Here is a 62,644-nt window from a genome sequence, read left to right as displayed (position 1 = left end):
TCTCTGTGTTTTATTTTGAAGGTCCCCCAGCAGATAGTGAAGCAGTGCTTTTTTTGTTTTGTTTTTTTTTTTTTTTTTTTTGTTTTCTTTTTTTTTTGCGCATCTGTCACTGCGCTGCCGCTCGGTAGCCCTCCGCTCCGCAGATTTGCACGCTTTGCTGCATCCAGTGCGCCTGAGCAGAGCTGCTGCTGCTGCTGTTGTTGTTGCTGTTCTTTGGACGCGGAGCCAAAATGATCCAAACAGCGTTTTTTTTTTGTTTTTTTTTACTAAACTCCGGAGCTGCGGTGTCGTCTGGCTTCGCTCGCTCAGCGGGGAGCTTTGTGTTCACAGTTGTAACTGCTACGTCACCAGACGGAAGGAGTAATCCCGAACAGGTTCAGTGTCAGCAGAGGATCCTTAGCTGAACGCTGGGTTCAAAAAAGGACGACTGGCTGCGATTGGACCTCGGATAAAATCTTAGTGATTGTAATATTTTTAAAAGAACAGTACGGTCCTTTTTTTGTAAACCCCCGTCAGTGGATGAGAAAGCGATAAAGTGAACCAAATAGCCAAGCGAACAGTTTACTTGTAAGCACTTTTGGAAACTCCAATGCCTAGTCTGACGGCAAAAGCAAAGTGTTCTGTTGAGAACATCCAGAATAATCTAATCTTATATATAAGACACGGCATGACTACAGTTCAACCACAGAATCAAAAATTTTATATGTATGAAGAACAAACTTGTTTTCGAGATTTGAAAAGAAGCTAAAATGGGAGAAATAGGATCTCTCTTCTTAATTCATGTCAGATTTCCGGCTGCAGTTTCTGCTGAATTTCCGAGGTTCATAATAAATATATTTACAGACGTCCAACCTAGAAGTAATAAATATAAGGGCTTTTTTTTTATATTATTATGTCACTCCTGAACAGAATACTTTTATTTACTTTTGGGAATGCTGTACGGGCAAAAGAAGGACCTCCAGGAAACACGTTGGACATAATTAGGAGTTTAATAAAATCTCATGTCAAGGTTCCTTACCTTCAGTACCGAGGATCAAAATGATCCTTGAAAAATACATTTGTCTGTCAAAGGGTTTTGTTGAGAGATGGCACCCACTGTTTTTTTTTAAATTTATTTATATATTTATTTACAAGCAGGAAATTAAATATTATCTACGCTTTTATGTCTTCAAGACATGCATGTAGTCTAGCTAACGGATTGGATTTAATTGATTGAATTAATGGAAAAATACACCTGCATATCATCAACATAACAGTGGAAATGCACACGCGCACACACACACACAGAGCACACACACACACACATATATATATAGCAACAAGCACTCAGTCCTGTGGTACTCGACAAATTATCTTAAAGTATGAATATGTACAGTTGGCATGAACAAACTAGAATCTATCGGATGAATATAATATAAACCAATCGAGTGCCGTTTCCCTGATCGCGATAGCCTGTTCAGGCACTTCTAAGAAAATAATGTGATCACCTCTACAAGTACAGACACAAATCCTTTTTAATGAGAATATCATTAGTAACTTTCACCAGAGCTATTTCAGATCTATGATGAGTTTTGAAACCTCACTGAAACTCTTCAGTTTGTCATTGTGGAAATGGGCGAAAGGCTGAGAATACATATATCACTGAGACTGTTTGGTTCTCTATTTTTCATAAATTTGTAAAACACACCTAACCTTTATTTTTCTTCTTCCCATACAGTCATAATTGTGTGGATAATTTTTTTGGGAACAAGATTATGTTGAAGCAATTTGGAATAAGGCCTGTAACACAACAAATTATGGAAAAAGTGAAGCGGTGTGAATCCTTTCCAGACGCACTGCACCTGGATGAAAACGGAAACTCAGACGAGCTTCATTTCCTTGAATCAGGTGTTTCGTAGCAGCAAAACTTCTAAACAATGAGGACAGTGTGCTTTCATTACGGCTGCAGAAACCCCTGGACTTTCTGTCTCTAACAAGTCATGAAAAAAAAAAAACACACCTCCAACTTCTCGACTGGAAGGAGAGAAACCTTTTTGCAGATTTGAAATCGTGACTCTTTCGAACCGCGGAACATCCTCGAAATCGGAAACCAGCTCCAGGCTCGTCCCCGCGGAGCTGGACGAGGCCGTAAAGTCCTCTCCTGCCGCTGGTCTAATTCCTGTGAGTGTTGGCTGCTCTCCCTGCTCTTTGTCCACCCATGCTTTCCCAAGCCGTCACTTCTTGTCTTATTGTCAAACTCGACCGTCACTATGGCCCTGTGAGCGTGCAGGTTTGCAGAATCAGTCGGTGTCTGGTGCTTGTCATTTAAAGCGCGTTGCTATTTTTGCTGCCCATCTCGTATCCTCCACCTTCACCTCGCTTCACTCGTCCAGGACGGCCAAATTCTCCATAAGCCATCCGTTAGCTTGGTGTCAGTTTAAACTGCCCGGGCAGGGCCGGATTAACAATCGTCGGCTGGAAACCGTTTTTGGTGCCCCATTCACTAAAGAAAAAAATATGTTGATAATGTAAATTACAATACATTAATAGGTAGTTATACATATGACTGTGTATGACCTGATGACACCAACTAATGACAGTAGGTTTAATACGTCCCTTGGCCAGTAGCTCCATGTATTTCATGTAAACTATGAAATGTTCAAATACTTGAGTATTGTTTGTGTTCATGGCAATCCCAACATATTTCTATCACTCAGCTGATATGGGCCTATGACTCTTATACAAAGTACAATGTTTGCAAATAAAATTTAAAAAAAAAAAAAATCTGTTGGGCGCTCCAAAAAACTGGCGCCCTGGGCTACTGCCACTGTAAGCCCTTTCTAAAGTCTGGCCCAATATGTGAGCTGCACACAGAAAGCAAAAGTAGCACCTGGGTTAGGAAAAGGTTCAATACTGTGAGAACGTGGTTACTCACTCTAGACTTCAGTTGATAACGTACAGCAGCCGCTATCTGTCCATATTGTGTTGTAATGTACTAGCTTAATGTCTTACAGGATAGCAAATGAGACACCGCTCGAAGGAGACATTTTGAGAGTGTGCTGGTGTGTGTGTGAACACAATACCAAGGAGAAGAGGGAATGAACTAATAATCCCCACCAGTCTGGCAAAGAATTCATTTTAATTTTCCAAAATATTTGAACAATTTTACGGTGAGGACGTTTATTTACAAATGGATGACACTGAACTCAGCTGCTGGTCTTCCAAGTGGCAAGGTGCCCCAGCAAATTTAACTCAAAATCAGAAAGCCTGTAAAAAAAACAACAACAAAAAAACAAGCTAAGAGTTACAACCTGGACAAGAAACTTGGCTGGAATGTTAAATAATGAATTTTATGACAGCACAGTTAGAAAAATACTGAACAAGTATGTGGTTTTCTTCATTGGAAGGCCTACCTAGACAATGCCTCTTCTCTCTCAGAAGTGTATGGTAGCATGACTTTGCAAAATTGTGTTTCAGTAAACACGAAAACGTGTGGAACAATGTCCTTTGGAGTAGATCAAGTTGAGATGATTGGTCAATGCACAAGTGCCAAATCTGGAGAAAAAACAAACAAACAGCAACTGTCATAAAGACAATTATGACAACGGAAAACAGTGTACTGTTTTTCAGTTTTGTTTAAAAAAACATGGGTCAAATTTCCTCCACAATAATTTGAAAATATCAAAAACCTCTTGGTTTAACAGTTGCACCTAAGTGCACCTAATCAGTTGCATGATCTACAAAAGCATTTGCAACTTGCTCAAAGGATTGAGAAACTCCTTCTTTGATGTGCAGAAATGACAGAATAATTTGAAGATTGAACAAGTAGTTTTAAGAGTTTAAATTCTGTTCTGAGAAATGCACCCAAACTGAGAAAAACTGCAAAAATATTTAATATTTAAATTTCCTTATCTTAAAACCCTTTAACTGTCATGGGCCCAGGACCCATGGACTTTCCATATTGAAATGCGGACAAATTACACTTTCTTGTGTGTTGTACTGTCATTTTTATGGTAAAATTCTGGTAAAAACAGCTACCGGTAACTTACCGTAAAGTTTTTATTTTAATTTATTTATTTTTTTACAATAAAATGTCAATATGTTATACAGTCCTGCCGTGTTTTTCACTTACGTAGACTAATCTTTACGGTACATGTGTTGTTTTTATAGTAAGTTGCATAGAAAAGTTTGCAGTTCTGAACTGCTAAAGTCACGGTTGCCAAGATATTATGCCTGAGGCAGTATGAGCGTTTTTACTACGGCAAAACCACATTTTCATTTTTTATTTTACCATATTGTAGGAAATACATTATTTTACCGTATATTGGGAAATCCACTAAAATACTGGCAATTTTGGTTGCCAGAATTTTACCATATAAAGACGGTAAAGTTCTGGCAACCACAGCTGCCAGTATCCATCCATTTTCTGTTCATCCTTTGTCCCTAATGGGGTCGGAAGGTGCTGGTGCCCATCTCCAGCTACGTTCCGGGCGAGAGGCGGGGTTCACCCTGGACAGGTCGCCAGTCTGTCGCAGAGCAACACAGAGACATACAGGACAAACAACCATGCACACACACACTCACACCTAGGGAGAATTTAAAGAGACCAATTAACCTGACAGTCATGTTTTTGGACTGTGGGAGGAAGCCGGAGTACCCAGAGAGAACCCACGCATGCACAGGGAGAACATGCAAACTCCATGCAGAAAGACCCCGGCCGGGAATCGAACCCAGGACCTTCTTGCTGCAAGGCAACAGTGCTACCAACTACACCACTGTGCAGCCCAGCTGCCAGTATTTTACTGTAAATTAGAGCCTTTTTTATTTTATTTTTTTTTGTAGCTAATGCTACTCTTATGCTAAAGTCGGCATTAGTGGCAGCAAGCTGAGCCTCTTATTCAAGGTCGACAAAAAATTTTGTCACCTTCCTGAAATAATGGCATAAGTTCCATTTTATATATATATATACAGTATATAAAAGGGATATTGCCAATAATAATAATAATAATAATAATAATAATAATTAAATTAACCCCTCCTTCTTTCCAAACATGTTTTTGGCAAGAAAAAAAAGAGAGGTAAAGCAAAACATAAAGAATAAATAAAAAACTTGGGCCATTGTTTTAGAAAGATGACAAAATGTTTATTTCTTTTCTTTAACCAATAATCAACAAGTGACCAAATTTGTTTAGTACTTAAATTAGTAAATCAGTTGTGATGTACCAGGTTTTCACGGTGGAAATTGGGAGCCCTGTTGATACCAGAAGGTCCTGGGTTCAAAACCCTTGGGACTTCAGCGTGGATTTTGCATATTCTCTCTATGCGTGGGTTCTGTCCGATACCCATCAGCTGGGTCCAACCCATAACCCAACCACCACCACCAGTCCATGGACTGAGTTAAATTAATCAGATTGTTTTGACCAATTAATGATCAGAGTGCATTTCTCACCATTCGAACAAAATGAAAAAACATTCAGTTCACGTGATCATCTATCAAACTGAGCCGCTGCTTCGTTTCACGTGCACACGCACGCAGCCACGCACAACTGCCCACTCCGCAGTTACTCAGAGGGGCGGAGGGGAAGCCCTGTAATCAATGTCTCCACGGGATGGCAGTATGAGCCTACAAGTGTGTGCATGCACACGTGTGTGTGTTGGCTGTTTCATTGTGTACGTGTGGGGTTGGGGGCGTGTGTGCAATCCACGTGTGCGTGAAATCTGCGTGGGAGTTCCTTGTTTCGCCATTCCGGGGTGTTGCCAGCTGCGCAGCGCCGCTTCCAGAGGCGGTTTGAAGAGAAAAACCTCACTCTGGAAACGTCTCTCTCTCTCTTCTTCGGCTCCTAACCTCCAGAGTCCCCCACAACTCCACCCCCTCCCCCACACACCAACCCACCCTCACCCCCGACAGCTATACCAGCAACCCGTCACCCCCCCGCCCGTTCTTAAAAACAAACAAACAAACAGACAAACAAAAACAACAAAATAACACTCGGGATCCAAGCATGCCACAACAGCGGCGGCTAGGTATCCGCCTTTCCTCCCCCAAAGTCACCGCAGGCGCAGCAGCAGCAGCAGAAGGCTTCCCCGGTCCGCGACAGCTCCGAGCCTCCTCCACCGAGTGATGCCACTGCTGCAGCGGGAGGAGCGCCCAGCTGCCACCGCGTTCACTGTCGACGCTTGTCGGAGGACCCGACAGCACCACCATCTCGGCCTTTGACAGAAAAAAACAGAGCACCCCCCACTCCCTCTTCCCATTCCCCCCCACCCCACCCCGTTCACCCTCTCCCTCCCTCCCCCCACTCCATCGGCTCTGCTCCCGTCGCGACTCCAGGATGTCCGACAGCAACGCAAGTCCGACGGACCGGGTGATCAAATGTAGGCAGCGCTCCTCCGCGCCCGTTTCTGCTCTTAACGCGCTTTATCTGCGTGCGTGTGTGTGTGTGTGTGTGTGTGTGTGTGTGTGTGTGTCCTGTTTTTTTATTACTCTGAGCGGAGCGTTTTCATAATAGTAATAATAATAATAATAATAATAATAAAGGGTGGATATTTGGCTGACGAGTCAACATGCATGCGCCTGTGAGCCTTTGAAGGAGGCAGGGAGGGGTTGGTGGTGGTGGTGGTGGTGGTGGTGGTGGGGGTATCCGGCACGATACGCCATAATCAAGGTCTTCCCTCGTTATTCTATTAGAATTCACCCCCTCACCGAGGCATTACCCCATTTTCTAGCGGAGGGGGTGGAGGGGAGGTGAAGGGGGTGGGGGAGGGAATCTTGTCTCCTCCTCTCTGCATATAGCCGAGGCAAAATTGTGCGACACCGCACGCTGCTGCCGCACGAGCTGCACGCGCTCCTCTCCTAGCGGTGGTTTCGTGTTACTGAATAATAATAATACCCGAACCGAAAGAGAGAGAGAGAGAGAGAGAGAGAGGCGGAGATGGGGGGTTGGGGGGAGGAAAGCACTGACTGACTGAGAGAGGGGACACGACGAGCATCTCGTTCCAATGAAACCCCAAACAGCGTGACGATGACGGCCAAAGGCAGACATAAAGGTAAACTGAACGAGGGGGTTTGGGAGGGAGGGAGAGAGGGAGGGGGGAAGGGGGGGTTGGTATGGCGGCGGCTGGTGAGAAGATCGTCGATGTGGTGCTGATGCTGCGGATGCGGGTAGTGTCACGGGATGATGCTGCAACGATGCCCGGGATGCTGAGGAGAACGGGGGCTGGGGGGGCTGGAAAGAGGTGTCACTGTGTCAGCCAGGGGGGGTCGGAGAGGGTTGGGGATTGGGGGGAGGGGAGGGGGGGGGGGGTCCTCCTTTAAAAAATAATAATTAAAAAAGACTCTTATGGTGATCTACCTGTTTTTCTGGATGGACCAGTGTGTTGACCTACATTCGCGTTTTCTGATCCAGTCGGAGCCAAAGTCCGATGATCGATGCGTTTGGACCGCAGGTGTGTGTGTGTGTGTGTGTGTGTGGGTGTGTGTGTGTGTGTGTAGGATGGTAACTTTGCCAGGCCTCGTGCCCGACTTTCGCGTGTGTAATGTGGCGAAACCTGATGGAGAAATCACCATACCGACTGAGAGAGTCAGTCAGTGTGGCATCCAAAAAGGAGCCATTGGGGTTGAAGTCGATTGTTTTCTTATTTTGTTGTGTTTTTTGTTTTTTTTTCACAATGGCCCCAAAGTGGTGATTCAGCCTGTCCTCCTCCGCGTCTCCTTAAAGGTCTCCCTGCCCCCCCCCCCCCCAGCCTCCGCCTCTCATCCACCACCATCACCATCATTCTCCTCCTCCCCTCCTCACTCTCTTGTTTTTCCCGACTTTCAAACGAGAGACAAAATGGAGCTTAGGGATGCTGCGCTACATAGACCCGAGTCTGTGTTGCCGCTCTAATGGTGTGGAAGGCGCCGCTGGATTACGGAATATTTAATGTGTTTAAAGTGTCGCTTTTTAAAAAAATAAAATAAAAATTATTTATTTATTTTTGCTTTTAAGCGTGGGCGGCCACGGCGGGGAGAGGAAGAGAGGAGGGGTGATGGTGGGGGTTGAGGGGGGGGCGGGGGGGGATCCACTCGGGTCATGATCCGTCGAGCTTGCACAGATTGTCGTGCTCATCGGGTCAAAACGGCGGCTTCCACGCACAAAAAGAAAACCTAAAAAAAGAAAAAAGAAACTCACACACTCACTCACTCACACTCAAAGTTCGTCTCTCTATGCCTCTGCTCGGAGAAGTGGAGCAGGTGCTGCATACGTTACGTCGCTTGGGCATGCCCCGGTATTCCGTGCGTGCGTCGTGCGTGGAATGGGAGCGGTGGGGAAGATGCGTGGAGTGGAGGAGAGGGGCGGAGGGGGTGGGAGCTCTTGCAATTATGCTGCCTTTTGCCCAATGTTTGCTTAAAAAGATTTGTGCAGCACAGCATCCACCAGCCGTCCTGGTCCGCATCTATACATATAAACAGTGACGTCGGACCACTTTTGTCAGTAACTAATCTAACGCGTTGCTGTTTCATATCCAGTAGTCAGACTACAGCTGCTTATCAAAAATCGTTTTGCGTTACTATTTTCTTTTGAAATTTAATTTTATTTCCTCTACGCGTCTTGTCGAGTGATCGCCGTTTCCATGCGACAGTATCAGCAGCGACAGAAACGTAAACGATGGAGGGAAGAAGGAGATGCGCATTTTGTTGGTAGAAAAACAGAAACTACTTTGAGTTTCTGTCGCCAAGTCCTTTTATTATAAGCGGCTGTGTTTTTTTTGGTTTTTAATTTTTTTTTATTTTTAAAAAGTCGCTAGCAAATTTAATGAGTCGTTTTGGGCTCGTTTTTGACCGTGAAGTTGCTCGTTTGGGCTTGGAAATGAGCCGACAGAAACCCCAGAATGTGTCTGACCTCCAGGTAGTTTTAGTCAGGCTCTGCCTGTCCATCATTTCCCGGATGATCCGTCCCGCTGTGTCTCTGTTAATGTCAAGTTAATATATTGCCTGTCAATTACGTCGCGCTATCCAGAACATTGGAAACATCGAGACTAATATGAACAGCGCAATAAACGTGAAAACAGCCACGAATGAACGAGTCCGTAAAGTTGTGCAACTAAATGCCATTATGATTATTAATATTAAGATAAGTGTCACAAATCTGTGCAGCAGCCAACTGAATTGTGGAGCCGCAGGAGGAGCTCTGCTCTGACACCAAACGCAGGGCCGTAACGCACAACCTGGAGGCCGGGGCGGGAGGGGGCAGGATTTTATCCACTGACCACTACAGGGCTTCGGTCAGAAAGCACACTGTTCATCAGGTGTTTAAATAGGTTTACTGAAGAATTTGTCACTGGTGCAAATGAATTGAAGCAGTTTCTGAAAATACAGAAATAATAAATAAAGGTACAAAATTACTATTACAAAAATGTAAATATAACAATTCACAAGCAAGTAAAAAACATCAGCATGAATTCCCTCTGATATAATGGCGGTTTTAATTTAAATGATGCAAAACTCGGAATCAATCTAGCTTTAGCTTTAACGGTTAATGCTAGATAGTTTTAATAAAATCAAATGCATTAAGGATAAAACAGACATTAATAAACTATAGAAATATACCAGCAGCTAAACAACTCGGTCAGTAGCGATAATTAGCATCCACCTATTCATGTCACATGACTAAAACCACTACTGGCATCATCAATGACTGTGGCACCGAACAGTAAACAGAAACTGATCAGCTGACGAATGTCGAAGAAAAAAAAATAAACGGAACAAACCTCCTTCAAAATAAAAGGAAGAATTTCAAAATAAAAGCATAGATATGAGATTGAATTACTTGAAGAATTTATAACAGGGGGGTTAAAATCCTTCTTGGAGTTTTCCAGACAATAGTGGACCACACAAAAACATGCACTGTAACCATTAAAAAATCTCCCCTTCAGTTCAACCTTATAAGTGGAGACACATTGTTGACGTTACCATTATAAAATAGCTTACAATTAAGTTTTGGCAAAGATCAATGTCATTTTCACAGCGTTGTTGTTAGCGGCTGCTGAAAGTAACTAAAAAAGATACTTTCAATGTAACTTAGTTAGTTTCTAAATCAAGTAGTCAGTACTCTAACTAAGTTTTTGCGTCGGGGAATACAATAACTGACCCGTTTGAAGTTCATGTCACGTCATGTATAAAATAACCCGGTGTGGAAATTAAAGCTGAGGCGAACACTGGCCAAACTGGAATACAGACAGTGACTTGTTTGACTCTTAGTTCCTGAAAATAACTAAATGTTGAAGGTCAAAGGAGTACATGCTGGGGAGCATGACTGAGTGACTGGCATCATTTCGGGGCGCTATGATGGCAAACAGATCCAAGAAGACAAGCCGAAACTTTTATTCACAAAATCTGAATTGCGTCCCATTTTTTTCAGTCATTTAAGCCTTTAGTTGGAGTTTGGGAGGACGTGTTGTCAAATAAGTTCTGGTCCAGTGAGACTCAGACGTGTTGCAGACCACAGCACAACGTCACATATTCTTTAGGTGAGCTTTGACAGGATTACATTTTTGAACACTAAACATTGTGCATGTGAGACGTAATTTGACGTTTTTGTAGTCACTGATGTGAATTGGTCTGCCTCTTTTTGTGAATAAGCATCTAGATGGGTTAGAGTCACAAACCAGAATTTTTCATTTAAATGTGTTACTGGTAAAGAATAAAATAAACTAAAATAAAAACCATGATGGCTTCCAATATTCACAAGTTTCATTTTCTATTCATGCAAGGAAATATAAATGTTTAGGCCAGCATATGTGAAGCACATATGCTTTTGACAGCTAAAAATGATACATTTATTTGGAAAATAGTCTTGCAAAGAGAGGGGAGAAGAAATCAGAAGGAAAAAAACAATGTTGCCCAAAACGTCTTTAAATCCATTCAAATGTGTCAACTGAAGGCTAACAATGCTGTATGTGTATAAATTATAAATACTGATATAAGCTGGTCATTTGTGCTTTAAAGTAAAAAAAAAGACTTTCTTACCAAATTTTACTAGTTTCTTAGTAAAAATTTAAAGAATACAAAACTAACTAGCTTACAAGTACCTTTTCAGCTAGATGTAGGAGCTTGTTTTAAGCAAATATTTTCTTATATTGATAAAAAAAAATAAAAAAATAAAAAACAGTTCCACAGGAGGATGATTTCACTTGTAACAAGACATTTTTCCTCATGTTATAAGTAAAATAATCTGCCAGTGAAACTAGTAGTTTTTCATAAATATTAAGGAATCATTTACATAAAACAAGCTCCTATACCTTGGTGAAGTTACTTAGGAGTTTTGTCTTATTTCAGGTGATCTAAGATATCTGCACAAGAAACTAGACCAAAATTACTTGGTAAGATGAGTTTGTTTGTTTTTTTTTCTGGGAAAATGCCACTCAAATCCATTTATTTTTTGTCCATATGAGACCTATATCTGACTTTCTCACCACAGTTTAGTTTGAGCGGCCCAATTCCAATCTTGAAAAAAAAGAATCTGATCTGCGCCACTTTCATATGTGATACTAATTCGGAGCAGTCATGTCTCACTTTAACAGGTGTTCAATCAGATCGTCATAGGACGTCGGAATAGCGTACGTGCAACGAGTACGCATATCTGCGCGTGCGCATTAAGAAGTCCGACCTTCAGACGAGTTGTCAGTTCAGCATACGCGACAAGTTACGACGAAAATAAGTCAATAAACTGTTTTCAATTATAACTAGATAGATATACATGCATTGTCGTGGTTTCAAAGTGTATTTAAAGCAGGGACTAGCTAAAGCTGCAGTCAATCTTACACAATATTCCAATCAAACGTGTGGAAACATGTTAAGATTTCACAAATAGGTGAAATCAAAGGGTACGGACACATATTAAGGCTTGCCACGCATCTCTTTTGTGAGTTGTAGTCTTCGGCCTAAGCACACGAGTGGGAAGTTTGTCACACACACACACACACGCACACACACACACACACAGAAAAGTCCCCTCCGGTAAGCCTGGGGGCTCTTTTGGTGTACTTCCTTTCGTGTCCCGTTCTCTCCCAGCTTTCCGTGTTAATTGTGGTTGTGTATGTGTGTGTGTTGGTGTTATCTTTGGGGGTTGGGGGTCCCACCTTGACAGGCCTCTCTCTGCCCTGTGTGGAGGGTGGCAGGGCAGGGACTATTTATAGAGAAGGTACTCCAGAGAGAGAGAAAGGGATTGTCTAATGAGGACAGGCTGTTCAGGGATGGGCTGTTGTTTCTATGTTAGTGTGAGCCGCTGTGTAAACTGACGGTCCTCACTCATCGGCTGTCTCACATCCCCGTAAAATCCCCTTCAAAAAACCACAAATCTGCTGACCGGATATGGGTCAAGAAAACGGCGGATGAACACGGACAAAGACACGCGGACGGTTGGGTCTTCCCTCCGTCACACGCATCCTCATTTCTTGCTCTCATTCTTTCATCCGTGGATTCCTCCCACCGTCGTTTATTCACTCAGAGGCAAGCGTTGAGAAGAGCCAATCCCGAACATTTCACGAGCTCCTGGAGAGAGTAAACATGGCAACGGGTTCTGGGCGACTTTGACCAGACAGTAGCCACCTACACAAAACATTTCCTCCATAAAGCGGCAAAACCTGAGCTCTCTCTCTCTCAGCGCCCTCTGGCCATTCATAAATCACAAGCTGATGTGCTGATATCCTGCCCAGCTGTGAGCTTTCAGATATTAATTCGGCAGCGCAGGACCACAAGAGATGCGGTACCAACAAAAGGCACTGCAGCTCAGTGAGGAGACTCCTGTTCTCGCAAACTGGAAGTTGTGGGTTGGACTCTAGCTTCCTACTGCCGCATGTTAACGTCCCACTGGGCAAGGCACTTAACCCCCAGCTGCTGATCTGTATTGTTGTTGAGACGTGAGCATATTTGTGAGTGCGACCGGTTTAAATGTGGCTCTAGTGTAAAGAGCTTTGAGCACATTTCACAAATGAAGTCTATTTGTCCTAATCCCATCTTAAAGTTTACTGTGAAAGAGTGATTATTAAGTCTGTTATTTGTGTTTGCGTTGTCATGGCGTTGTAAAGCTTTCATAGGCCCATGAAGAGTCAGTGGAGGATTAGGATTGGGGTTGGGAATCAACTGTTACACAAACGGGCTCGGTTTTTGAGAATAGCTTTCCAGGTGTTTGAAGACGCCACCATTGTCCAGTTCAAACAATTATGAGGAGGCGTGAACACGATGAGAATGTCGTCGTCATACTGTTCAGGACGTCAGACTGGTTCTGTACACCGGGACTGAAATGTTCAAATCAACTCAAGAACAAAAAGATTTTTTACTCCAAAGGCAAATACAAATCTAGATTACATTTTCTGAACACACTGTGACAAAGACTACTTTGGTTCTCGGGATCGTGTCCTGTGGTCTGATGAACTGAAATTTACATAAGGAGCATTCTTACATCATGGTGGAAAGAGTGGATGTATAGAGGAAACATTTCTGTTGTACTTCACAAAAGAAATGGCATCACGTGGAAACATTAAAGCAATATATTAGGAAGTTAAAGCTTGGACGCAAATGGGTCGTCCAAATGGACAATGACCCCCAGTCATGCCACCAATTACTTAGAATGACTTAAGTGCAACAAAGTAAATGTTTTAGAGTGGCCACACGTAACAATCCGACTATAAATTAGCTTTATCAAGTTTTGTAAGGGTTAGTCAAACTTGGCTATGTTACATCAGTTCTGTGTGGAGGGACAAGAGTAGGAGAAAACCGAAACATTTGACCCAAGTCTTAGAATTTATCAGGAAGTTCTACTAAATATTAAGTTCATATAAAGTATGTAACCTTCTGACTTGTAAGAATAATACAAAACTCTCATTACTCAGACATCTAACTAGAAATAATACTGGTAAACTGACCTTAAAAAGGAAACGCTTGACAGTTTGTGTCATATCTGGATTCAACTGTTTATGCATCATAGCTGCAGAAAAGCAACAGCAACTGTGTTTCTACCCAAATGGTGCAACTTTCAGATAATTTCACGGCACAAGTCAGTCCTTTCCTGCAGCCTCTGCAGTAAGAGGCTCAAACGAAGGGCAGACTCGTCATGGCTGACTTCTGTCGTCATTCCTCCGATCAGTCTGTTCTCGCTTCGCTGTCACTTCCTGCCTCCCGCACCAGAACCACCTGATGGCGAACGGCCTCCCTCTGTCATTTAAACTGATGAAATATCCCCCCCATAATTAACTTTAGCCATTAGAGATGATGCGCACGATAGCAATCTGATTCAGATCAGATTCTGCTCCAGTTAGGCTATTAGGCCCGGACGAACAAATTTAGGAGATTTGGTTGAAAGCTACAGTATGTCATAGATTTTTTTCTTCTTCTCTTCCTCTCTCTCTCTTTGTCTCTCTCTTTGTCTCTGCTCTGCAATGTGGAGATTTTTGGCTGAGCTGGCAGCTGTGCGGTTTCAGAAATTCCTCACGGAGGAGTTCATCTGTGGAGGATCGGCCGAGAATCAAAAACCGCCGCGAACTGCAGCGGGAAGATGCTGTAAAAGTCTTCAGCTGTTAGCTTACTTTACGCTTTTCAGTCAGTATGTTCTCACGTTGAGCCAAGGTAAAATGATAGATGCGCGTGAGTTAACCTGTGACGTTGAATGAGGTGCACAATATTATCAGTCAGTCAAGTTTTTTTGTGTAACACATTTCATCAATGAGGCAGATTAAAGTGGACAAACATTAAAAAAAAAACAAGATAATCACATCAAATAGTCACCAATTGTGAAATCAGACATTACGTTCTGCTAAGTGTATTTGTTAAAATCATCAACACACATCAAAGATATTGATCAATGTTCCAGTTATTAACAATCAAAGGCAACAGGCGTGTTTTTAGTCTTGATTTAAACAAAATCAGTGTTTCAACTGTGTTGCGGTTTTCTGGGAGTCTGTTCCCAGATTAAGACATTAAAGCGACCAATACCTTCATTCATTAACCACACACATTACATTATTATTAACAATGCGTTAGCATTAGCTAATGGTTTTGCTTAAAACCCCACTTTACCACAGACAAAATCAACCACAAAATAAGCAAGTAAAACTTTATCCAGATATCACTTTTTGAGATAAAGTTCAACAAACAGGGAAGATTTTTTTTTAAAAAAAAGGTTTTTAGTCAGCCTTTAGAGGAGTCACAGAATAAAAAGGTTTGTCTCTTTTAGTTGTAAGTCTTGTATTTAGGAAGATCAGCAGTAATTACGTATAGAGTAGAGAAATGTAGACCAGTGTCTGTCCATGTAGCGTTCTCAAAGTCAGCACAAAGATATAAAAAGTTTCTTGATAATCAACCGAAAGACAATGACGATGCATTAGCCATAAAGTCAAAAATTGTGGATGGTCTTCTTCGGGTCTGGTAGCGGTCAGCTCCTCAGATGAGTTCCAGATGTTTTGAACATTCACAAAGCATGTGTAGTGAGACTTTGGTGGTTACTATAACGTGTTGTTGGAAAATGTCTGAAAAAAAAAAAAAAAAAGAGTTGTTGGGTCTGCTCCTTTTCAGCTTACTGGCACATTAGATGACCAGAAGTGATGACAAGAACCAAGAAAAGTGGTTTTCCCCTTGATAAAGAAAAAAAATAATCAGGATCTTGGCTGAAAAGAGAGGGGAACCTGCCAGGGTGACTGAAGCTTAGCCAGTAACAATAAACACAAATGTACAGCTGGATAAGGCACTTTCTTGATTTCATTATTTCATGGTGACATATTTTGGTTGAGGCATTGAAATAATCTTATATTTGTGTCAGGGTGGCTGACTCATGTCAAATATATGTTCCTTTGTTTGTTTTTAAACTGTGTGGACACAGTAGTATTTCTTGGCTTCATATAGTTCGCTATGAATGTATTACTCTTTATTGTTGCATGTTTTTTAGGCATCTAGTACATAAAGACAGGAAGAACAAAAGTTCCTGAAACGTCTATTCTTAAATGTACTAATCCTGCGACCTTCAGCCGCAGCTAAAGAGGAGGGTTGATGGATCACACATGGGTTGTTAGCAAACATAAATGTACATTTTAACAGTCATTGTTAAGAAATCAGCAATAAAATTATAAAATAGTTTGTTTTAAAAGTGTAGGCTGTCAATGGTGCTTTCTGATTGTATGGAAATTCCCAGTTGGAAAACCAAAATTCCCGTTGGATTTGGGATTCAAACCGAGCCAGAGGTCGCCGAGCAGCCCATCCAGTATCCAGTATGGCTGCCGCTCATGTGAAACATGTACTACAGCGAATCGAAGGCAGCAAAACAAAAGACCTGAACAACAAACAAGTTTCAGAAGAACAAGGAGGAACACAACAGATGGTCCGGCATAAATGAGTTAGTGAGCGACAACATGGAGCGACAGAATCAGCTAAAGAGCCAAAGTCCTCAGATGAGCCGAGACAGGTTTAAAATACTTGGTACCAGCCTTGTGTGTTTATTTTCACAGGGGCGAAATCCACTTTGCACAAGCCAGCGTGGTCGGCAATATCTGGTCAAAGAAAACCTTTAAGCTGCTGATGTGACTACAGTACCTGTCTGTGTACGGTGTGTTTTCAGCTGATGGATGTGACCCACTCTGGACATTTTTTAACTTCCCTTTTTGTTGCTTCAAACTTGGGAGAAGCAGCATCGCCGCCTGAAAAGCAAACCGCTGCCTTAGATATTAACCAGAAAGGTCTGCTGTGACAGAGTTCAGATTAAAGCCTGTCTGGTTGTTGTTGCTTGACAGCACTCTTTTGGTTCGCAGGAGCTTGTCCTCGTGGGGAAATGGGGGCTACTGCTTAGGTTCCAGATTGATGAAAGGTTTTCTAAAATCCAGGGGATGTGAGTTGACTGTGGCACATCATATAGCAGCTCAAGAAATGTAGAAATGTTACCGGAAATGCACAAAATAAGCATATTTGCTTTCTTAGCTACGTATTGTTAGGCCTTCAAGAAATTCACGTTTTCTTGTGTTTTTCTCTCAGTTCTGTTTTGTAACTTCTGTCACTTCCTGGACCATTTCGACTAGTCGGCTTCGATTTGTTGTTTTACATCCAAGGAGCATGTTGATTGGATGAAAACGAGCCGCACTTCACGTGCGAAGACGCAAAGTTAGCGATCGCGCATGAGATCATTTGCTTACAAAGATATGTGCGCTCATGCCAGTTTCACGGCTCACTCAGATTGGTGGCACAAAGACAACGCCACACAAAAGCCGTTTTTGAGTGAAACTACAGACGTTTTTTCACTCGTGTCCCGTTTTCTAGTGATCCACTGATAATCCAATACATTGATTTGATTTGCGATGATCTATGTCGTTTTCCTCCAGCTGTAAAGTGTCACGCTAATAATTACTCCAGCCACACAAAGGCACTGCAGCATAATTTATTTTTAAAACCACTCTTGTAAAACTTGAGTCAAAACTTCAAATGTCCCAAATTTTCTTCTACAGCTACAACAAAACATGGAGTTTACTGTTTATTATAATACACTTTTCTTGCTTTAGCGCTCAGCTCCAGGCTTATTAATCTCAGTGCGCAATTAAATATTCATTAACGTCGGATCAATCTGTTACTGCGCCCGGGAAAGAAAAAAAAATTGCTTTGAAGAAGAAAAAGCTTTAGAGGTAGAGCATCAATCCATCAGTTTTTCCAGCTTGATCGCTCAGAGGGTTGCGGTCGATGTTGGTCCGGAGGTGTGGCGCGCATCGGCTACGTCAGGGCTAACACACGAAGGGGGGGAAACCAAGCGTCGATTATTAACACAACATGCATGTTTGTGGGACGTGATTCAGAAAGAATTAGCATGCTAAACTCCGGCGTGGGTTTTTCTTCTCAATCTGGGGCTTTTTTTTTTTTTTTTAATTCAACATTTTGGCAAAATGTGATCGAAAACGGTTATAGCCATCAAACATTGATGAATATCATTATCATCATCTTCTCTTGTTTTAGTTTAAAGTTTCCCATCTCTATTTCCTTTCCTTCCCCAAGCTGCTCTCCACTCTCTCATACCTGCCCTACTTTCACACTCCTCGCACAATTTAAGAGTTTCACTCTCTACTTCTTTCCCTCTGCCTCCATTGCCTTGACATGCACCCAAACTGAAGCTTTACCCCCTGACTGGAAATTTACTGCAACACAGATATGTTTTTTTTCAATGGTATATACCATCAGGATGCTTTGTTACTGGCTGCCTTATTTTTCAATAAGAAGTCACACATATTCTTACATGCATGAGTAATTCTTAGTTTTTTTTGTGTTTTTTTCTGGCTTGTGTTATCTGACAGCCTGCAGTGCCCAAAACCTTTTGAAATATTAATCAGTCCATGGTTTCTTATGCAAAACTGGTTTCAGCGTTGGAGTGCCGCCGTTCTGGGGTGAAGGAAAACAGACGCCCCCGGCGCTCGGCCCCCCGAGGGTCCTGGGACGTCTCAGGGTGCTCTTGTGTGTCGCGTTCAACCTCGAGGCATGTAAAAGTGTCACGGTTTGGAGTGTGGAGGAAGTACAACTGCAATCTCAAACGGCCCCCGAGGTACCTTCGGATACTGTAGGGGTACCCAAATATGCGCTGGAGCGAGTCTGTATGCGTCCCAGACAGGTTCGACGTTCCCCGAAATAGGTTCTGGAGAAAAGTGTTTTGTGATGGCCTAAATGAGAGAACGGCGTACGAGGGAAAAAAAACAGAGCAGGAGTGAACGTGCTGTTTGTGGGCTGCGGCGTGTTTCTGTCTCGGTTTGAGTTAGGGTTCATTCAGCAAAGGAAATGAAGCCACTGAATTAAGACTTCTGATTTCAAGAGTTAAGAGAGTTAAGCAGCAATAAGAAGGATTTACGCTGTAAGAGAAAAAGGAGGTGAAATGGAGGTAAAGAAGGAGCAAAGGGACAGAGTTGAAATGTGTGAGTGGCCTTGTATTTGGCATATTGTGAAGACCATTTTCCTAACACATACTCTGTTGTTGGGTTCGTTCTTCATGGCTTCCATAAGGAGCGAACCCAACACCAAAAGAAGTGGTGTTATTGGGTAAGGCTCTGGGTTTAGGACTAAGGTATGAATTGAGTCCAGGTTAGGTTTAGGCAAGTCTGGCCATTGCCTTAATTGTTGCTTAATTTTCATTTCCCATTAGTGCTCAGTCTGGGTTTTCTCCCACTGACTTGGATTCCCATATCCACCAGGCCAAACAGCAAACAGAAGGAGAGGGTGTGAACGATGATTTCGATTTTCTGGGTAGTTTTAGCAATGGCAGCAAAGGAAGTGAACTAAGCCGTTCAGTCCGTGCTGATCACACCTCCAAATATTGAATTCATCTAAACGGCCACCTCGTTCAGCGAGTCACTTCTCTCTTTGCGATGGAGAATGGTTGTTTTCAGCACAGGCGATTTCCAGTAAGCGTCATAACGTCGAACTGGCGCATTACATACGTCACGGACAAACTTCAACAGAGTCCATGCCTCCAGGAAGCAATGGTTTCTCAATAGCTGAGAGCCCAGGCCCTCTGGACGAAGCGAAGCGTAGAACAAGATGCTGGTTTGTACCAGGCTACAGTTGGGCATGTACTGGTAATGGTTAGGTTTAGGGTTAAGGTCATAGTTAGGCCAAAGAAATTAATGAACAATTAATGGAAGTCAATGTAAAGTCTTTGTGAAGATAGAAAGACATACTCTGTGTGTGTGTGCGTGTGTGTGTGTGTGTGTGGGTGGGTGGGTGTGTGTGTGTGAGAGAGAGAGAGAGCCAGGCCTAGTTTTAGTGTCTGATCTAGGCCATTATCTGTGTTAGCACTGGTGGGGCTCCAACAGGCTCCGTGGATCCTCCATAACAATACCTTTTATGAGCTTTTACTTGCGTGTGTGTATGTGTGTGTGTTAGGTGAAACATGCGTTACCCTCCGTATTAATACCATTGTGTCATACATAATGCACACATGCGCCCCGGCACCCTAGCCCTTCTGTTCCTCTCTAAATTTTATAGGTGTTTTTTTTTTCTTGCTCCAAACCTGGTCTGTAATTATGCGTAAGAGTGTTTAGTGGAGTGTTTCTTTCCGTGTGTGTGCAGCTGCGCACTCTTGCTGTATCACACTCGTCGTGGGTCGAGCCCCCCCCTCTCCAGCAGGGCCCTGGGGGCCTTCATTATGTAAGAAAGACGTTACTGCAGAACAGAGGCGGGTAGATGACTCCGGCAGGCCCATGCTTCAGTGCAGCGAGCGCAGACCTCCAGATCGCTCGCTCACACACTGGCACTCATAAAAAGAGGCAGACATGTGAGCGAAATTGTGCTGAAAAATTCAGACCTTTTTGAGAAGAAACCCCGTAAAAAAAAAGAAAGAAAAAAAGACTCACAAAATCCTCAGACACCCGCCATCCTTTACGCCCATGTACTTATTCTAACAGTCGTCGCAGCCATCTTGAATAACGCTCTCTTGTGTCTTCCTCCTTGTTCCGTCTGTGAATCCAGCGGTCCCCTTCCCCCTGGCCCACCGGCTGACCATGAAGGAGGTGTTTGACTCGGAGGGCCGCCCGCGGGTGGACCTGCTCAAAGCTCACCTCACAAAGGAGGGCCGGCTGGAGGAGGCCGTGGCCCTGCGCATCATCGATGAGGGCGCCGCCATCCTGCGCCAGGAGCGCACCATGTTGGATATTGAGGCGCCAGTCACGGGTAAGGAGCTCCGGTCAGGAGGAAGAGTAAAACAGATCTGTGCAGCAGCAATGAGATGGTTGGTGTCAACGAGGGAGCAGTTTATGAACTTTATCTGATGTTAGTAGTTAGCATAAGATGTAGCTATCTTTGTAAAAGGGACCGACTGGTGTAGAATAATCTAAAAATGTACTTCTTTAAGCTTTACGTCATGTTATCTTATGCCCTTGTCAAAAACAGACCTGGAGTGTCTCTTTGATTATTTCATGCGTGTTTAAGAAATCCTTTAATCTCCATGGCAACCATTCAGCTGTACAAAACGCCTTGGTGGACCTAGCTCTGCCTTCGAGGACCACGCTCCTCCTCGGAGCTGCAGTTTCCAAGCCTCCACCTGACAGGGCAGGCCTCCCCCACTGAGCTCCTTCAGACTAGCAAGCATCAATTGGCACACCAGTTGGAACAGCTGAGCTCATTACAGGAACTACTTCTCAGTGAAACGTTGGTAAAAATGTTAATGTGTTTAATAGCGGAGCCATGTCGTGATGACTTCCTGAAGGTGGAGTTTCAGAAAGAGCAGGAGCTTCAGAGGCCCAATTTCAAGGCGTTAAATTGCAAATTCAAACGAACTTACATTACTTTGCCAGTTTTAGTATCAGTGATGCTACATGCTTTCCAGACAAATAAATGCAGTACTAATGCTCGCTGACAGTGGAAACAGCTGAACATTCATGAGAGGTAAATATTCAATGTGTCAGGTTGGCACTAGCTTGAATATGTACAGTATAAACTGAAGATAGTTATTTCCTGCTTTTCTTTAGCACCCAAGTAAGATTTGGACTGACTAACTGGGTTTTAAATTCTAAACATTTGACACTGAATCAGCTCCAATGCCGTAAAACCAATGTACTTGTGTAGGGGCTTGATTAGTGATTAAATTGTGATTGTTAGAAGGATTTGTTATATGCCGATGACAGGGTTGCTTCCTCTTGTGTTCGCCGTTGAGCCCCAAATTATTCACAATCTGTTCTGTGTGACGTTTATCTGTCATTTAGACACTTTATGGCCTTTATTAAATGGAGTGCGGTTCAGTCCCACTTCGCTGAGTGATGCAGTGGATTTGGTCATCTGTGCATGTATTTCCCAGCCTTTCTAATGTTTTGAGTGGAGGATAATGTCGTGGGAGGACGATACAGTGAGAGCGAAATAAAAAAAAACAAAGAAACGTCTTTCAGAAACAAACCGGCCAGTCAGACTGAGACACTCACAACCTATTGACTCTGTTTGGTTAATGCACCTTTGCGTCTGCTTCAGCTTGTGTGTGTGTGTATGCAAATGGGAGCAGTGAGATAATTTTGCGTGGGCCGCTGTTGCCCACGCAGTGTGGGAACATCGCTCAGCTTTCACAGGTACAGATCCCCGGGGACGAGGACAGACAGACGGGCAGACGGCGAGACAGCCGATCATAAGCAGCTTAGTGCAGAGGTCCGCCAACCTTTTCGCTCCCGACGAGCGGCATATTGATTCCTACTGTCAGGTTCCTCCTCTCCCACATAGACTCTGATCCAGAAAGAAAGTTTTCCTGCCTGAGCCAGATAAACTTTAGGTGCAGAGATTGGCTCCGGTTAGATATTCAGAATGGTTAGGATTGTCAAGTAAGCCGAGGGCTGAAACTTGAACTGACAGGCTTTTGAAAAGCTTGTGAGAGGAAACTGGGGTAAAGTCTTAGGAGACCACACACAGGTCACTGCCGATTGCCAGGTCAAATGAAAGTAAAGCCTTTTGGAGCAGGAGCAGACATTAAAGTGGGAGACAGACAGACAGAAGGAAGAAAGCGGGCATCATAAAACGCTGAGGAGGTTGAACTGTGACAGCAACGAAAAGTGAAGGAAGAGACCAGATGGATGGCGATGGTGAGATTCTGCAGACAGACAGTCCTGAGGTCTTAAACGTGTAAATCGATCTGCGTGCGCATTCCTCTGTCTGGAAAACATCTTAGAAGTATCTATGTGAACAAGTTCTATGTTTTCATCTTAAAACCTTTTTTTTTTCTCTAAAATGAAATTTACTGTGAAATTGTTTTGCAAGTTCTACTATGGGTGCTAATATTTATTTATCCTCTAAGTCAGAAGTCTGCGACCTTCCAAAACGGCTCTTTAAAAATACTGAAGGACAAACTTGTGTGTTCCAATATAAATTGAATCACAAAACTTCGTTACAGTAGTATTTAATAAAACTTGAGCTAATTTGCGCCGAAGGATGGCCCAAAAGATTAGTAGTTACATGTGCGAAGCTGAATATAATTGCACCAAAATATAGATCTTCAAATTAGGACGCACTTTTCAGAATTGTACTTGTGAATAGATGAAAGCCATGTGTCCTTTCCCTCTTACTTCACAATTATCTGCTACTCTGTGTCGGTCTGTGGCATAAAACCCCACTGGAATACAATGAAGTGTGCAGTAATACCACAAAATCTGGTTCAAGTAGGTACGTACTTAGTCCAGGTACTTGTCCACTGACTCATTATTGTTTTGTGAAATAGAAGCTTAATACAGACCAGTACTTCGACGACAAATTTCGACAACAAATGGGAAATATGGTCCACCGTTTATTTGCATAAATGAAGACAATAAACACACCCTCATGCTCGATTTCTCCTGTTTGTGAGTCCGATGAGTGACGTTTTCAGATCGACAGTCGGGACAGATACGGTTTTACTGCTGAGGATGCGAGTCGGGCCATATGGAGCCGGTGGAGCAAAAACACTCCCACGACTGTTAGCTGGATTGTTCACATGTGCCCACTGCTGTTTCCACAGTGTGTGGCGATATCCACGGCCAGTTCTTCGACCTGATGAAGCTATTCGAAGTGGGAGGTTCTCCTGCCAACACACGCTACCTCTTCCTTGGGGACTATGTGGACAGGGGCTACTTCAGTATTGAGGTGAGGAACGGTGCAGCGTAGAAAACGCCCGGTTGAATCTGCTCTTTTTCGGGTGTGCGTTCAGTCAGAAACGTTCTTTGCATCGCTGTGCTGCAAACGCAGTGACCGTGCAGGAGAAACAGTGCTAGTGGTGTGCAGTCCCTGAGGTTTACTGTGTGCTGTCCAGGGGGAACCTGAGCCCCCCTCATTGGCACAGTTTCAACACTGTACTGTGTGTTATGTAACCAAGGGCATAAATCCCATCTCATTATTGGCGGGGACCATAAACAGGAAAATTTCTTAAGACCACTTTTTTTGGGGGGGGGGGTCTGCAAAGTGACAGTGAAATGTAACGTAAAATGTGGTTTAAAAGGTTTTTAAAGACCAAAAATGACCAGTAATGCACATCAAACGTGTTTTTCTCACTGAACAAATTATTGAGAAATAAAACTATGCTTCAAATTTTGCTTCTATGCGAGTTTTGTTCAGTCTCACTGATCTAATCTCTGCTACACCTTTACAAAAATTTAAGGTTCTAAATAAAAAAGCTTAAATGAGTAACTGCTCTTAATAAAATTCCTCATTAACATTGATTTATTGTAATGGCTCCCAATGCAAGGTATGGGCTGTTTAAATTATAACTTGTTAAGTTTTTAAAAAATACCAGACACTAACTCTTCTAATTAACTAAAAGTTAAAGAGTTAAATATGAATGAGATGTTTGTTACCTTTGACAAAAAAAGCTTAAGTCTATGAAAGCAGTGTAGCAGTTTTGCTAATAAGGCAGCTTATCATGATTCAGCCAAAGTAATGAAACAACGCACTGCAGTCTGATCTTTATTGTTAATGTGTTTCTTCTTATATTTATAGCATTGAAAGTAAATAAAAAGTTTACATGTCTTTTGCTTTAAGTATTTACTTACTGGAGGGTTTTATGTTTGTGCAGCAGAGCCACAGCTAACAGTTAGCTCCTCACTTCAGGCTCCAGGAGCCTGTGTAATTCTTATTTTTTTCTGAGATAAATGGCAGATTTATCTCGTTCTTTCTTTCTTTTGCTTTTTCCTGTTGATATTATTTAAATGCAAATGTTTCTTCAATATTTTTTTTGGGGGGGACAATTCTTTTTTTTCTCCGAAGAGTTTTTGCGGCACTAGTGTCTGGTATTTTTTGCAACAGTAGGCAGACAGGAAAGAGGGTGAGGAGAGGGGGGAAGACATGTGGCAAAGGTCGCCGGGACCGGGAGTCAAACCAGCGACGTCCGCGTCGAGGACTAAGGCCTCCAAACGTGGGGCGCGCTGACCCCCTGCGCCACCACAGCACGCCCCGGGGGGGGGGGGCATTTCTAGACTTTTCCAAGATTGGGGGGTTCCGGACCCCCCCCTTCCTCACCCCTCTGGGATTTACGCCTATGTCCGTAACATAATACATGATATAAGTCCTGACAACACCAGCCCTGTTTAGCCCACCTTAATCAAACTCTAGTCTGTTTGCATCTTCCGTGGTCGCGCTCGAATTCATGGTGCGTTCACATCTGATAGTCTGGTAGACTCGGTTAGACTGGGGACCAAATTTGCAACATTTGTTAGATTTTCAGCAGGTGCGGTTCTCTTTCACTGGAGTGTACCACAGCAAACGAATGAAACCCTTCGACAAAACCTGTCCCCCCTTTGTGGAGACGCTGCACCAAGAACCACTGAAGGAAATGACACACAAAGCTCTGAAGACATTGAGTGCAACTTCCTTCTTCATAAAATGGAAACAAAAATAGAGTAGGATTTCCCTTTTGCCTAGAAAATTCGGCGAGGTGTGAATGCACATACTGTGGAGTGGACCAAAAGAGCAAACTGTGGTCCACCTAAAAACCTTATTCTTGGTTCGGTTGAAGTGAACTCTGGTGTGCTTTGAATGCATATTGGACTAAAGCAGATTGTAGACCTCTCCAAAAGCAGGAAGTGAATTGTAGGGGAGGGCATTCTGGGTAAAAACAACCAAAACAAACGTGAGAGCCTTGCATTAGGACGGAAGATGGCCAGAGGTCTTTTACCAAAGACGAAAGAGAAATCCCGTTCTATTCTTGTTTACATTTCATGAAGAGGGAAGTTGCGCTCAGTGTCTTCTTCAGAGGTTTGTGTGTCATTTCCTTCAGTGGTTCTTTTTGCAGCGCCACCAAAGGTGAGGGGGGAACAGGTTTTTTGAAGGGTTTCATTCATTTGACTTGGAGCAGTGTGAAAGACAACCACACCTGCTGAATATGGAACAAATGTTGCAAATTTGGTCCGCAGTCTAACCGAGTTTTCAGGCCCATCAGATGTGAACACACCATAAATGTGAGCGGCAGAAGCACACGCAAAAGAAATGCAACCTATCAGCTTCGGCTGTAGGCTGGTTTTAGGACATCCAGTTCATCAAAAACTGTGTATCTTTCCACCACTTTGGTAGAAATGAGCACCAGATCTCCAATGTGACTCAAAACCCACAATCTGCAAGCCTGTTGAGCAACAATGGAGTATTACATGGAGAGTATTTCGAGCCGAGGGAGCGATATTTAGGCCACCTTGTTAACACTTTCCAAGGGCACCGAGGCGAGGGACTTAATGTAGAGCAGGGACGACACTGTGTGAAGGTGAGAGAAGATCTTCTGAGTCATTTGTGGGACCGGACCGGAGGAAAGAAAGAAAGAAAGAAAGAAAGAAAGAAACGCACCGGGTCGGTGAAGATGTCACGCGTAGCTGCGGCCGTTTTCATATTAATTTCTCCCGTTAACCTAATGAGCGCGGTCTGATTCGGGTCGATTCTTGTCAAAGAGGGCTGTTTGCGTCTATCTTTGGGCCCGGGGAAGGATCCGCTCGCCTCCGGCTCGGTTAATTGCGTCAGTATGGCTTGCTCATTCAGGGGAGGAAATCCTTGCAACAGCTCAGTCGTGATTCTGCGCTGAGCTCCGAGTTTCTAGTCCGGGTTTAATGATGGGAAGAGAAAGGCTCAGACTCTGCCTCATGCAATTAGCCTTTGTAGCAAGACTTGTTTTTACTGAGCATTTCCTTAAAGATAAGGAGCAAGAAATTGCTTAGCTTAGCATGAATAGACACGGGAGGCCGATACGCCTGTTAGCATGGTTATCTACATTAATGCCACATTAATTGTAATTATACAATTAAGCCATTCTGTTTTGAGCTTAAATCCATCATAAACTGAAAGACGTTGGAGTGAACCAAATATCTAAGCTCCTACTCAGTCTGCCACCAAGTTGTTTGGGAGCTTCGGTTGAGTTCAGGTAGGGCGGACTGGAATTGGAAATTAGCTTATGTGCTATAATGCTTAAAGACAAGGCCTTTGGTTTGCCCCAATGTGTTTGTGTTGTCCACATTGAATAAGTAAATTCAGAATAGATTTAAAACGTGTTTATTATCATTTGTTTGTTTACATTTTGGTTGCATAGGACTGGACATGGAGCCCCTAGCCTAAACACAGCTAAATGTCCCAACCAGGAGCTGAACCTTCTGAAAAGGCCTTGACCAAAACCCTAATGACTTCTTGAAAGTCAAGAAACCAACCAATTAAAAAAAAAAACCCAACTCTTTCTGATGAAAAGAGTGGTAAAGTATTCATCCAGAACTAAAAGCAGAGCTTTGTTAATGGCTACAAAAATCTAGTCTCTCTTCAACATGTTAAGGAACATTTAACCAAAGATTAGTGAGGGTGTCCATCTTTAGGCTTATATGTACTTTGACTCCATGTGGAGTGGGGATGGAAACATTTTTAATATGACTTACCCATCACTGTTGTGTCTTTTGTTAAAGGTAAAGGTGGTTGTAGCTGCAGAGCCGTTGTACTTCTAATGTCTGTCTTTTCTCTCCTGAACCTTGCAGTGTGTGCTCTACCTGTGGTCACTGAAAATCCTCTACCCAAAGACGCTCTTTCTTCTACGAGGAAACCATGAATGTAGACATCTGACAGAATATTTTACCTTCAAACAAGAATGTGAGTTTTGTCACTCTTTGCCCTCCTAATATGACATGCTCTTTCCGCCTGTGTGACATTGTCTCTCTGGCATGCAAGGCAAGACTTAAATTATTTTAGATGTTTGCTTCTTTTTTTCCCCCCTTTCTTTTTCCAACAAGAATGCTGGGAACTATGTTTTATTAATGTATATGTAGACAATACAAGACTCCAGCTGTAGCCTAGGAGAAAAGAAGTCAGCATGTTCTTCACTAGTGAGGATGACGCCACAACAGTGACGGTTTCAGAGAATTGTTGGTGTTTTAAGAGAAGACGACAGATGAATTTTAGATGAAGTGAGGGCTAAAGAGGACCAATCAGACATTACCGAGGGAGAAGTAGCTATGGGTGACGGATAACGGGAGTAGGGATGAGGACTAAAAGAAGCAGGGATGAAGAAAGTGGCAGAAATGATGGATGAAAGAAGTAGATTTGAGGGAGAAAGGATAAGGGATGAAAAGTTATGGATGCACAAAGGAGGGATGAAGGTGAAAGGAATACGAGGTAGTGGTAAGGATGAGGAAGGTAGGGATGTGGATCAAAGAAAGTAGGAATGAGGGATGAAGTAGTTAGAGATAAGGGTAGGAGAAGGTAGTGTTGGTAGAGTTGGGGTTGAAGAAGGTACGGATGAGGTTTGGAGGAGGTAAGGCTGAAGGTTCACAGCAAACATGACAAAAACCTACATGACCAAATCAAAGTGTGGGGAAGCTGCTCAGAGTTAACGGGAATGAGGATGGATGGAGCTAAATATAGGACAGCAATGGAAGAAAAACTGTTAGAGGCTACAAAGTCTTGAGAACAAAGCAGATGTTCACATTTCAGCAGCACAACTCTAAACCCATATCCTCAGCTCCACTGGAATGGCTTAGAACAAACAGTATCTCGTGTTAGAATGGCCCAGTCAAAGTCCAGACTTACATCCAATTAAATATCTGTGGAAAGGCTTAAATACTTATGCTCAAAGTTGCTTTCTGTGTAATCTAACTGAGATTGACCTATTCTACAAATAAGAAAGAGCAGACATTTCAGTATATATGTGCAAAACTGGCAGTCAGAACCCAAAAAGAGTTGGGGGTTGAATTGAGGGTGGTTTAATACAATGCTGTGTTCCAGTTGTACTCAGAAATGGAAATTTTCAACTTCCCAGTTGGAAAAATAAACTGGAATATTCTCCAAAGTCAGATTTCCCACCGAAAAACTGGGAGCAACTTTGATTGCCTCCAGTTACGAGTTGTAAGGCGGGACTTTATGTTTCAATATGGCCGCTCCTCGCATTAACAGTAATAAACTGTAGTGGAAAAATCTTTATTTTACAAGACACATAGGTATGGGTGCGTCTAATATCAACGTTACATGTAACGCCTGAAATTCTAAAAAGAGCCAATCAAAGTGGTGTTTGTTTACAGAAAGTTTAAAACTGTTTATGGGCGTTGCCATGTTGAAATCCCAACTTCTAATCTAAATACCTCGAGTCTGACGTCAAACCCAACTCAGAGTTCTCACTTCCCAGGTAACTTGAATGCAGCATAATGCCCTCCAACAGATTCTTTTGTCATTTCTGGTCGTAATGACAAAATGTGGTGCTGTATGGTGTTGGATAATGACAGCCATGCTGCTTCATATTTGCTTGATTCTCTGTTTTGGCCTTTAAAATATTACAAATATAAACAACAACATTTCGCTCTGGATTAGCTGATCACATGATCATCCGGATATTTTCTATTTCCAGTTGAATCTCCTCTCCTCCTCATCTCAACTTTTCCTCTCTTTCTGCTCCTGCTGTTGGGAATTTGTGTCCCTCCTTTCCCACACTACCCCGTCTCTGTCCATGCATCCCTCCTTAATCTTTTCCTCCCTCCGCGTATGTGTCTGCCTCCGCCACCGTGTTTCGGCATCCTGTCCGAGTGTGGGTGATTAGAGGCGAATTAATTTGGCCCTTAATGATTGGCTCAGGGACTTGCTCCTCTGTGTCTGATTGGGCAAGGGACGAGGAAGCTAATTTCCCCTGGTGCTCGTGGCGAATAGTGGTTGCCCTCAATTACCTTCTGCTATGTGTGTGAGCGCGCGTTTGAGTGTGTGCGCAAGCGCTGTGGCTGCATACGTCTTCATAAATGTTTGAGTGCGTGGAAGGAGCTGACAACTGGTGGACTGGCAATAACGAGCTCTTGCTCTACACCAGGCAGATGGAGAGGACGACAAACACACTCCTCGCTGAAATGCCGGCTATTGGTGCCCTGAAACATTAACGTTTTCCTTCCCTTCTCCATCACCGTTAGTTTCGTCGCTTTGTCGCCTCCCTTCTTTAAAAATCCACCGTCTTTGTCTTTACTTATCTGCGTTCTCTGATCTATTTTCGGCTGTGTTTTAATCCCTTTTTGCGTCAAATAGATTGTTACAGCCTCTTGTAAGATATTCTTAGAAAGATACTGTGTGGAGTGGTGGTTTTTTATTTTTTATTTGCTGCTTCAAGCTTTTACTTGTGCCAGAAATTGGTTTTTTTCTGTAGCGAGTTTGAATATATACACAGCCTTGTAAAAGTAGTCATAGTCCAAAAATGTTAACATTACAACCCCAGACTTCAATGTGTTTTCATTTGGGATTTTATTTGAGGAACAAACACAAAGTACAGCGTGAATTTTTAGTGGAAGGACAAAATTAAAGGGTTTGTAAAACAAAATCCAAAAAAAAGTGGCATGTATTTATATTCTTAATTAAATGTTGCTCTGGACTTCGACTGGGCCATTGAAAGAAGTGAAAATAGCTAATAATTTTGTGACACATTATGTCATTAATGTGTCACTGTTATGCTACCTATATGAATACAAATGTACTTCAACACTGAGAACAGCTGCAGACGTCTGCCAGAAATAACCATTTAATCAAAGAGTAAAAGTGGTGTAGGTTTGTTAGCATGTTGGCTGTTCGAAGCGTTGTCTGTCAACATGCGAACAAGTATGTGTTTGTCCCGAACGCTGAAACGTCCCTCTACTCCTCTGACCTCCAGGTAAGATCAAGTACTCAGAACAGGTGTACGATTCCTGCATGGAGGCGTTTGACTGCCTTCCCCTGGCGGCGCTGATGAATCAGCAGTTTCTCTGTGTCCATGGGGGGCTTTCGCCCGAAATCCACACACTGGACGACATCAAGAAGGTTCGACAGAAACCAAACACACACGCCCACGCACACACACACACATGTTTGCGTGGCTATTGTTGAGAAATAAGATATTTTCTACCTATTGCTCGTTGTTATCTCGTCTCCCCAGGTCCGTTAATGTCATGTGTAAAAGTGAAACCACAAAAACAGTCACTGTTCAAATTCACAATCAATCAGGATTTATTCACACAATCAAATGCATAAAATCACACCAGCAACTCAACATGGTCATCAGATGCCAAAGCCAGAAAGGAAACATTAACTACCTGAGAAAAAAATGTAAAATACGAAGACAAAAACCTCAAACTGGTTCCTGAACCACACAGAGCTCTGCTGACTTCTCCTCTGACCAAGTGCATCAAACAGCAGATTTTGATTATAAAAATTAGTACACGTTTCATATAATGTCTTAAAACTCTTATAAAACAGACATGATCAGTTTCAGTACCAAAACATCTGTTACACTTAATATGTTCTCATTAGTTTTCTACTTCTTTGGTTATAATGAACTAAGAGATTTTTCAGATGAATTTATGATTTAGACACTATTAAAACTGTGATCTAATATAGAAAACTACTGATTAGACTAATAGTAATTAAATCATGATCATTATATCTAAGAAAAATATTCTACTGATTAAGTCATGTATTGACTAAACTATCAGTCTAAATCTAACCTAAATTGAGGCCTACTCAAAACAATCATGATTCGTCTAATATTTCAACATGCGCTAAAGTTAAATGGCATTAAAACCAGCATACGTAAACTAATATTTCCAACAATATCTTTGTTTAAAAAAATAAAATAAGATCAGCTGTAACAAATTGGAGTAAATTTTTAAAAGTTGGTTCTAAGAAACATTTTTTCCCAGTGTTGCTAGTAGTAATGTGTTCATTTTTAATTATTGGATGTTTCAGGATGGAGATTGGTTTGATTAACAATAAGTATAATCCTTCATTGTTAAATATCGATGCCAAATCTTACACAGAATAAGAAACGGATAAATTCCTAATTTAAAATTAGTCAAAATTCATCTTTCAGCTAAATTCTCAAACAGATTATGAAACTGGCTGACCAACGTGCGTTAATATGAGTTCATGTGGATGACCGGCGCTGCAGCTGGCTGACAGTGTGGAGTCAGAAACCTGGCCATGAGGAGTCAACATGCCAAGAGCTCTCAGGTTTCCTGCCCTTCATGGCTCAGCACTCTCTGATCGCTCTCAGTGCAAAGCCCACACAGATGCTACTATCAGGGTTAATGGGACATGATGAGCTCAATGAAAACACACCTGCAGGCAGCCGCAAACCTGCAGCAACTTTTTATGAATGCCTTAAAAAATAAACAATAACAATAATACAAACGAATCACTGGATAACGCCGGAGCGAGGAGAGAAACTGTAGCAGGAATATGTACAGTTCCCAGAAGCCACGGCATACAAAGAAACACACACTTCCTCCTCTAATGGCAGTGTTTCCATGGTGAATCTGCTGGTGTGACATCTTCTCCCTCCGGTGCGGTGAGGGTTGCCATGGAGATGCTCCGCTCTTGACAGTGTGTGTTTGTGTGTTTATTTTATTTTTTTTCCCCGTGTTTTGTGCCCTCGTTCCGCTCTGATTTATACTATATGTGCTCGGTTGCGGTTATATCACTGTAAGACGGGTTTGTAGAGCGTAAACAGCATTTTTCATCTCCTGTTTCTGAGGTTTTTATTCTAACATTCACGGTGAGAATTTGTGTTTCTTTATGCTTACGTGTGTGTGTGTGGGGGTGTGTGTGTGTCCGTGTCCCAGTTGGACCGATTCAAGGAGCCTCCAGCGTTTGGGCCCATGTGCGACCTGCTGTGGTCGGACCCCCTGGAAGACTTTGGCAACGAGAAGACCCAGGAGTATTTCGGCCACAACACAGTCAGAGGATGCTCCTACTTCTACAGGTACAAACACACAGAGTCAGATCTCACATCAACACAAGCAACATTCAAAAATAAAGGGTTCAGAAAATGTTTTCCGTCAAAACTTGACCTTCTTTTAAAAGTGAACAAAGAAAAGTGCGCTTTTCTTCTATACGTCTAGCATGGAGTAGTGAGCCCCCTCCCCTACACGTTGCTGTATGCTGTCAGTCAGCTGTGAATGCCATGTGTCAGCTACCATTGGTGGGATCCTCATAAGGTTTTTCTAAGAAATATTGGACATTTTAGAAAGCAAATTATGCGTTAGCATGTCTGACGGTATAACAAACAGTCTACTGCAGACTTGGTAACATACTAATTAGTAAAAGTAAGTAGAACTGTACTTGTCTAGCACCTTCCAAAGATAAAATCACAATGTGCTTCATCAAATCAAGATTTAAAGCCTGTCTGTATGAAAAGGCTTTTAGCATTTTAAAATAATCAGTGGAATGTATCCATAATAGCTTGTTAGTAGAGTTTAGATTTATGACCTGAGTCCGATACACATCCCAGATGATTCGCACTTGACCCACCCTGTGGTTACAAGTGACAAAATGGAGCTAGAAGATGTTAAATCAAAGCTAAAAATTGACGAAGTTACGCTGCTTACTCAAATTATGATCTAAAAACAAAATAAGTATATATTAATTAGAATATGTGAGGTTTACTTCAGGCTCAGACCTATAATTCAATTTAATCAGTCGGATTGGATCGGCCTCAAACATGACGCCTACACGACTCCCTCACTCAGCTCCTTCAGACTAGCCAGCAGCAATTAGCAACCCCCTGGTGGAACTGAACATCATTTGAGCTCATTATAGGAGCTACTTCTGAGAGAAATGCTGCTAAAAACATTAAAGTGCTGACAGAGGAGCCATGTTAGGATGACTTCCTGAAGGCGGAGTTTCAGAAAGAGCAGAAGCTTCTTAAAGAAACAGAGACTCAATTTCAAAGCGTTAAATTAAGAAGCAACTTTTCTTTTAAGTCATATTTAATACAGCATTTTCATAACAACCGACGGTAACAGAGTTACTCGATTGGCAGAATATACCTGTAAAATACATGACACTGGCTCTTTAATACTCTCATTGTAGTCGCCAGGCCTTTGCTGCTGCTCACAAACTCCCTTCAATAAAACTGAATATTCCTTAGGAGCTCTGGCAGTTTCAGTCCATTTGAACAAGAGAGAGCAGTCCGTTAGCCTCCGAGTCCCGGCGCTTATGAAGCTCACAGATATAAACTAACCGGATGTTCAGAAAAGCCTGGGGAAATGCAATATACAGACATACAAAGCCACTCTTCGGGAGCAATATCATTAAGGCGAGCAGTCGAAACAGAGATGGATGACTTTCTCTGGCTTCACTCGGTGCGGTTCAATTATCCGGGCGCCTCGTGGGCGCGCGGCGCAGGTGTGACGAGCTGCTCAACTATAAATCAGGAAGCTAATAAGTTTCAGGTAGAGTTTGGGGGCTGTTGTTTTTGGGATGTGACACAGGAAGAAGATTTCAATCACATCCGAGGTTCACTTAGTCATTTCAGGGATTTCAGAAGGAAAGAAAAATAAAATAAAAATACGGCCAATACGAAGAGCACGCGAGCAAACGCACCAAGACGTTCGCCAGCTTCAGCATGAAAAGATTTCCCACAATCCCCGGGGGAGACTGCGCGGTCCTGTTGCTATGACGACCGGCTACTCCTTGCGAGATATGGAGGAATGTTAGGATAAGGGAGAGGCGGCCGATGGTGGCGGCAGGACGGAGAGGAGGAGAGACGGAGCCCGACCCCCGGCGAGGCCGAGGCGGCGTTGTGACGCGCTTCCTGCTCGTTTTCCAGGTTTAGGAGACGCAGCAGCAGTAAAACAGCCAGGCACCGACAGAACAGAACAGCGGCAGCCAGGAGCCGAGCTGTCACTGACGCCCCCTGCTGGCCACAGAGCGGCCATAACAATGCTGCTTTAAGGACATTTTTCTCTTCTGTTTCTTCCTAACTCGGTCGTCTTTTTCTCTGTGCCAGTTATCCTGCAGTGTGTGAGTTCCTACAGACCAACAACCTGCTGTCCATCATCAGAGCGCATGAAGCTCAGGATGCCGGGTGAGTCAGTTACCATCAAATTACAAAATGATTTAACCTGTTAGTTTGACATTCAGCATTCAGGAGCCTTTTTGTCAAGTCGAGTTTATTTGGGTAGCACATTTCAGCAACGAGGCAGCTCAAAGTGCTTTACATCACACAAACATAATACAGTAGCCAATTATAAAACAAGCAATAAACATTACATTTTGTCAAACGCTATCATCGAAATCGTCAAGCAAATACACGGATATGTAGAATAATGTTCTATTAATCAAAGAGAACTCTAAACAAATGGGTTCTTAGCTTTATTGAAAACTTGATTCAAAACTCGGTGTTTCGACTGTTTTGCAGTTTTCTGGAAGTCTGTTCCAGGTTAGTGACGCATCAGAACTGAATGCTACTTCTCCATGTTTGGTTCTGGTTCTGGGGATGCAGATGCAGTTTCCGTAGTAACGTGGAGGCGCTGTGACAAAATCCTCACATCAACGAGTCATTTTGTTCGAACTGCACCACAAACAGAACACAAAGACAGATTTAACATAAAACATAATCCTTCATTTTGCCTGTTAACCGCTAAACAGCTAGTATGACACCAAAACGATGACATGTTTTTCAAACTGGTTTTGAAAACATTAATATCTATGAAAAAGTAACGTCATTTAAATATTTAGATTTATTTTATTGACATCCATATATTTGTTAGTGACAAATAACTTATTTTACATACAAAACAAGCTCCAACAAACTCCAGACATACAGAACTATAAGTATAGACAGTGCTTTTATTCAAAGTCTATGCTTTTTATTGAGACTAAGCTATTATTTTTGCAAACGCTGAAGTCTTTGCTCAGTGCATTGACACCTATCTTTTATTTACATTTTTGTTACTGCCTACCTGTCTTTGAGCCAGTCCCTGTCTGGTTGCAGAGACCTCTGAAGCAACCCCTCCGTCTCCATCTGCAGCTCAGCGTCTCATTTGACTAGCGCTAACGTGGGCGACTTGTTTGCCTCTCTCCGCGCAGATATCGCATGTACAGGAAGAGCCAGACGACGGGCTTCCCCTCCCTCATCACCATCTTCTCTGCTCCCAACTACCTGGACGTCTACAACAACAAAGGTGTAGCGCAGACGCAGGGCCGTGGAAATGTTTTTGTACTCCTTAAAATTACTCACGTTTTTGTCCTGTGACAATCTCAAACCGCGAGGTATTTGATCAAGATTGATGATTATTTGTGGTTTTTGAAATGTAGTTCTGGGCAAAAGGGCTTAACCTACTTTTTTTTTTTCATAACTGAACCGATTTTAGATTTTAATTGATTTTTGTTTTTCCCCCCTTTTTTTTTTACTAAAAAGACATTACAAGATACAGAAAATATTTCCATAAAGTGACTTTTACTTCAGTCACTCCTTCTGAGTTGTTCGGTGGAGTGTCATGGGCCAGGCTGTAAGGATTTTTGTTTAATTATGAGAGTGTAGTCATAATATTAGCAGAAAATATGAAATTTTACCAGAAAAAAATGTCTTAATATTCCAAGGAAAAAGTTTTAATGAGAAAAGTCGTAGAGTTATTAGGATCTGACACGAGCATCTCGGTCTGTGATTCTTTCTTCTAAATAAACTCAGCTGTTTCCATGATCGTTTCAAAGTTCGGCTACTGATTATAATTTGATGCTGATGTGTTAAAAGATTAAGTGTTTCTATTAATTATAAAATACAATTTACCAAAACCATGCCAAAGCATATATTCGCAAGATGCTCAACATTTCTCATTTTAATTTTTAGTTTTTCATGTTGGGTTTCTCATAAAATTACTGCTTTATTTTTCTAATATTCCGACTTTATTGTTGTAATATTACAACCTTTATTGTAATTTCAGCACAAATCATAGCCAAGCTTTCGTCGGCTCTTTCCCATCGTAGAGTTGACCTGAATTCAAAGTGCACACATGAGCAGAATCTGCAAAACACACTTTTCAAACAAGATGGTGGCTCTTGGTGTGCTGCTTTCACTCTGAATTATGAAAAGCCAAAAAGGCTGTATTGGTGAAAAAAAGATATCCAGATTTTCCAAAAAATGAAATCTTCAAAAACCCCAAATTATTTCTTGGCTTTCATAAATCCAGCTGTTGATAAAAATAACTGAATTTCTGTTCTACTGGCCTATCGGATAAAAATAAAATACATAACGGCTTGTCGTTGCAATGTGAGACAAATGTGAGTGTGAATACTTTAGCAAGTTTTTACTGGTTTATTTTATACACGTATTTGAAACAGAGTCAGAGTTTCAGCTTTAGAACCGTTCTTCTAAAGTTTTCGTCCTGTCCAAGCGTCCTAATTGTGTGTGTGTGTGTGTGTGTGTGTGTGTGTAGCGGCGGTGTTAAAGTATGAGAACAACGTGATGAACATCCGTCAGTTCAACTGCTCTCCACACCCCTACTGGCTGCCCAACTTCATGGACGTCTTCACATGGTCGCTGCCTTTCGTAGGAGAAAAAGGTACCAAGCATAAACAGTCTATCCAGATGGACACACCGCATGACCTCTGACCCATCAATATTAAATAAATATTGATGGTACCTGCAGACACATTCACATTTCATCACCCAAATATTTTCAAACTGCCCCTCGGTCAGCTAAGCTCCACTGAGACCATGAAGAAAAGGCACAAATCAGAATTTAATTCACTGATCGAAGTGTCGGTCTCAACTTATGCTATGAGTTATTGGTAAAAGTGTGACAACAAGGAAACGTTATGTTGTCAAGTAGACAAAAATCTGCCTTGAAACCACACATAAATATCTAATTTCCGTAATTTTTTCAGTGTTTGAATGGGAAACAATAAGTCATGCTGTATTCACAGCATTTTATTATAGAAAAAAAGCATAACATTGTTTATATTTTTAAATCTATTTTATAATTTCTGGGTCCAGTTAGACCCAGTTAGAGAGACAGTTATGAATGTACATGGTTTTTTTTTTTTGTTAGAAATTCATTACTGCCACAAATTTAGCTACTTAAAACCCCATTTGTGCCCGCCATCTGTAATTACCCCGCAGGAGTCGAGTCCGACCACATGGTGGCGCCACAGTAAGGACAACGGAGGAGGAAAAAGCTCAAAAGATTTTGTGCCTCCTCTGGCTTTCTGAACTTATCAATCCTGATGAAATCTTTCTGCAGTCAGATGACGCTGTGTATAAAAAATGAGGATCACATTAGAGCAGAACAATTAACCTTAAAATACATTGACAGTATAAAAGGAGCTCCTTCTTTCTGATGTGTTTTGATCTATTTGACATCTCAAAAACGGAACAATTAAAACGCGTTTCTCTGTTTGTGACAGTGACGGAGATGCTGGTCAACGTTTTGAGCATCTGCTCAGACGATGAACTCGTGAACGACGGAGAGGAAATCTATGACGGTGAGACGTCACAGATGACAGAATAAACCTTTTTATTGTAAACACAATTGTTTTGATATATTAAGACTCTATATTTCCCTGTTGGTTTTACAGCCAGTGCAGCTGCAGCGAGGAAAGAGGTTATCAAAAACAAGATCCGGGCCATCGGGAAGATGGCTAAAATGTTCTCCGTGTTACGGTGGGTCAAGTTTCTGTCACACAACATGTAGGTGTGCACCCGTGTGGCCGAACGCCTACCTTTAAAAACAATAGTCTATTGATTCTGATTTTGGCTGGCAGCAAATTTCTTTTTGTCTGGAAAATTTAGCGACAAAGTTGCTAAGCTGGCAACACTCGAGTGACTATTATGAACCGAGAACACGCAGACGTGACCTGGTGGAAGGGTCTGTCAGTCAGGCCTCTCTCTTAGGCAGAGCAACAAAAGAACAGTGGCTGACATTTAGACTTTTATGAATGTGTATAAGGTAGATTGATTTCTTGTGTAAGTATTGGCCGATCGGCAATTTCCCAAAATTGAGAAGATCTGGGCGATTTATTGGCGCAGGCTTGTACAAAATCCAATTATCTGTATGTCTGTGTGTGTGTGTGTCTGTGTACAGATGTTTATAAGTTGCTTTCTCCTTCCTAATCTTTAGCAGAAGTCAGCTGTCATCGCATCCTTTTATTTGTAAATCACATTTTTGAGTTCCGCTTTTTAAATCTGCCACTGTGTCTTTGCCGGTGTGCTGTGCGAGGAAGTGTGCAGTTCTCTGAATTTCTCTCCCGATAACCCGTTTCTCCTTTTTTTCATCCCCGCCCTCATCCGTCCTTTGCAGGGAGGAGAGTGAGAACGTTCTGACCCTGAAGGGACTGACTCCTACTGGCATGCTGCCCAGCGGGGTCCTGTCCGGGGGCAAGCAGACCCTGCAAAGTGGTGAGTGCTTCACAAACAAACAGCCCGACACACACATATACAGAACCTCACAAAAGTGTTCACCCCTCTGGAAGGGTTGCATATTTTGTCACTTTATAGCCACAAACGTGAATGCGTTTTGTTGGGATTTATTCTGGGAGACCAACAGAAAATAGTGCAAATTTGTGAAGAGGAAAAGGAAGTATTCATAGTTTCCAAAAAATTCCTGTCAGAAAACCTGTTGGAGGCTGCAAAGGACCTGATACTGAGCAGGTTCACCCTCTGACAGATCTGACTCAGCTTTGAGTTATTTAGCAAAAAATCACTTGCTAGAGACCCAGAGCTGGTAGAGACACTGTAACAGCCTCTACAAAGTGTTGACTCATTTTTATTTTATTTAATATTAAAGCTGCAGTGTACAACTTTTATAAAAGATGTGTATATATTTTACATATTTGTTGAAACTGTCATTATGTTGTGTTGTCATTATGATATGAGAGATAATCTGCGGGGGGAAAAAAATTGAGCTCCTCTGCCTTCTCCCACTGCTAACTAGAAACAATCAGAGCCAGGAGGCGGGTGATGGTGCTGTCAATTATACTTGCATACGTGCTGCTCATTCCCTCTGTCCCCCTCCCTCCTTTAGTCTCTGCTAAGCTACAGCTTCCTCCTGACAGCAGAGTCTGCCATGAAAGCTAAGGCTGGTTAGCATGGCCACCGAGATCGGCAGGTAGACGGGTTTCCTGTAGCAGTAAGTTGTTTCTCCGCCTTTAGTACATTGAGCATTGCATGCGCAAGGTTGATTTTCAGCACTAAGACCCTCCTCCTGGCTCTTAGTTGTTTTTGGTCAGGAGCGGCAATAGTAGCTCAGGGAGAAGGCAGAGGAACTCAATCTTTTCACAGATTATCTCATGTCTCATACTGTTCTCTCACGTCACAGAGACAGTTTTAACAAATATGTAAAAACCATGTTTTTTGTAAAAGTTACACACTGTAGCTTTAAACTCACTATTATTTTCATTCCTCTTCACAAATATTCACAGTTTTCTGTTGGTCTCTCAAACAAAATCCCAATAAGACGCGTTGAAATTTGCGACAAAATGTGAAACTCTTCAAGAGGTCTGAACACGTTTGTGGCCGACACTTCCAGAGCTAAGACTATGTTTGCAGCGCCCTGATCGTACAAAGACACTCCACAGATTTTACTCTGAAACACACCTTCAGAAACAAATGTTGAGGGGAAAAAAAACCCTCCCAACACATTGACCAGCTCCATCCTCCAGCCCCCCACTCTCCTCCTCCTTTCCAGCTGTTTCTTTGCTCTCATCTTTTTGCCTCACTGACTCGCTCACTCTCTCCACCTCACCTCACAGCGCCGAGGATACTAACAGCCTGCTGAGTGTGTGTGAGCGTGAACATGGATAACCCCCGACGCAGACACGAGTCAGAACAGGACAGAACATGGACGGTGTTAATTTGAAAAAGAAAGTGTAAACGGTGACAGAACCGACACAAATGTGTGTGAGTGTGTGTGTGTGTGAGAGAGAGAGAGAGACAGAAAGCTAGCTAGGGAGCTAACTCAAGCTGCTGCTAACACCAGCTGGTCTCTAAAGCTGAAGCTGCTATGATAATGCTCTGAGGGCTTCGCATGTTTAAAGCCTGAAACATGCCTCTGACTCTGTCACTTTAAGAACTGTGGACGTTACTTGGGTAATCAGTTTTAATTCATTTTAACATGCTTGTTTGTTTTTAGATTGACTCGTGTATGAATTCCCTGTTTAGTGTTTATGCAGTTCTAAATATGTTCATTTTTAACAAAAAAAAAAAAAAGAGTTGAATAAAAAGATCCGCACTCAAAAAAATAATAATTTGTTGGATGGACTCTAAAAAAAAAAGACATTTCCAAACAATTATTTTATTCTGATTCGCAATAAATAGACTATGTTGTAGATTATTATGTCAGCAATGGGTTTAAGGTTGGAAAGTGTCCATCTGTACCCTTTAACTCTTTGTAAAATTATACCAAGCTTCCTGGCAGAGATAATTAGTGAGATAGAAGCAGATGCACTCATCATTTAAAACAAAGACAAAAAGACATCGTACAGTAGGGGTTAGCATGACTAGCATAGCTAGATTAGCATAGCTAGCATTATAAACACAGGAGGACATGTGTTTCCAAGAGGTCCTTTCCTGAACTTTAAGTTTCTAATGCCTGGTTCACATGGCAAGATTTGAAAATGCTCAGCTAGTTTTCTAAACCTGAGAACCCGCCCACATGACGATGTTTGGTCAAATACAACACACCACACTCAGACGGATTTTACTCATGAACATTGAGATGTCAGATTTAAAATCTCGCAAAATTTCTCGAGACCAAACATGAGTTCAGACTAAACAAATGTGTAAGAAGCAATGCCAATAGTTCGGGGTCTATTTTTAGCAGATAAAAACACAATACAAAGACACGGTGGACGTTCTGGTGCGCCACTTTGGATTCCCCTTCATGTTTCTGGCTTTCTGATTGGATACACGTCACAGTCAACGGGCTCATTCGTCCTCAGAAAATGCCTCTCCTAGCAGACCAAATCAGTCTCAACACACCACACACAGCAGTGTGTTAACTCTTAAGATTATATTTAAATACATTACAATAATCTCAATAATAATCAAATCGTCTTTAAGATTCTCAGAAGGGGAGTTCGGAAGAAAGATTGATATAATTTATCTCGCTGTGTGAACCAGGCATAAGGAATAATTGACATTTCCAAGTGAATTATGTTCTTTAACATACAGAAACTGACAGTTCAAAAGGAAAAAAATATACTTTATTGTAATACGTTTAGCCGTAATGTTATCTGCTGAAATTCTTGCTCTCTTGCAGCGTGAGTATTTCATCAAACTTTATTGTTTTTAAAAAACGTAACTGATTATGGAAATAGCAAAGTTTGACTTCATTCATCCACAGAACAGTTATTGTCGGTTCAGTGTATGCTGGTTCATTCACTGACTTGAATAAGATTGGATATTTTAATATTTTTACCCAGCTAGCCTCTGGTTAGTCTGCTACATACGGAAGAGGATTAGGGCCACCGAAAAAAAAAAAAAAGAATTCTGAGATTTCTGAGAATTCTGAGAATTCTTTTTTTTTCTTTTTTTGTTGGCCCTAATCCTCTTCCGTAGCTAGCTGGTGTGTTTCTAACACTAATAGTTCTTGTAACCTCAACCCATACATTGATCTCTTACAAAATCATAAAATTGATGTATTTTTTATATTCATTCAACAAATTATTTTGTCAGATTAGCATACCACCAGTAACAGTAAGTGACTTAACAAACCCAGTTTAGTTGTTTTTTTGAGTGTAGTTGTGGTCTCTCCTACACTCTTTTTGTGCCCTGAGGCAAATATTTAAATCCACAACAGCATGTTTCAGCCTTCACCTCGTTTTCCTTCTCCTCCTTCTTTCTTTGTTTGCCATCCTCTCCTCCGGATTCTGTCTTCTCTCTTTCTCTTCCTGTCATTCCTTCTCTCTCTTCTTTTGCCATCCTTCAGCTACCATTGAGGCCATTGAAGCTATCGAGACAGTTAAGGACGCTGAAGGTAAAATCACTCTCATTTCACTGTGCGCGCTCAGCCGCCATTGCCTGTGAGGTCATAGATCTCCTTTACCCACAATGCACCCAGCTCTTTTAACCACATTGCCTCTCAAAACTAAAGCCTGAAACCGCTTCATGCTGAAGCCGCCATGCAAACACACCCGTGTTTTTCCTTCTCCTGGGAACGCCGCGTTGCCTCCACTAAACACACAAACACATCTTTACATCAGATGCAGCTCTCAACACAAGACACGTTTCCATAAAAAGAAGAAGAGTGGGGCTGTGGTCACGGTTACTCTGATGTCTCACTGTGTCTGTCTTTTCCTGATGTTTAAGGGATCATTTAGGTCTGTATGCAATAAATCCGTCTTCTTACAAGCAGAACATGAGTTACTTATAATCGTTATAGAAAGATAAGTAGGATTTTAGGAGGAAGGTTAGCCAACTTTACAATCCCAGCTTTTCAGCAGCTGGTCACATGATGACCAATGTGCAGAAAAGAACAAGTTATTGGCCTCTACACCTATGCATGTGTCAAGTGATTGCATAGGAGTTTTATTTGCAGAAGGGAAATTTATTTTTTTTTAAAAACCAAAAAAAAAAAAAAACGCTTTTAGCTGCTTCTGGAAATTTCTCCTGTAACTGCAGTTCTGTGAAAATGTTTTCCTGCCCTTACACAGTTCTTCTTTCTCTGCTCACACTTACACGTTTCAGATTACGAAGGGCTGAAACGATTAATTGTATTGATTGTGATTAATTGATCCCTAAAATAATTGTCCACTAATCTGGTAATCGATTAATCATTAACGAAAGTAAACAGACTCGAAATAAAGGCTATTTGTGGAAAGAAAAACATTCTTAGAGCTGTTATTAAGTCTGAAATTTACTATACATATACATTTTGCATTTAACATTAAAATGCTAAATGTTCAAATTCTGTAAAAAATCTTCTATTAATAATCAACAGATCAGCCATACTATGTATTGATGTTGAGCACAAAGTGCTGAGCTTTTCGCACGTTGATGTTGGAAGTACCTTTTAGCTGCAGATGCTTCCTGTGCCGCCAATGATCAAGATCATAAAGTCATCGCATTTTAGGCAACACACTTTTTATTTTCTTATTTAGAATGGAGTTGAATTGTTTGTTGTTGTCGTTTTTTTTTTGCACCTTTTAATGTATTTATAATATTATACAAAAAAAGGAAAGAAAAATAAGCAAAATGTGAAAATTGTTTCGTCAAATTAATGGATTAATCGTCAGAACAATTGATTAATCATCATTACCGGAATAATCGATAACTGAAATAATAATTAGTTACAGCCCTAAAACCAGGTTGGCTTGGATAGCTTTTTCCCTGTATATAATTATTATTTGAAAACGGCATTCAGAGTTCACTGAGCTCATCTTTTTCTGATATTAAAATGTTTTGGCCAATCTCAAACACTAAGTGTGACTGAAAAAGCAGAAATTGAAGAAATCTGTAAAGGGGCAAATATTCCTTTATGGCTAAAATTCTCACGTCTCTATAGTTTTAGACAGAAAATCGTTTCGAAGCGAAGCTGGGGAAAAAGGTCCGAGATGTTTGTTTGTGCTACTGAGCAACTTGTTGCCATGGCTTCTGTGCTGAGTGAAGTACTTAGTGATCCGTCTGCATGTCCTAGTTAGCCATACCGCTTTGTGGGTAGTGCTGTCTTTAGCTTACCTGAAGTACAGTCCATAATTTGTTTGTATGAATAAATTATGGAAATCCCTTTTGCTTTTATGTACTTATGTATTCGTAGCTTATGTTGCAGAGCGTGTTGTGGAGCATTTTGACAGTCGCCTTTGTTCAAAAGAGATGCAAGACACTCTTCCAAATTATTATTCTTACAAGATTTTCACGCTTTCAGAGTGTTTAGCTATATGTGCGAGAGCAAGCAGATAATGTACTGATACAAATAAGATTTTGGCTTAATTACTGGGAAGACTGAAGATGATTACGAGTTTCTGGGAGGTTGTTTTCCTCTCTGTACTCGTTTTGAACTGTCCAGGCTTACAGTCTGCAGGTGCAAATTCAAGAGTGGTGAAATAATCTGAAACTGCTGAGAAATACTCTCTCTCTCTCTGTCCTCTTTGTAGACGGATGGTGGATATTAAAAGCGATGTACTTTCATCTTCACTTCCCTGTAGTAGTCACGGGAGTCATTGCTCATTTCCTTTGCTTAATTTCTTAATAAAATAATAATCAAAATGCATTTTGATTCGTTCTTGATTGACTCAGTGTTTCGCCTTATTTGTTTATTTCCCCAACATATACTCAGATGATTTTTTCACTCATTACCACAGTGAAACCATCTGGAAAAACATCACCATTACAGAATTAACTTAGAACATTTTAGATGCGTTTGTAGCTTTAGCTTTATGATTCGGTTGGAAGGGGAAACAAATACCAGTGACTTTCTGTTTCAGTGCCTCAGCGCTGTCCCGTGACTCATCAGTGTGACATATAATCCTTCCTGTAAACATCACACTTTATAGTCAGCACACAGTGAGCCAGTTACAGAGCTTTATCTAGTGGTAAAACACAGACTGAGCTCTGGAAAAGTATTCATCCCTCCCAGCAAACATTTTTTTAAATGTATTTTATGGGGATTTTCTGCTATGAGCCAACACAAAGTGTGGTGTTAATGGGAAGCAGAAGGAAAGTACTACAGAAAGATGCAGAGTTTGCGTTCGGTTGAACTGAGTTTTTATTGAGAGTTGAGGCAAATGCATCCCACACATTTTAGTTTTCGTTTCTACAATTGTTGAAAAACCAAGTCTCTTTTTTTTTCCCCTTTCACTTTGCTTTTCTGAGTGTTGGTATTTCACCTAAAATTCCTATTAAACACGTTTGAGGTTGTGGTTGTAAAAGCTGAAGATGAAACCCAACAGCTGGGTTACGAGCCACATCGTTTTAGCGGGAGCCTCCTTTAAGAGAAACCACGGAGATGTTCAATGAACTCAAAGAAAGAGAAAAACTGTTCACTGCCATAAAAATCAATGTGTTCGATCAAATATAAACAGGATAGATTAGCTGAATTACTGCTGCATTCTGTCTTGCACTTGCAAAAAAAAAAAAAAAAAATCTTTTGAACAAACGTCCGACTGTTTAAAATTCAAAGTGTTTTAAGGATACAGTTTCTGTGCAGCTGTGCGTCTTTGGGTGAGGATGTTTAATTCACCGGGTGTCTCAGACTCCTGATCCAGGATCAATTTGTGGTTTACGCCCATGGTTAGTCTGGGTCAGAACAATCCCAGCTCAGCATTCAGACAGCAGATCAGTCGACTCCCCCTGTGTGAGCCGAGTTCGGTGTAAAAGTGGCAAAGCGTTGTTTATCCAAACCCTGAACTGACCCTCAGCTAGAAGCAGGAATAGGGGTGGGCATTTGTTGTATCAGTTGTCAATTATTGTGATGAGAAATATTGATTTATCGTCATGATAAATTCCAATTAATGATCAATTAAAATCCCTCAAAACTGTTCGCATTGTCAAAAAACAATCATAACCCAAAAACCTTTCGTAGAACGTGAGTTTTTTCAAAATTAGCATGTTTCCATTAAGCGAACTGATTTTCATAATTTGAATTTGCTCAACGTTAAAGTTAAAGTTGATAAACGCACCTACTGTCACACCATTCGCACGCCCACAAATACAAATCTTGTTCTTGAAAAACATTCCCTCTTAAAGGAGACATTGGGACTGCTGTCCCAAAGACTGGTTCTTTGGGACAGCAGTCACATAAAGAAGTGATTTATATAGTTAAACCACAAGTCGTGACTGTATGTAGTCATATTTTCAAATTTACTGATAATCATTGACACTTTCATTGATCAAACAGTTAGCATATTTCGCAAAATGGATCTCGTCTCCCCGACTCCGTTAATGCCATTCATCCATCCATTTTCTTCCGCTTATCCGAGGTCGGGTCGCGGGGGTAGCAGCTTCAGAAGGGAGGCCCAGACTTCCCTCTCCCCAGCCACTTCTTCCAGCTCCTCCGGGGGAATCCCGAGGCGTTCCCAGGCCAGCCGAGAAACATAGTCCCTCCAGCGTGTCCTGGGTCTTCCCCAGGGCCTCCTCCCGGTGGGACGTGCCCAGAACACCTCACCAGGGAGGCGTCCAGGAGGCATCCTGACCAGATGCCCGAGCCACCTCAACTGGCTCCTCTCGATGTGAAGGAGCAGCGGCTCTACTCTGAGTCCCTCCCGGATGACTGAGCTTCTCACCCTATCTCTAAGGGAGAGCCCAGCCACCCTACGGAGAAAACCCATTTTGACCGCTTGTATCCGCGATCTCGTTCTTTCGGTCATGACCCAAAGCTCATGACCATAGATGAGGGTGGGAACGTAGATCGACCGGTAAATCGAGAGCTTTGCTTTTTGGCTCAGCTCTCTCTTCACCACGACGGACCGGTACAGCGCCCGCTTGACGGCAGACGCTGCACCAATCCGCCTGTCGACCTCCCGCTCCCTTCTTCCCCCATTCGTGAACAAGATCCCGAGATACTTGAACTCCTCCACTTGGGGCAGGACACCCCCCCCGACCCGGAGAAGGCACTCTACCCTTTTCTGGCTCAAGACCATGGCCTCGGATTTGGAGGCACTGATCCTCATCCTGGCCGCTTCACACTCGGCTGCGAACCGTTCCAGCGAGAGCTGCAGATCACGACCTGATGGAGCCGTTAATGCCAGGTGTAAAAGTGAAACCGCAAAGACAACAATCACGGCTCAACTTCACAATAAACCAGAATTTATAACCATAACCATCAGATACCAAAACCACAAAGAAAAAAAGCGGTGGCTGCATGCAGGATTCCCCGCCCCCATGCCAGGTTGCTGCTTAGCTCCGGCAGCATGCAGCCACCACTGCATGTAACACCAAGCTAGGAACAATGGATGTGCCATTTCATTCGGAAACATTGTCCACTCAAAAGGACGTGGGACCGAATGTGTCAGCTATCTGCACTTCCATCCCTCCAAACTGGTTTTCTGAATCCACACAGAGCCCTGCTGACCTCTCCATTGACCCGGCGCGTTACTACATGAAACAGCAGGTTTTGATTATAAAAAATTACCACACGTCCCATAAAATATCTTCAAGCTTTTATAAAACAGACATGAGCAATTTCAATATTAAAACATCAATTACACTCCACATTTTCTGATTAGTTTTCTCCTTCTTTGGTTATAATAAACTAGTACATTTTTCAGATGAGTATATGTGACATACACTTTTAAGGATGTAATCTAATATAATTAGTCTACTAACTAGACAAATTTTAATTAAAATTGTGAATATTACATCTAGTTTAAAATACTCAACTGATTAAGCTATACGTTGATTAAACCAATTGAGGCCTACTAAAAACAAGCATAATCAACCTAATATTTCAACATTAGCTAAAATTAAACCTCATTAAAACTAGCATAATTAAACTAATATTTCCAACATGTCTCATCCATAGTTACCTAAAGAAGAAGTAAATAGTTCTCATTGTTACTTTTATTGTTACAACAGCAACACAGAATATCGTGACAAAACTTTTACGTCCACATTGCCCACCCCTCCTTGTGAGTATTCAATTGAAAAAAGAAATTCACATCAGCGTTCACGTCTCACTGTCAGTTTTTTCTGAATCCCAGAGGGTTTGGATACACACACGCCTCCACTGTGTTTTTTCTAAATGTTAACCCTGCGCATGTGTGTGTCCGCAGCCATCCGAGGCTTCTCTCCGCAGCACCGGATCAGCAGCTTCGAGGAGGCCAAAGGCCTGGACCGGATCAACGAGAGGATGCCGCCTCGACGCGACGCCGTCAACAGCGTGGGGCTGTCGATGGGCCGCATGAACATGGGCGAGCCCAACGGCACCGACAACAACAGCAATATCCAGTGATCGACAGAAAAACAACCCCACTCCCACCTGCCTGCAGTCTCTACAGTGATACCATATTTACCCAGTCTTGTACATAGGCATATAAAGAGCAGAAACACACACACACACTCATTACACCACACACACACAGGAGATTAAATTCCCCCTCCCTTTGTTGCCCTCACCTGTTATTTAGCCGGACTTTACCGCAGAGAGGCTGAGGGTCTTTTCTGAGCCCGGTTCTTCAGAACTAACCCTGATCCTGACCCCTGACCCCTGTACCTGCACAACAACAACAACAGGAGACGGCCTCCGAGAGCAGACCAGGACTCTGAGGAGAGCTGCTGCCGTTTGCCGTGTGTTTGTGGGGAACCGCCGGGGGTGCTGGTGTGTGACAGTGTTGTGCCTGCGTCAGTCGGTGTGTGTGTGTGACGTTTGGGGGAGGGTGGGTGTGGATCCAGCTGATGGAGGGATGGTCCGGAGGGACCGGAAGCGACCAGGGCTGGAAAATTATTTCAAATGTTCAATTTTCTTTTGTTGTTTTTTTTTTTTACACACACACACACACACACACACACACTTCAACTCCGTAGGAGTTTGTTTGAGAGAGTCGACGCCCGGCGAGGTGACCTCAGCCGCAGTCTAATCTGAGCCCTCGCTTTTCTTCTTCTTCTGTTTGCTTTTGTAGCTTTGCACCGTATTCACTCTCCATACAGAGTTGGGTGGAGGATTCTCCACCCAAAGCGCTTCGTCCAGACCTCTGGTCCAGTTCCACGTTGACTCTTGAAAACCAGCCCCCCCCCGCCCCCCCGGTCCCCTCCTTATCTGTTGCATGTAAATACATAGAGGTTTTATCACAGGGTGCAAGACGCAGTATATTAGAAGAAGAATGCTTTATATATATGTGGGGGCGTGTGTGTGTGTGTGTGTGTGTGAGGGAGGGAGGGGTTAAAATGTGAAGCTCTTCGTCCTCCTTTCTTCCCGTCTGGTCGCCGGCCTTCGAAGCGGGAAGCGGTCGTTCGGAGGAAATGGACTCTTCTGGCGAAGGAAGGCGGCCAAAGCAGCGAGAAGAAGCCAAGAGGATTAAGGTCTTTGTAAAGCATTTATATTAACGCATCAGTGCATGCAAAAGTTAAGTTCTTTGATAATAATGTGAAGATTATATTTGTGCTACGTGTTTTTCGCTATGGTTTTTTTTTCTTTCTTCTTCTGTTATTTTCTGGCTAATATAAGCAAACAGAGGTATAACGAATCATTTATTTTGTACATATTGTTAATTCGGTTTATTTTTTCTATCATTTTTTGTGTTTGTTTCTTTCTTTTTCACAACGTGTGTTCTTCGGTTGGTTTGGACGCTTGTACAGAACGACGGTACGATTCTTACTCAGAGTGTCGAGTCCACGTTTCGCTCCTCTGTTTCTTCGCCATTGTACAGGAGTCGTTTTTAACGATTAAACATGAATAACGAATATTAAACTAGCATCGACGAATGACCGTTCTATATACCGAGGCACAGGCATTCAGGCAGCCGAAAGCATGATTGCATGGTTAAGATTTGTGCTGTTCGAAAAACAAAAAGCAGCAGCGGACACGTTTTAACGGACGAGCCGGTGCGTCACGATTAGACGCAGTGTTTCCCAACCCTGGTCCTCAAGGCTCACCGTCCTACATGTTTTAGAGGTTTCCCTGCTTTAATGTGCCTGATTCAACTGACTGCTGTTCAACAAACGCCTGTTAATCAGTCATCAATTGAAATCAGCTGGACTGAAGCAAGGAAATACCTAAAACATGCAGGACAGTGAGCGTTGAGGACTAGGGTTTGGAATTTAACGGAAAAAACGTGTACTCTCTTTCATCATCGATGATTCCTCTTGTTATTTGATATTTATGATTCTATGATTATTATGGTTCTATTTATTATGGACAATATTCTTAATATGTAAGCTCTCTCTATCTCTCTCTCTGCTGGTTACTCTTCATGTTGCGTTGCTCCTTGGTTGATCTTGTGCTTCTTTGGGTGAGGTGAACCTCCTGGGACACCCTGTGCCATAGAAATTGTGCCACGGTTCTGAATCGTTTTCTATCTTTTCAATTTTTTTTTTCCGTTTCTGTTATTCTCTTTTATCTTTCTTTGTTTTTTCTCTTTTTAGTTTTTCTTGTATATTTTTTTTTTATGTTTCTTTTTATTTCTTAATTTCTTTGAGGCTTCTTTTGTTTGTTTTCTTTATTTCTATGGTTTATTTCTTAATTTGATATTTCTTTTATTTATTTGTCTCTTATTTCTTTGTTTCTTTTTGTTACTTTTGTGTTAATCTTGTTTCTCTGTAAGATTTGTGTTTTTTGTTTTCTTTTTCTTTTTTTGCTGACTCCCCAGTCACCAACACTGTAAGCATGGCCCATGGGACGATCCACTTTTTTACTCTTGAATAAAATATGCATGAACCTTTGGGATGGATTATGAGTCTTTATTTTTCATTGAGCACACACACATTCTTGTACCACTCAGAGGACTCTCTGTGTATTGACTTCCATTTATGCCAAATGGAAGTCAATACATATATTTTTCCTTAATCCTAACAACTGAGTGTGTTCCTAACCTTAATCAAAACTAATCAATAAAAAATAATCCACACCATACTTCTAGAATTGAAATTAAAAAGTGAAGACGGAAAAATGTTGTCACTCCACAGATGATCTTTGATTGTTGGTGAAAAATGTCCTCTATATGTAGCATATACAAGCGCACACAAACACACTGACCACTGCAAAGGGTTCTTCAGAATCTATACAAGCTCTTCTTCTTTTGTCATTGCCTCCTCTCCTTTTTTTACTTGTCTTTTTCCTACTTATCTGTGAAACATTATTTGTAAACCGTAAAAAGAAAACCTGTGGATAACACTGGGTACTTGTAAATATGTGGTCAAATGCATACACAAATATGAAGAAATTACATATAAAAAATAAAAGTACACAATTACAATTTCTACAAACGTTAAATTTCTGCACACAATTTTTTTTTAACTACAACCTCACAAATCTGACCATTAGGAATTCAAACCCTCTTAGTCCTACAAATATTAAAGAAGTACGCACGAGTCGCCTGATACACAGATAAAACTGCATTTACGCACTGATCCGGTTATGAGGGCAAAAGCATTTTTGACTCATTTCACGCTTCAAACAGCCTCAGATTTGTGCATAAGTGGTGCGTTTAAATGCTGGTGAAAAGCTGGGTCATATGATTTTTACTCGGAGTCTAGTGTTTTCATCCTCTGAACGTTTGTCACTGTGCTTGTGCCGAAGTGGCAAAGACGTTATTTCGTTGGAAAAGGGAATAGTTACGTACTTCTTTATCCACCTTATTCCGAGCCCCCATGAGGCTTTGCGTGATTTGTGGGCGCGACTTCCGCCGCAAACCGGAACCGCCGTTTGTTTACATGTTAGCAACTCGCTAACCGGCTTTCGTCAGGGCTTTTAGGCTATAAAACATGTGGGAACTCCAGCTATCAAAGCTTAAATGTGGCAATATTGTTTTACCGCTACCTACAGCTAATGCGGGGAGGGATGGCGACTTGAAGAAATGGCCGCAAATAACCCGCACTAGCATGTTTAGCTACTTCACTGACTCAGTTGCTTCGGATGCAGATGCGGGTTTTCTTCCGTTGGCTTTTTGTCCACACAATGAAATGATCACATATGAAGCATTTTGGTTTCTCTGTTCAAGTTTAGAATTTTTAGCCAAGTTCTTTTTGTTTCCTTATCTGTCAGTAGGCGATGAAAACTTGCTGCAGCCACAAACTAAACTTGGTCTGATTAGAGTACAACCAGGAGCAGCACAACAGTTACCCCCCAAAAAACCTTCCAGGAATAAGGTGGATAATTCTCCAAAATTGTTTATAGACGTATTGTGCATTTTTGAGCGGTACAGATGAGAATAAATTCTATCGTTAATCTCTTTGTTAAATAAATAAAAAGTATTACTTATTTAACCCTCTATGTAGGGCAAGTCTAGAGTATTCACTCCCCTGGTTGGAAAATCCACATACTGGTTGAAGTGAGGGAGAACAGTCTTCATGTTGGCCTGGTTAAAATCCCCCAGCAAAGATGGATAGATATATCTATTTATATATAGTAATGGTAATATTAATAATAATAATTATTATTATTATTAACATCCATCCATTATAAATCACACTAAATCTTTTTGGACTGTGGGAGGAAGCCGGAGCGCCCGGAGAGAACCCACATATGGACATGGAGAACCAGAAAACCCCATGCAGACAGAACCAGGCTGGGATTCAAACCCAGGACTTTCTTACTGCAAGGCAGCAGTGTTACCCACTGAGCTACTGTGCAGCCCTGATGTTTTATTCACACCAAAGGAGAATTTAGAAACGAATTAACCAAACAGTGATGACTTTAGATTGTGGCAGGAAGCCGGAGCGCCCGGAGAGAAACCTGCAAACAGGATGTTAACTTTTGATAGTTTATTCACAAAATTCAATGTTTCTTCTTCCTAGTGTCCCTTATATAACAGTAGGCTGACAGGAAGGAGAGGGGGGGAAGACATGCGGCAAATGTTGTCGGGTCCGGGAGTCGAACCCGCGACGACCGCGTCGAGGACTCAAGGCCTCCAAATACGGGTCGCGCTAACCCCTATGCCATCACGGCACACTCCCGGTCCCAACTGATTTCCTCTTCTTCTGAGGTTGAGCTATCCCAAAAGGTGTAGTTTTTCTTTGGGGGAATCAGTAACATCCTGTTATAAATTTCTTCCTCTTCTGGGGTAAAAGTGCACCGTCCGGGGTAGCGTTTTATTTGGGAACTGGGTACTTGTGGTTCCAACAGTCTTTCTTCATCTTTTGCGTTCAGGGCAGTTTTGTGTTTGTCTCCTCTGCCTGGAGCTCCACTGCTGCTCCTGCGTGTTGAAGCTGGGGAACATTTAAGGTCAGAGACCCTGGAGGATGTGCCATTTCTCGATGTCTTCTCTGAACACTCCGGACATAAAATTGTTGAAATCGAAGGCTGAGCTTTGAGATTCGCCGCAGAAGAAACTTCCCCAGCCGGGTCAGCTTGATCTCTGGGAACTGATGGAAGCCCGTCCCAAAACAAGTCTCTCTCAACATCCTGGGAGCTTGAGAAAGGACTCAGACTTTGGATAGAAGAAACTTCCCCAGCCGGGTCAGCTCTATGTCTGGGAACCGATGGAATCCCGTCCCAAAACAAATCTCTCTCCACATCCTGGGAGCTTGAGAATCGATTCAGATTCGCCGCAGAATAAACTTCCCCAGCCGGGTCAGCTTGATCTCTGGGAACTGATGGAAGCCCGTCCCAAAACAAGTCTCCCTCAACATCCTGGGAGCTTGAGAATCGATTCAGATTCGCCGCAGAACAAACTTCCCCAGCCGGGTCAGCTTGATCTCTGGGAACTGATGGAAGCCCGTCCCAAAACAAATCTCTCTCCACATCCTTGGAGGTACTTTTGTCCGAGTCATTTCCAGGAAAGAAATGGTCGAATACTTTCCTCATTCCTGTCGTCACCAGATATCCTAGTCCAAAACCAAGTGGGAAAGTTAAAGGGTATGGCATTTTGGAAACACAAAAATCCTCTCTAGACACAAAACCTGAATCTCACTGAAACGTTTGGATTCTAACTGATGTGTTGAGATTCAAGCAGTTAAAGCCTCAGAACTTCTTTGATCTGTTGTGATGTTCATGATGTCATCTGTGACCTCATCAGTGAGGTCACTGTGGTTCTGGGGAGGGTCCTGCTTCTGATCGTTGCTATGGGAACGAACAGATAAGTTCTGCCCGACTCAAACTGAAATTATGACCAAATATTTAATAAGTAATTTTTTTCCCATTTATTTAACATGAATTGATTAACAATAGATTTCTACCTTGGTTTTCTGTACCTGCTGCCATATGAATTGTCTTCATCCATTATTAATTTGGTTCTGGGAGGAAATTGTTCAGATTTTATAAACATTTGCAAAACAAAATTTTCTCTAATCTTTGTTAACTCTATGTTAATGATCAAATTTTATATATTGTTGTTGCGCAACACCCCCCCCCCCCCCCCCCCTCTTCAGTCTCTCTACTCTCTCACTCTCTACTTCCTCTTCTGAGAGAGGAGATGTGCTACCAGCTCTCCGTCTGTCGGGTTAATTGAGTTTCCTAAATCTGCTGGGTTTTATCCTGTCCAGAACTGAAGTAAACTCTGTTTAAGCTGGCATCGAGAAAAGAGTCGCCTGGTTCCTGACAAACTACATCCAGGTGTCCCAACTTTCTTCCCCCTGTGAATTAGCCAGACTGAGCAGCCTGCAGCCAACTAGTTTCACAGAGCTCACCTGTTAACGGCCGCTCTTCTCTTTATGACAACTGGCACTTGGTACAGAACCAGGTTGGTTTTAGTGACTTGGCGAGTCCCAAGGATGTTGTTTTACATATGGGCTACCAGCAACCTAAAAACATTTTCCACTTTTTCCTCTCCAGAATCAAACATCAGAGCTATTTTACAACCATCAAAGAACTTTAAGGTGACTCATTAACTGAATGTCCACAACATCTTTTAGATTTTCTTTATGCTAAATATTTTATTAGTAAGGCATTTTTGCAAGGGTCAGTACAGCTTAATTCAGTAGCAGAAATAATCAAATAAGTAAAATCAATCATCTAGTCTATCTTTCCCTAATGCTGACACTGAGAACTAAAAAAGGGAACCTTTGAGAGAGACGGACGGAGTTTGGCTTTTCAAACCCCAGACCTGGCCTGATGATGAAGAAGGTGCTGCAGCAGGAGGAGGAAGTTGATCGGCGAAGGCCGGGATCTCTGTAGGTCTGATGAGCTTCTTCTCCGCATGGATGGTGAGGTCACACAGGACTTGGGTGCTTGTCTTTGCCTTTGTCTTCATCTTTGTCTTTGGGGTCTGAACCCAGCTGATGAGAGAAGTGCGATTCAAAGCCACATGTTGCGGGGCTAACGGGTTGGTCCCCATGCGCAGGACAGTCTTCGGCTCTGTGACCCCAGCTCTTCTTCAGCTGCAGAGTTCTTTGTCCATCTCGATCTTGGCTCGAAGCTGCCTGGAGGATCCAACCAAAGATTCCTCTTTTGCACCCACCTTTTATAGGGTTTATCCACCCTTTTGGTGCGTTTGCATTGGCTAGCACTGTTGCTGTGCTTGTTTCATTGGCTGTCTGCTTAGACAGATGATCTCATATCCATCACTGTTTTACAGACATTATGTCTTGATGTCTGTGCTAATGTCTCAGGGTTGCCCAATGGTCCTCCTACGTCCGTTGCCTGCACAACCTTTTCTTTGAAACATTTAAGTTGTTCAACAACCTGTTTCCAAATAAGGCGTTGATCATCTCTGCTCTCCTGTTAGTTCTTCTTTTTCCCTTAACCTTTCACCTTTCACCTACCATCTACCTCCAACATATCAGTGATGTTTAATTGCAGTTACACCTTTTTACACCATTTCAAGTTCAATGTCAAAATGGCATTTATAACTTCTTTAGCTTCTCTGATTTAGCATTCATTTATAATTTTATAACCATAACTTATTAATTACTCTTATTATAATCTTAATGTGAGTTATTACAGATGTTTTCTGAAAAGAAACCAATAATAATCCATGATTCTAATTATTTGATACCAAAGTTACAGTTACTTGTTTTACTTGCAAGCATTCCCACAAATGTAAGTGTAAGTATTATTACAAGTAAACCAGTATTAATATAAGTATTTTACTTTGAATCTTATCCAATTACTCAAAATGTTTAGACTTTCATCCTTTAAAACTTTCATGCTTTAAAATAAGGAATAGTCTCAACTATTTTTATAAATTTGCAGGCTGGAAACTTACTTCCTCTTTTTCCAGGAAACCTGCTCTTCCTGTTTCATGACTCTCTCTGACTGACTATGATTTATTATGATTAGATAGAAAAAATGAATAGAATTAAAGCAAAGTTTGCAGGAGACAAAAACAACACACCAGATTTATTTTATTGATGTTTAAGTCTACTGTTGGGTCACTTGAGTGATTCATTTTAAAGATAACTTTATTTATTATTACTGTTAAACTTAAATCTCCAGCATGGGGAAGTTTTCTTCACAATATTTTATACTACCTTGTACTGAAATGATCAATAATGATGTAATTTGTTGAACAACTAATATTGGGATTGATTAAACTCAGATCTTAAACAAATAATAATTGAATAGAAAAGTATCACATATATGTATATAGATCTATATAGATCTCTCTCTATATATATAGATAGATAGATCTATATAAATAGATAGATCTATATATGTGTAGATATATAGATCTATATACATATATAGATCTATATATACAGTACAGTATACTGTCTGTACTGTATATATAGATCTATCTATCTACCTATATATATAGAGAGAGATCTACAGTATATAGATCTATATACTGTATGTCAAAGCCACAACTGAATGAAAGACATAAGAAGTAAGACAAGACATGTAGGGAAATGCTTTTCTTCAGCGGGGTCAGTGAACCTGGTGAACGAACGTTAATGGAGGTTAACACTCAAAACCAGTTTGAGGCTGCAGAATGCTTGAATCTGTTGCAGAGATTCACCTTTCACTAGGAATCATATCCATCTGGTAAAAAGGTCTAGTCAAAGTCCAGAGTTAAATCCAAAAGCCTCAGCAATTTTACAAAGAGGAATGGACAAATATTTCAGTCTGAGTAAAGGTAGTAGAAATATACCTCAAAGTGTGTAAATGCAGGGAAAGTTGGTTTTCCAAAATATTCGCTCAGTTGAACTGAAGATGGTCAATCTGAAATTAAACACGCTGAAGTCTCTGGATGAGATGCAACATAATGTAAAACAAATTCCAGGGGTCTAAAACTTTACAATGGCACTTTATAAAAGATAACCAGGATTTGTCTACAGGTAGTCTGGATTAATTTATGATGCTGTGACTTAAAATATTAACACAACAGAAGTGTCATGTTTCCAACCCGACTGTCACAACCGCAACGTAACCTTCAAATACAACAATCAAGATGCCAAGACTGTACAGGACTGTTTTACATCTGACACAATCTGTGCAGAACTCAGTTTCTCACACGTCTTCTGGACAATCTGTTGGCTTGGCTGGCGTGTGACTCCGGCGGCTGAATGCACTTAGATGATAACTAAGCATGCAGATTCTCAAGGTAAACAGCAACTTTCTCCTCCTGATTTGTATGGAAGCTGTCAAACAAAGCTGTGGTAACATTTCCACTGTCAGCTGAGAAAAATGCAGCTCAAACTGTTAATTTAGCCGTTCCCGAAATTTAGGTCCGGACCCAGCTGTTGCTTGTCAGACACAATGTGCTGGAGATGGATAGGAGAAATAATCACAAATTAAAAAATGTTCTCTAAAGATCAGTGAGGTTGTTTGTCATGTCACGATGTCTCTGTTGAGTTTGTTTATTAGCACATCAGTAAATATCTGCACATTTTGACAAGAGACAGCAGTGGATGAATATTTCTGCTGCTGTGTGTCAGAAAAAACTGCTGATCTAAGTCAATTGGAAATATTTTTTTTCAAGTTTCAGGATCAATGAACAAATCTTTTTGATTAAAACAATTTATACATTTAATGGCTCTGATATCATCTATAAATTAGTAACACCTTCTGATGACTTCCAAATCTCCAATACTCTATGAAAACAAAATAATTTCCTTCTGTCTAAATAATGTGTAAAGGGACGAACAGTAAAAGGTGAAAAGATGTTTACTGGTGTCTGAATCTGGATAAAAGTTGTTGGCTTTGTTCATTTTGAGCAAATTAAACAAGCTAGCCAAAACTGACTGTCACTGTCTTTATTTTGGCTGCATTCAGACAGCAGCTATGAACTAAACAAAGTCATATGTCCACACAACTTCCCCACTCAACTAATTGGATACACCTGTTCAATTGGCCAACCACATGGCAGCAACCCAGTTCATTTAGGTCTCTATCTGTGGAGAATACAACCTGCTGAAGTTCAAACTGAATATCAGACCAGACAAAAACCAGACATTTAGTTACCAGATGGATTGTTTTGGTCTAGTGAGATCTCTCTGGTTAAAGGACAAAATATCTGGCGAGCTGAGGTTCAGTGGATGAAGATACCTCTGATTAATGTCAGAGGTAACAAAGGCAATAATAGCTGAAATGACCATTTTCACAACACCTTATAACTGAGAAATCCCATGTCTGAATGAATAAGATGTTGAACCTAAAAGCAGATGAGCTACAGTAGCAGAAAACCAAATCAGGTGCATTTTCTTGACATCCTTTAGATCTTTTAGATAAAGTAAGTTTTATTTAAAGTCCACAGCTACTTGGTTGTTGTTTCTGATCATATGTGCATTCTTCTTCTGAGGGCTACTTTCAGCAAATCGCCTTTATGCCTTGCCACATACTCCTGGTGTTGCTGGTGTCGTGGAAGAACTCCTTTATTTTCCGACTGTGGGTTCGCTTTGCTAACCTGATAGCACGGTTCAAGTTGGCTCTCGCTGTCCTCAGTGCCTCCTTGTCGCCAGACTTGAAGGCTGAGTTCCGTGCTTTTAGCATTTCCCGTACCTCCTTAGTCATCCAGGGTTTTTGGTTGGCCCGGGTGATAATGTTCTTAGTGATGCTGACGTCCTCTGTGCACTTGTTGATGTAGGCTGACACCGTCATGGCGTACTCATCGATGTTGATCTGGTCGTTGTAAGTGGCTGCTGCCTTGAACATCTCCCAGTCAGAGCACTCAAAACAGTCCTGAAGTGCCTCCATGGCCCCCTCAGTCCACATTCTCACCTGCTTCACTGTAGGTTTTGTTCTGATCAGCAGGGGCTTGTATGCAGGAATTAGCATAACAGATAGGTGGTCTGAAGAGCCAAGGTGGGGGCGGGGGGCTGCTCTGAATCCTTCTTTGATGTTGGTGTAGGCCAGGGGTCGGCAACCTTTTCTAGTCAAAGAGCCATTTGGGACCGCCTCCCAATAAAAAGAAAGCATTTGGAGCCACAACCCATTTTGACGTCATATGTATAAAACCTACAGTATATGCTATGTACAAAAATCGATACTATGTTGCGTTTATGAAATCAACGAACTGCTGCAGAGAACACAAAATTTTATTTCTGCATGTAACAAAACGCATTTTACACTTTGTTGATGCTCAATTTCAAACAAAACACCCTCTGTCTATTTGGGTCTTTGTATTTAAGAAATAAAAATCGAAACTTACCCAACCAGCACTGAAGGAAACATAGAAACAGAATGCAGTCACCTGTCCTCCTCTTATTCAGGAGATAAAAATCTAAACTTATCCAAATATTATCCACCGGCACTGAACGAACCAAGCAAACCAAAAAATGCGCAGTCTGCTTCTGTGTCCCGTAGTACGGAGCCCCCTAGGGGACATGGGGAATTTTTTTCTTTTGCGTTCCCTCGCAATATTGTACTGGTCAGTTATGCAGCATAATTGAATACTGCAAGCCTTTCTTACGGTGGCGCCGTACTTTCTGTTTTAATATAAGGTTATGTGAGGTTTTTCCATGAATGTTAGAATCTTTTTGTGAAATATCTGAAGTTTTATATCTTTCTTTAGGATAGAAAGGCGCCACAAACCTACGATATAAACAGAAACCTTCCGTAAGTAGGAAAGAAATAAAAATACATTATAATTTGGGCTATTTCTGAGTTATTATCGCGGGTAATAAATCATCTGACAGTTTCGATTGTGTCTCTGTTGTGTTCGTAGTCTGAATGGTTTAAAGAGCTGCTTTCAGTGCCGCTCCATCTTAGCCTTAACAGACATAAACATGCAGTAAAAAATAAATCAATTTTCAATCAGTGTTTTGCACCAAACAGTTTTTACTATTAACAAGTTTTTATTATTAAAAACACGACAAACTAATGATGGTAAAGGGATTAACTCTGGATTAACTCGGGGAATCTCATCTGTCCGTGTATCAATCAACTCCAAACCTTTTCTTTGTTCTGTCACAATTATCGATTTATTCCATTTTGATGATCAGGCTCCAAACTTTGCAAGGACTGACCGCCCCGCTCACCGCTTCCTCACACACACAAAGCCAGTATCCTTCCCATTCATACCTGGTGACGTCACTCCCACGTCGACACACCTAAGTGTCAAAGCCTCCTGCTCCTGTCATATCAATAATTACTTATTTCATTCATATGGCTCTTACAGAGCCTCAGTGAAAACTTGTTTATTATTATTAACTGTTTGGTGCAAAACACTGATTGAAAATCGATTTATTTTTTCCTGCATGTTTATGTCTGTTAAGGCTGAGATGGAGCGGCACTGAAAGCAGCTCTTTAAACCATTCAGACTACGAACACAACAGAGACACAATCAAAACTGTCAGATGATTTATTACCCGCGATAATAACTCAGAAATAGTCCAAATTATAATGTGATTTTATTTCTTTCCTACTTACGGAAGGTTTCTGTTTATATCGTAGGTTTGTGGCGCCTTTCTATCCTAAAGAAAGATATAAAACTTCAGATATTTCACAAAAAGATACTAACATTCATGGAAAAACCTCACATAACCTTATATTAAAGCATAAAGTACGGCGCCCACCGTAAGAAAGGCTTACAGTATTCAATTATGCTGCATAACTGACCAGTACAGTATTGCGAGGGAACGCAAAAGAAAAAAAATCCCCATGTCCCCTATGGGGCTCCGTACGCTTCAGCCTTTCGCATCAGCTCCGAAACGGCCTTTTTTTCTCTCCTCTCCCTCGGGATATTTTTTTTAGCAAAGACAGAGTGTTTGCTCTTGAAATGTCTTTCAACATTTGACTTCTTGTTGTTTGCCAGTCTTTCGCCACATATTAAGCAGACTGGTGAACCAGTTTCATCAGCGGTGAAAGCAAAATGATCTGTCCACGTAGCATTAAATGTTCTGCCATCACTGTAAGCATGGCCCATGGGACGATCCACTTTTTTACTCTTGAATAAAATATGCATGAACCTTTGGGATGGATTATGAGTCTTTATTTTTCATTGAGCACACACACATTCTTGTACCACTCAGAGGACTCTCTGTGTATTGACTTCCATTTATGCCAAATGGAAGTCAATACATATATTTTTCCTTAATCCTAACAACTGAGTGTGTTCCTAACCTTAATCAAAACTAATCAATAAAAAATAATCCACACCATACTTCTAGAATTGAAATTAAAAATGAAGACGGGAAAATGTTGTCACTCCACAGATGATCTTTGATTGTTGGTGAAAAATGTCCTCTATATGTAGCATATACAAGCGCACACAAACACACTGACCACTGCAAAGGGTTCTTCAGAATCTATACAAGCTCTTCTTCTTTTGTCATTGCCTCCTCTCCTTTTTTTACTTGTCTTTTTCCTACTTATCTGTGAAACATTATTTGTAAACCGTAAAAAGAAAACCTGTGGATAACACGGGGTACTTGTAAATATGTGGTCAAATGCATACACAAATATGAAGAAATTACAAAGAAAAAAATAAAAGTACACAATTATAATTCATACAAACGTTAAATTTCTGCACACAATTTTTTTTTAACTACAACCTCACAAATCTGACCATTAGGAATTCAAACCCTCTTAGTCCTACAAATATTAAAGAAGTACGCACGAGTAGCCTGATACACAGATAAAACTGCATTTACGCACTGATCCGGTTATGAGGGCAAAAGCATTTTTGACTCATTTCACGCTTCAAACAGCCTCAGATTTGTGCATAAGTGGTGCGTTTAAATGCTGGTGAAAAGCTGGGTCATATGATTTTTACTCGGAGTCTAGTGTTTTCATCCTCTGAACGTTTGTCACTGTGCTTGTGCCGAAGTGGCAAAGACGTTATTTCGTTGGAAAAGGGAATATTTACGTACTTCTTTATCCACCTTATTCCGAGCCCCCATGAGGCTTTGCGTGATTTGTGGGCGCGACTTCCGCCGCAAACCGGAACCGCCGTTTGTTTACATGTTAGCAACTCGCTAACCGGCTTTCGTCAGAGCTTTTAGGCTATAAAACATGTGGGAACTCCAGCTATCAAAGCTTAAATGTGGCAATATTGTTTTACCGTTACCTACAGCTAATGCGGGGAGGGATGGCG

General features: G+C 41.7%; 1 protein-coding gene across 4 annotated transcripts; it reads left to right on the top strand.

Moving 5' to 3' along the window:
• Positions 1-6,241: 6,241 nt before the first annotated feature.
• ppp3cb (protein phosphatase 3, catalytic subunit, beta isozyme) lies at positions 6,242-50,954 on the top strand. 4 transcript variants are annotated; one of them, XM_032554957.1, is made up of 14 exons: positions 6,242-6,354; positions 20,438-20,638; positions 23,436-23,560; positions 27,406-27,517; positions 30,540-30,685; positions 32,485-32,624; positions 34,653-34,730; positions 35,735-35,829; positions 37,081-37,206; positions 38,051-38,128; positions 38,222-38,306; positions 38,944-39,041; positions 42,571-42,618; positions 48,350-50,954. In XM_032554957.1, exons 1-14 carry the CDS (start codon positions 6,312-6,314, stop codon positions 48,526-48,528), a joined length of 1,554 nt encoding a protein of 517 aa, XP_032410848.1. In that variant the 5' UTR covers positions 6,242-6,311; the 3' UTR covers positions 48,529-50,954. The 4 variants fall into 4 exon arrangements, with proteins under 4 accessions (XP_032410848.1, XP_032410849.1, XP_032410847.1 ...); XM_032554958.1 differs by lacking the exon at positions 6,242-6,354 and adding an exon at positions 6,804-7,026; XM_032554955.1 differs by lacking the exon at positions 6,242-6,354 and adding an exon at positions 7,325-7,425.
• Positions 50,955-62,644: the final 11,690 nt, after the last annotated feature.

Source organism: Xiphophorus hellerii, chromosome 23 (genome assembly GCF_003331165.1).
Source record: "Xiphophorus hellerii strain 12219 chromosome 23, Xiphophorus_hellerii-4.1, whole genome shotgun sequence".
NCBI lineage: Eukaryota > Metazoa > Chordata > Actinopteri > Cyprinodontiformes > Poeciliidae > Xiphophorus > Xiphophorus hellerii.
This window is presented reverse-complemented; position numbering and strand designations above follow the sequence as displayed.

Bases quoted from the DNA above. Each gene is read 5' to 3' on its own strand.
- ppp3cb (XM_032554955.1), top strand. From the start codon at position 7,344: ATGGACCAGTGTGTTGACCTACATTCGCGTTTTCTGATCCAGTCGGAG. The intron at 34,731-35,734 runs GTGAGTCAGTTA...CTCTCCGCGCAG, and splicing joins CATGAAGCTCAGGATGCCGG to ATATCGCATGTACAGGAAGA. The intron at 42,619-48,349 runs GTAAAATCACTC...GTGTGTCCGCAG, and splicing joins GACAGTTAAGGACGCTGAAG to CCATCCGAGGCTTCTCTCCG.